Genomic DNA, 72,089 nt, shown 5'->3' with positions numbered 1-72,089 from the left:
CAGGCAGACTCCCAGGAGCTGTTCCCGGGCCACTGCCCAGAATGGGCAGCAAGGGTTCCGAATCCTCTCCCACTGGAGGAGTTTGTCGTGACCGATGCCCAACCTTTGGAAAGTTCCCGGGGTCCGGGGGATGAGGCTGGGGACTTCTGGCAACTGTCTCAAGACCTTTCAGTGGGTGAGGAGGACGATGACGATGAGACACAGTTGTCTATCAGTGAGGTAGTAGTAAGGGCAGCAAGTCCGAGGGAGGAGCGCACAGAGGATTCGGAGGAAGAGCAGCAGGACGATGAGGTGACTGACCCCACCTGGTTTGCTACGTCTACTGAGGACAGGTCTTCAGAGGGGGAGGCAAGGGCAGCAGCAGGGCAGGTTGCAAGAGGCAGTGCGGTGTCCAGGGGTAGAGGCAGGGCCAGACCGAATAATCCACCAACTGTTTCCCAAAGCACCCCCTCGCGCCATGCCACCCTGCAGAGGCCGAGGTGCTCAAAGGTCTGGCAGTTTTTCACTGAGAGTGCAGACGACCGACGAACAGTGCTGTGCAACATTTGTCGTGCCAAGATCAGCCAGGGAGCCACCACCACCAGCCTCACCACCACCAGCATGCGCAGACATATGATGGCCAAGCACCCCACAAGGTGGGACGAAGGCCGTTCACCGCCTCCGGTTTGCACCGCTGCCTCTACCCCTGTGCCCCAACCTGCCACTGAGATCCAACCCCCCTCTGAGGACACAGGCACTACCGTCTCCTGGCCTGCACCCACACCCTCACCTCTGCTGTCCTCGGCCCCATCCACCAATGTCTGTCAGCGCACCGTCCAGCTGTCGCTAGCGCAAGTGTTGGAGCGCATGCGCAAGTACGCCACCACGTACCCGCACGCTCAAGCGTTAAACGTGCACATAGCCAAATTTATCAGCCTGGAGATGCTGCCGTATAGGGTTGTGGAAACGGAGGCTTTCAAAAGTATGATGGCGGCGGTGGCCCCGCGCTACTCAGTTGCCAGTCGCCACTACTTTTCCAAGCACAGGCGGGCAGGGCCACTATATCCCCCTGACAGCACATTGGGTGAATTTAGTGGAGGCTGGGACAGAGTCAGAGCCTGGGACGGCTCACGTCCTACCCACCCCCAGAATTGCGGGCCCCAGCTCGGTGGTGGTATCTGCGGCGGTGTATGCTTCCTCCACTAAACCACCCTCCTCCTCCTGCTACGCAACCCCTGTCTCGCAATCAAGATGTGTCAGCAGCAGCACGTCGCCAGCAGTCGGTGTCGCGCGGCACGGCAGCACAGCGGTGGGCAAGCGTCAGCAGGCCGTGCTGAAACTACTCAGCTTAGGAGATAAGAGGCACACGGCCCACGAACTGCTCCAGGGTCTGACAGAGCAGACCGACCGCTGGCTTGCGCCGCTGAGCCTCCAACCGGGCATGGTCGTGTGTGACAACGGCCGTAACCTGGTGGCGGCTCTGCAGCTCGGCAGCCTCACGCATGTGCTATGCCTGGCCCACGTCTTTAATTTGGTGGTTCAGCGCTTTCTGAAAAGCTACCCACGCTTGTCAGACCTGCTCGGAAAGGTGCGCAGAGCCGGCAAGTCCCACACGGACGCTGCCACCCTGCGCACCCTGCAACATCGGTTTCATCTGCCAGTGCACCGACTGCTGTGCGACGTGCCCACATGGTGGAACTCAACGCTCCACATGTTGGCCAGGCTCTATGAGCAGCGTAGAGCTATAGTGGAAAACCAACTCCAACATGGGCGGCGCAGTGGGAGTCAGCCTCCTCAATTCTTTACAGAAGAGTGGGCCTGGTGGGCAGACATCTGCCAGGTCCTTGGAAACTTTGAGGAGTCTACCCAGATGGTGAGCGGCGATGCTGCAATCATTAGCGTCACCATTCCTCTGCTATGCCTCTTGAGAAGTTCCCTGCAAAGCATAAAGGCAGACGCTTTGCGCTCGGAAACGGAGGCGGGGGAAGACAGTATGTCGCTGGATAGTCAGAGCACCCTCCTTTCTATATCTCAGCACGTTGAGGAGGAGGAGGAGGAGCAAGAGGAGGATGAGGAGAAGGGGGAAGAGACAGCTTGGCACACTGCTGAGGGTACCCATGCTGCTTGCCTGTCATCCTTTCAGCGTGTATGGCCTGAGGAGGAGGAGGAGGATCCTGAAAGTGATCTTCCTAGTGAGGACAGCCATGTGTTGCGTACAGGTACCCTGGCACACATCGCTGACTTCATGTTAGGATGCCTTTCTTGTGACCCTCGCGTTACACGCATTCTGGCCACTACGGATTACTGGGTGTACACACTGCTCGACCCACGGTATAAGGAGAACCTTTCCATTCTCATACCCGAAGAGGAAAGGGGTTCGAGAGTGATGCTATACCACAGAACCCTGGCGGACAAACTGATGGTAAAATTCCCATCCGACAGCGCTAGTGGCCGAAGGCGCAGTTCCGAGGGCCAGGTAGCAGGGGAGGCGCAGAGATCAGGCAGCATGTACAGCACAGGCAGGGGAACACTCTCTAAGGCCTTTGACAGCTTTCTGGCTCCTCAGCAAGACTGTGTCACCGCTCCCCAGTCAAGGCTGAGTCGGCGGGAGCACTGTAACAGGATGGTGAGGGAGTACGTAGCGGATCGCACGACCGTCCTCCGTGACGCCTCTGTCCCCTACAACTACTGGGTGTCGAAGCTGGACACGTGGCCTGAACTCACGCTGTATGCCCTGGAGGTGCTTGCTTGTCCTACGGCTAGCGTCTTGTCAGAGAGGGTGTTTAGTGCGGCTGGGGGAATCACCACAGATAAGCGTACCCGCCTGTCAACCGACAGTGCCGACAGGCTTACACTCATCAAGATGAACAAAGCCTGGATTTCCCCAGACTTCTCTTCTCCACCAGCGGACAGCAGCGATACGTAAACAATACGTAGGCTGCACCCGCGGATGGAAGCATTGTTCTCTATCACCATCAAAAACGTGGACCTTTTAGCTTCATCAATCTGTGTACAATATTCATCCTCCTCCTCCTGCTCCTCCTCCTGAAACCTGACGTAATCACGCCGAACGGGCAATTTTTCTTAGGCCCACAAGGCTCAGTCATATAATTTTTCTAAGCAATTTTTATACGTTTCAATGCTCATTAAAGCGTTGAAACTTTCACCTCAACCAATTTTTATTTTAACTGGGCTGCCTCCAGGCCTAGTTACCAATTAAGCCACATTAACCAAAGCGATTAATGGGTTTCATCTGCCCTCTTGGTTGGGCATGGGCAATTTTTCTGAGGTGCATTAGTACTGTTGGTACACCAATTTTTTGGGGCCCTCGCCTACAGTGTAATCCAATTAATTTTTTGTCCACCTGCATTAAAGCTGACATTACATCAGCTGTGATGGGCAATGCAATGGGATATATTTATGTACAGCCGGTGGCTTCCTGGCACCCACCCATGCTGTGGGTCCACAGGGAGTTGTAAATGCATGTGTCTACTTCTAAAGAACCCCAGTCTGACTGGGGCATGCAGTGTGGGCCAAAGCCCACCTGCATTAAACATGACATTACCTCAGCTGTGATGGGCAATGCAATGAGATATATTTATGTACCGCCGGTGGCTTCCTGGCACCCACCCATGCTGTCGGTCCACACGGAGTTGTAACTCCATGTGTACACTTCGAAAGAACCCCAGTCTGACTGGGGCATGCAGTGTGGGCCGAAGCCCATCTGCATTTAATCGCACGTTACCTCAGCTGTGATGGGCACTGCAATGGTATACATTTATGTACAGCCGGTGGGTTCCAGGGAGCCACCCATGCTGTGGGTGCACACAGAATTCCCATTGCGGAGTTGTACCTGCCTGTGACTATTCATAAAAAACTGCGATCTGACTGGGGCATGCAGACACCTTGACAGAATGAATAGTGTGTGGCACATAGGTTCCCCATTGCTATGCCCACGTGTGCAGCTCCTGATGGAGGTGGCACATGATTGGATTTCTGATTGCTTCTGTACAGCATTGTGGGCTATCACCCTGCCCCTTTTAAAGAGGGTCGCTGCCTAGCCGTGCCAACTCTCTGCAATGTGTGCCTGCGGTTCCTTTGGCAGACGCACTTATAAATAGACATGAGGGTGGTGTGGCATGAGTGGAGCTGAAGGCTGCGCAGGAACACTTTGGTGTGCGCTGTGGACGCTGCGTCGTGTGTGTGTGGGGGGGGGGGGGGGGCAGCATGTAACCCAGGAGAAGTGGCAGCGGAGTGTCATGCAGGCAGTGATTGTGCTTTGTTGGAGGTAGTGTGGTGCTTAGCTAAGGTATGCATTGCTAATGAGAGCTTTTCAGAAGTAAATGTTGTTGGGAGGGGGGGGGGCACTCTTGCCGCTATTGTGGCTTAATAGTGGGACCTGTGAACTTGAGATGCAGCCCAACATGTAGCCCCTCGCCTGCCCTATCCGTTGCTGTGTCGTTCCCATCACTTTCTTGAATTGCCTTCAATGGGGTTCGATACTCGAAACGAACCCTCGAGCATCGCGATAATTTCATCCCGAGTAACGAGCACCCGAGCATTTTGGTGCTCGCTCATCTCTAGTTCGCACCCATTCATTGTTTTATGATGTACTATCGCGTTACATTAGATGTATTTATTTTTAATTATCAGTTTATTAACATTGTTAATATTGCCGTATTAAAAATTATATATATATATATATATATATATATATATATTTATTTATTTATTTATAATATTGGTAACCTTACTACGTGTGCAATATACTAGTGTTTCACTATAGTTTTAATCATCATAATGCTTATTAATAACGTAATATTATTACTGTATCAAATATATTATATGTATGTATTTAATATACGATCCAGTAATATTTCTACGACATGCTAGTCTATCAGTAAAAATGCATGACCAATATTTTTAAATGAAGGATTTTCTAACGAACAGCATCGGTGCTAGAAATCAGTTTTTGCTACAGTAATTCTCTGTGTATTTTCAGATGGAAAGCCTGGGTGTCCATTGTTCCCCCCTTGAATTTACTAACACCCAAATCGGTAGGTATACAGCGTTTACGCGCTTGATTTCGTATAGCTACTCGATAAGGATACATTTTAAAATGTTAATTTTATCCGTTTTTATCATTTGCTGTATAAAGTAGAGAACTGGGAGGGGATCGTCGACACTTTTGACGAATCGCGATTCGATTGTTTCTCACAGTCTGCCAATGGTATGTTTCATCACATCGTATGCAATGTTTTGTTTACGCGCTTGTTGTTATGTGTTATGCTAAATAAGTGTTGTCTCGATACAGATGCTGCAGATGTAAATGAACACCTAGACCCGTTATATCCATTAGAAACATCCATAAATCACGAAAGACCAGCGCAGTCGCTGGGACTCGCCAATCACCCGTGGAGTCTGCTAAGACAGCAAAACAGGTGCGTGAGAATGGTGGAGCTATCGCCTATATCGGATGCGCATGGAAGCCAGTCGGGGGACGCCGGTCAAAGTGTCATCGGTAAGATGCTTGCAACAATTTGAGCGAATGTTCAATTATAGTACAGCTGTTACATGCGTAAATCCCGTGTAATTCATTAACAGCGTTATACATTTATATTGTGTTTTTTTTCTTCCTTCCAGAGAATGCTTGTGTCAGCGTGGGGGGAAACACAACATTAGGGATGACAAACCTGACGCTAAACCCTGTGGAAAATGCGAGTGTGTCGCTGGATACAACTAGCCCTGTGTTACAGACACACAATGAACCCGTGAGATACCAGATGCCGTTAGAACCACACATAACCATCAACCGCGTCGCCACACCAACCGCTGTCAAACATCGACGCATCTTATTGAAGCGTGAGAAAAACATCGCTTTCACCTATTTTGGAAGAGTCCGAAAAGCCTGGGGACAGCAACACTGGTATCGCTAATGGTAAGCCGCATGCCGTAATGTCAAATGATATTCAGGTTTGTCATAATGCAACACAAACTGATACACAACACCAGCTAGTCACTGCTAGTATTAATGCCGTAACATGTGTTGATACACAGCAGTCGCTAGTTAACCCATCATACCCCACTACATCTCATAGAAAGAGAAAATCATCTGATGAGTATCAAGTTTCAAAAAGGTCGACAACACCGGGAAATCTTGATGATCCTGTTTACCGTCACTGTGTGACGCAGCAGATACAGCTGAAAAATACAATACACTTTCTATGTGATGGCATTATCGCTAAGTCAGCAGAATGTATCACTATAGTTTCCCAAGTGAGAACGAGGCAAGCAGAGCTAGAGCACGCACCTGTAGAGCACCTTAGTACCGATGAACTTTTAAAACTGGTCGTAAAGTTGCGAAAGGTTTCCAAGGCCATCGGTATTACGGAGCCTCACCAGCCCCCCACCTTATGACTATCTATGGTTGGGTCAGGGCTGAAGAAACAGTGTTCTAACAGAGGCTGCATTTGGCGTAGAGCAAAGTCTGTTAAAAAAGCCATAAAAATGTTGTGTATGGCCGCAAGAAGGGAATCCGCCAGAAGATGCAGAAAGAGGCAAACCAGAGTTTCCCCACAAAATCCTGACGCACCCCCAGATAGATCTGATTCAGCTCCACATACCGCGCAGATTCCAGACATGCCCAATCCGTCTGTAAATAATGAACCCTCACCGTGGATCCCCCCGCAGGAACAACAGTGTATACCGTTTGATCATGTTGAGCAGCCTGCTGATGCGTCTGTGTTTTTACAGCATTTATTCCATATACGGCGTGAAGTTGGTCACTTCAATGCCGTGGAGCACATTGATCATTTCAGCTTTGCAAATTTGCATAGGATACAGTCTTTTATTGGCGCAATTAATGCTGTTCACGGTGTCATTCAGTCTTTGCTCGACAGAATCAGACGAGATATACAACCCGGTGATTTTATACAACTGAGCGTCGATGGTGGGCGATGGCTGGATCCTATTTATTCCGTAAAACAGGCCCGGGATGATTTTAACGCTGAGAGTTTCTTAAATGCGGTGGCCAATGCATTACAGAGTAATGCGGAGTGTTTAGCTGGTGAATTTCTGACTCTCAGAGTGCTAATAGTGCGGAATAGGCGCGGCGGTGGAAGACATCGCAGACGGTTAAAATCAATACTTTACACACAGATCATCAAGCAGAAAAAATGATGGCTGTCTGATTTTAACAATTACGACTCTAACCTCTGCTTAGCCGCGAGCCTATTCGCACTGTTAGAGAAGGGGACTCCCACTCCCGATGATAGTCTTTTATTGGAGCAAGCTAGAGAATTACATCACGAATTGGACATTCCCGACAATCAGCTAGTGAGTTTTAGCGATATCGAGGCATTCGAGAAGCACCTGGGCATAACCATAAGAGTTCTATACCACAATCGCGGTGATTGGCGTTATGTTCACACCGGCAAACCATCTGGCGGGAATGTTGTATACATCCTTCACCATGATGATCATTATTACGGGATTACAAATATAAAAGCGTTTATTGGGGCAAATTACTTTTGTGATCATTGCATTTCTGTTTTCCACCACAAAAATAATCACTTGTGTCAGTAATTTTTCAAGGCTTGTCAGACAGAATCGTGTGTCGAAACCCTGGAATCGATATACCGTTGTTCCAATTGCCGCGTGTTTTGTCGCTCATCCGATTGCTTAGCCCGACACAAGGTCATTGCTGCGTCGAATAAAGCATTTTGCAAGACTAAAATCTTTTGCGAGAGTTGTTACCGCTATATGGTTAAACGCTTTGAGCCTCACGAATGCAAGGGGCTACGCTGTAACATCTGTAAAGCCAGCGTGGTGAAATTTGACAAACACGTGTGTTACATGCAGCCTTACCAAGGGGGAACAACTGAGAACACCTCGTCGAACACCCGAACACCGTCAGTGGTTGCAGCGGCGGGTCAGCGGTTGCAGCGGTTGTAGCAGCGTGTGAGCGGAGTGTGAACAAGTCTATCTTCACTACTTCCACAAGTAAATTGTAGATCCCCATTAGGATGAGCTCCATGCCTGGCAATGTCATCCAGTGTGCTACTTGTGCAATGTATGCAGTCCTTGACCAGCCGATCGAGGGTGCATACTGTTGCGCAAGATGCGTGCACGTCGCAAATTTAGAAGCCCAAATTCTGGATCTAAATCAGCAACTGGCAACACTGAGAGCCATTGACAACATGGAAAGGAGTTTGCTGCTCACTGAGCAGGCACTAGCTGGGGTAGAGGTGGGGGCGGATGGCAACACGGAAGAGCAGGGGGAGCAGGCAGTCAGCTGGGTGTCAGACAGAAGGAGGCGTAGAGGGAATAGATCCGGGGAGGCTGGTCCTGAACTGGCACAACCCAACATGTCTGCAACATTGGCAGATGAGGGCAATGCCATTACAGAGCCAGCACCACTGCAGCACGACATGCCCTCTGAACGCCAGGGGAATGACTGCTCCAGTGAGACAGGGACGGGGAGTGCAGGGCAGGCTAGACAGGTTCTAGTGGTGGGGGACTCAATTATTAGGGGGACAGAGAGGGCAATCTGCCATAAAGACCGGGATCGTCGAACGGTGTGTTGTCTTCCTGGCGCTCGAGTTCGACACATCGCGGATCGGATTGACAGATTACTGGGAGGGGCTGGTGAGGATCCAGCGGTCATGGTGCACGTTGGCACCAATGAACAAGTTAGAGGTCAATGGAGGGCCCTCAAAAATGATTTCAGGGACTTAGGATCCAAGCTTAGGGCACGGTCCTCCAGGGTAGTTTTCTCGGAAATACTACCTGTACCTAAAGCCACACTAGAAAGGCAGCAGGATCTTAGGGAGGTAAACAAGTGGCTCCGGAGTTGGTGTAAGAAGGAGGGATTTGGGTTCCTGGAGAACTGGGCTGACTTTGCTATCGGCTACAGGCTCTACCGTAGGGACGGGCTGCATCTTAATGGGGAGGGTGCAGCTGTGCTGGGGGATAAGATGGCTAGAAGGCTGGAGGAGTGTTTAAACTAGGGACTGGGGGGAGGGTAAAATGAGAAATAGTGGGGTAGCCAGTGTAACTAGCGATCCGGGTCCAAGCAAAGGGAATGGGTGTCGAGCAGGGGGTGGGGTTAGTACAGTTAGAACTGATAGATCAGCCATAAGTACGAATAGCAACAAAACAAATTTAAAAAAGAAAAAAAATGATATAAATTGTATGACCACGAATGCAAGAAGTCTGATCGGTAAAGTGGGTGAGCTTGAAGCGAGAATGACTGATGAAAACTATGATATAGTCGGAATTACGGAAACATGGCTTGATGATAAGTGCGATTGGGCGGTGAATTTGCAGGGGTACAATCTCTTCAGAAGAGACCGAAGGAACCAGAAAGGGAGAGGGGTATGTCTGTACGTTAAATCAAACTTGAAGCCGAGGCTACGGGAGGATATAGGGGTAGGAGACGAACAGGTGGAATCTCTGTGGGTAGAAATACAGGGAGGAAAAAATAACAAAATCCTGATAGGGGTCTTCTATAGGCCACCAAAAGCAACAGAAGAAACTGAAAACTTACTACTAAGGCAGATAGAAGAGGTGTCAAACCGCAACAAAGTAATTATCATGGGGGACTTTAATTATCCAGATAAAACATGGGAGAAGGAAACCTGCAAATCTCACAGGGGTAAGTTCTTGAGAGTAATTAAAGACAATTACCTGAACCAACTGGTACAGGAACCAACAAGAGGAAGAGCCACTCTGGACCTAGTACTAACCAACAAACCAGAACGTATAAAGGGGGTGCAGGTTAAGGGGCACTTGGGGAACAGTGACCACAATATAATCAACTTCCAGCTGTCAATCAATAGGAAGCCTTATCAAGGAGCGACAAAGAAACTAAACTTTAGTAAAGCAAAATTTGATCAGCTTAGAACTACTATCGGTAACATTAATTGGGACAACATCCTCAAAAATGCCAGTACAGAGGACAAATGGGAAAAGTTCAAAAGGATCCTGATCACCTCATGTGAGCAGTTCATTCCCTTTAAAAATAAAAGAAACTCAAATAAAAGGAAACCAATGTGGCTCGACAGGACGGTAAGAGGGGCAATAAACGAAAAAAAGAAAGCGTTCAAACTACTAAAGCAAGAAGGCAGCGAAGAAGCGCTAAAATCATACAGGGAAAAAAACAAAATATGCAAAGATACAATCAAAACTGCCAAGGAGGAAGCAGAAAGACGGATCGCCAAAGAAAGCAAAAACAACCCAAAGCTATTTTTTCAACTATATTAACAGCAAAAGGATTTGCAGGGAGAGCGCTGGCCCTTTAAAAAACAATGCAGGAGAAATCATTGATGATGACGAAGGGAAAGCAAATCTACTAAACAGTTTCTTCTCAAGTGTATTCACAAACGAAAAGGAAATGCCACAGGAGATGCAGGGGAATAAAACGAACACCTCACAAAATATCTCATACCTAATGCAGGAGGAGGTGCGGAAGCGTCTAAAGAAAACTAAAATTGATAAATCGCCGGGCCCAGATGGATTACACCCAAGGATACTAAGGGAACCAAGTGATGAGATAGCTAGGCCGCTATACCTAATATTTCTAGACACTATCAAGACCGGTGTTGTACCATTGGATTGGCGCATTGCCAACGTGGTTCCAATTTACAAAAAAGGGAGCAAAAGTGAGCCTGGTAACTACAGGCCAGTAAGTCTCACTTCAGTAACAGGAAAAATTTTCAAGGGGATTCTGAGAGACGCCATTGATGAGTACCTCAGGGAGAATAAGGGAATAACTCCTCACCAGCATGGATTCATGAAGGGTCGCTCATGTCAGACAAATCTGATCAGTTTCTGCGATGAAGTAAGGTCTAAGCTGGACCAGGGAGAATCTATTGATCTTGTATATCTGGACTTCTCTAAAGCCTTTGACACCGTGCCACATAATAGGCTAATATACAAAATGAGGCAGCTCGGACTGGGCGAAAACGTGTGTAAGTGGGTAAAAATTTGGCTCAATGATAGAAAGCAGAGGGTGGTAATAAATGGTTCGTACTCTGATTGGACCACAGTCGCTAGTGGGGTGCCACAGGGTTCAGTATTAGGCCCCACTCTGTTCAACATATTTATCAATGACCTGATAGAGGGGCTGCACAGCAAAATATCAATATTGCAGATGACACTAAATTATACAATATTATTAATGCAACGGAGGACAACGTGCGGCTACAAACAGACCTGGATAAGCTGGGGGCTTGGGCAGGAAAATGGCAAATGAAGTTCAATGTTGAAAAATGTAAGACTATGCACATGGGCAGGAGAAACGGATGCCACCAATATACACTAAATGGGGTACCGCTGGGGAAAAGTGATATGGAAAAGGATCTGGGGGTATTAGTGGATAATAGACTAAACTGGAGTAACCAATGCCAGTCAGCTGCTGCAAAGGCAAATAAAGTCTTGGGGTGCATTAAAAGAGGTATAGGGGCGAAGGACGAGAACATTATCCTTCCATTATATAAGGCACTTGTCATGCCTCACATGGAATACTGCGTACAATTCTGGTCCCTGGTGCTCAGGAAAGATGTCACAGTGCTTGCGGGGGTTCAAAGAAGGGCAACTAAACTAATACATGGAACGACGGGACTGGAATACCCAGAGAGGCTATCCAAATTGGGACTATTTACTCTAGAAAAAAGAAGGTTAAGAGGCGATCAAATAACCATGTATAAGTACATGAGGGGACAATACAAGGATCTCTCCCAAGATCTGTTTACATCCAGGACCATGACAGTAACAAGAGGACATCCGCTACGATTAGAGGAAAGTAGGTTTCATCACCAACATAGAAGGGGGTTCTTTACTGTAAGAGCAGATAGACTGTGGAACTCTCTACCGGAGGAAGTGGTGATGGCAAAATCCATAGAGGAGTTTAAAAGGGGACTAGATGTCTTTCTGGAGAGGAAGGATATTACAGGATATAAATCTTAGGTATATAGGAAGGTAGGAACTATTAGGGGTTGATCCAGGGAACAATCAGATTGCCATTAGGGAGTCAGGAAGGAATTTTTTCCCCAAAAGGGCTAATTGGCTTCTGGCCTTGGGTTTTTTTGCCTTCCTCTGGATCAACAGGATAGACAGGCTGGACTAGATGGACATTGTCTTCATTCAGCCTTACATACTATGTTACTATGTTACTATGTATATTATCTACGACTTTGAGTGCCAACAGGATACAGGTAAACACATTCCAAATTTTATTTTTGCCACTCCGCTGCATGGATCAGTGTCTTGGGAGTTTGAGGGCGAGTTTTGCACGTGCGATTTTGTTCAGTTTTTTCTCAGCGGCGATTTTGAAGATTGCACATTTATTGCCCACAATGCCGGGCGATATGATTCGTATTTCATTGTCAAGCAATTGATAATTGAGAAGATTCAAATAGACATGATCACTCAAGGTGGCCGCCTTCTGTGTGTGATGGTACCTTCAATGAACTTGAGGTTCATAGACTCGCTTAACTTCATTCCCATTAAGCTTAGCAAGTTACCTCAGGCTATGGGTTTTTCCCTCACTTTTTCAATACTAAAGAAAACCAGAATTATGTTGGCCCCCTACCTGATGCTAAATATTACGGCCCAGAGTACATGATGCCTGATGACAGAAAAGAGTTCATGGAGTGGTATGAATTGCAAAAGGACTGTACTTTTGATTTCAATGCAGAATTGAAGGCCTATTGTAAGCAGGATGTTAAAATATTGCGGAAAGCCTGTGAGCATTACAGAGACCGGGTAATGGACATGGCTAAGAAAAAGGTTAAAAGGTATTGTATGGAAAAAAGGAAAAACGTTACTGTGACTTATTGCGTTGATCCGTTCCAGCACATCACTCTCGCATCTGTATGCATGGCTATATACAGGTTTAACTTCTTACCTAAAGACACTATAGCTGTCGTCCCCTCTGATAATTATCACAAGACCAAAAAAAGGTACTCAACTCCTGCTATTCAGTGGTTGATGTACGTGTCTCACAGTGAAAACATAGTCATACAGCACGCTCTGAGAGGTGGCGAAAAACAGGTCGGTAAGTATTATTTAGATGGTTACGCGTATGTTGATGGACGGCATATCGCTTTGGAATTTCATGGATGTTTCTATCATGGGTGTGTAGTCTGTTTTAACGAAAACGCGCAAAATAACGTCACAAAAACGGCGTACAGCCAACTATACCAGGCTTTTTTTTAGCTAAAAAGCTCTATTTACAGCAGGAGGGGTACACTTTACGCGTCTTATAAGAGCATGAATGGCGTGAAATTGAGACCAATTCAGACCTTCAGGCTTTTCTTCTTAAAATGCAGTTCCCAATACTGTTAGAGCCGCGTGACGCTCTTTTTACGGGGGTCGAACCAACGCAATAAAGCTATACCACAGGCTGGCCGATGGTGAGACAATAAATTATTACGATTTAACTAGTCTGTACCCTTTCGTCAACAAGACAAAGACTTACCCTATAGGGCACCCAACGATTATTTATGAACATTTTAGTTACATCAAAAATTACTTTGGTATCGCAAAAGTTAAAGTGTACCCGTTGCGTGATTTATTTTTCCCGGTGCTACCGGGGAAAATGAATCATAAGCTGATGTTTCCGCTGTGTTACACCTGCGCTTTAAAATTCACAGTGCGACCCTTGTAGTCATACCGATGAAGAGAGGGCTCTCGTTGGCACATGGTGTATGATAGAACTCGAGATTGCTGTAGAGAAAGGTTACAGGATAGCCCACACCTACGAAATATGGCACTTTCCAGAAACATCAGATAATCTATTCGCATCTTACATCAAGTTGCATCTTAGGGATAAGCAAGAGGCTTCAGGGTACCCTAGTTGGTGCACTGACGATGATAAGAAAAATGAGCATATTGACTCCTTTCTTCAAAAAGAAGGTGTTCAATTGCGTAAGGAGGAAATAGGCATAAACGCTGCTAAACGCCAAATCTCCAAGCTTTTCTTAAACTCCTTGTAGGGGAAAGTTTGCGCAGAAATCAAACCTTCCGTGTACCAACATCGTGACTGACCCTGATGAACTCTTTGAGTACGTGTTGCTACCTCAGTACGAAATTTCAGGTCTAAATTTTATTGATGACGAAACAGCCAATGTCACGTGGAAATATGCCAAAGAGCACCACACGGTCAACAAAAACACAAACATCTTTATAGCTTGCTTTACAACAGCCTATGCACGCCTAGAGCTCTACTCGCTTCTGGATAGATTGCAGGAACGATGCCTTTATCACGACACAGACTGTCATTTTTGTACACCGTGAAGGTGAATGGAACCCCCCGTTAGGAGACTATCTGTGGGGAATTGACCAGCGAGATCCCCGGTGATACACACATAACAGAGTTTGTATCTGCTGGTCCCAAAACCTATGGTTACAAGTTGAACACGGGTAAAACAGTGTTAAAAGTTAAAGGTATAACTTTAAATACGTCAGCCACTCAGGTCATAAATTTTGACAGTCTGAAAGATCTGGTTCTGGATTATCCTCGTAACGGCGACCCTGAAACACAAAAGACCATCACCGTAGAGAAGCCACGAAGTCTTCGTGAGAAATAAAAAGTATTGGGACATCGAAACAAGGCCGCTCCAAAAAACACAGAGGTGTGTTTATACAAAGCGGTATCTACTAGATGATTTTACAACTCTCCCTTATGGTTATTAGATCATATAGTATGCAAATACATCCAGACATGCAAACCCGTATGCTGTTTGATTTTGTGGTGTGTTGGCGTAATTATATGTCAGCGGTAACTGCTTCTTCTCCTAACTAGGATCTGTAAGGAATACGTACTACCGGATCTACCAGCATTAACGCCACGCAATCCGCAAGATCGTGTGAGGAGGCGACTATTAGACGAATTCACAATATAACCTCACGGGTGTTAACGGTTGTATTATGGACACACGATTGCCACACCCCTTCTCTTGTATTTTAGCCGGGCCGTCTAACTCTGGGAAAAGTTACTTTGTTAAGCTACTGTTATATAACTGTAACGCATATATCTCATATACCCACCAACATAGTCTGTTTTTATTCGTGTTGGCAGCCGCTTTATGATGAACTTTCCGCCTCTTTTTCTAACATTAGATTTATAGAAGGACTACCTCAGACTTTTATAGATGATGACTTATTCCCACCTGATAAGGTAAATTTGACCGTTGTTGATGATCTCATGGGAGAGTGCCAGCGGGAACCATGAAATAGAGAAAGCGTTTACCAGGTATGTACACCACAGAAATCTGAGCATTTTGTACCTTGTGAAGAACATATTTTGTCAAGGTAAAAAAAGCTGTACTATAAATCTGAATACTAATTATATGGTGTTATTTAAAAATCCACGTGATAAACTTCAAATTGTCACGTTGGCCAGACAGATGTATCCGGGTCAGACGCGCTTCTTCTTAGAAGCTTTTGAGGATGCCACGAGTGCTCCTTACGGATATCTGCTAGTTGACTTAAGAGCCAATACGCCTGAGGAGCACCGCTTGAGACCGGGTTTGTTTCCTCCTGCTTTACCAGCTGTGTACATCCCCAGGAAAAATGCTTCTAAAAAGTGAGTTTGTCTTTTTCGCGACTTATTTTATTCTGTGCGCATTGGGCTGACAGGATGTCTGAGAGAATACGCCGTAATTGGGCTCTCTTAAAAAGCCTGGTGAAAGCGAAACCGGCCATTAGAAAATCTATTTTACGCGACGCGAGCAGCGATCTGATTACAGCCATAGCTGAGATCGCATTAAATATTTTAAAAGGCTGGATACCTCTAAAACCTCATCATAAAAAGATACTAAAAAAATGGCGAAGTGCTATAAGGCGTCTGGATGATAAAACACTGACCGTTAAGAAAAAGAAGCATATAGTGAATCAGGCCGGTGGTTTTATAGGATCACTCTTGGGTTTTGCAATCCCAATAATTACGAGTCTGCTTGCCAATCGATAATGGAGCATGCAGAGAAAATGTACTTGGTACCTAAAACACGAACTTAATAAGATAAGACAATCTGCTACAATGACACCGAGCATACGACAGACGACTATTCATCGCCTTGAAGATGAAATTAGCTCGATTTTACAACGTAGTGACATTCCTGATGATGTGAAAATTAAAAAATACACAGATGTTTTACAAAGATACTTGGTACACGCTAAACAGGACGCAAAAGAGCTAACAACTTTAAACCTCGTAACCGCAGGTGAAACTGATCATCAGCAAATGTCAAATACCTCTCCTGATAATTGAAATACTGTTCACGAAATTGTAAGCCATGTCAATCCACAGTTCAAAAAAAATGCTGAGCTTTTGCTAAACAGACTGTCGCAGAATGGTGATATTACATCGTGGAATTTGCGACGAGTTTGTTTATAAAGGGAAGCCGGTTAATGGGTCAAACATTTTGGACTTGATTGGACATGCTACGCAGAGCCATAGCGCTACCAAGAAAAATCACCCTCTGGGCTGGAACATTTTTAGGCGAGAGTTGGCTGAAGTTAATATGCCTTCTACGGTCATTGGCAGCCACAGTACTAGAGAAATTCTCCAGGATTTGAAAACAGGCTCGGACCCCGGTTTTGCACCTGGTACCCCCAAATACAAAATCCTGTCTTTCTTCCCAACCCCACACGGAATAACACAGGGGAGCTTGCTGCCTAAAAAGCGACCTACACCACTGCTTCCCATGTCGTGGTTAACTTCGTAAAGGATTATAAAAATGTAACTATATATCTGTTAACATTATACAGTGTTATACATATCTATGTAATCATTCTTATGCATTCCTTTATGTAATAACTCTATATTCTGTATTTTTTTTACAGCGCATCGTTTATATATTCTGGGCGCTCAATAAAGCTTTATAAAACTTTGCATTTTGGCTACTTTGTGTTCTCTATAGCATGCTAGCCTATACATAAAAGGCTTATTAGGATGGGGGGTGGCAATGCTGAAAAGACTGTTAACGGATGGTAATGCATTCTATATATTAACCCCTTATACTCACTCATAAAGCGACTTGAATAGTATATAACATCAAGTCAGCCTATACACATAATAAGGCCATTGATTGGGGGATGACTTGAATGGTACATAACATCAAGTCAAGTTATAGGTATAATAAGGCCCTTGATTATCATGACACACACTGTATTCTAAAGTGTGTCTCGTGATACGTCACAGGCCTGGAATGCGGATGGGTCCACCACACACCAGATGACGGTCAGGTGGTGCGCCGAAGGGGGGAGGGTCAAATGACGGTCAGGTGGCGCGCCAAAGGGGTGAAGGGTCAAAGGTCATGGGAAGGGGGCGTGGCACCTGTCACTTTCCAAAAGTGGGCGGCTTGACATGAGGTATGGACGGTATACTACTCCCAACCGACGTACGCTCCCTACCATGCCTCCTTGAGGGAAACAAATTAATCTCAATCTGACCTTATGTATCACATGTGCTGGATATTATACTCTACCAGCTCAAGATAAAAGGCTACCACCTGCTTGCCAAACTTTTTTCTCCCTCAAATGTACGAGGTTTTAATACCTGCTATGCTATTTTCTTCTAACTGTTTCTATTCTCAGGTCTTCAACCATTCCCCTGGAGAGCAATTCTCTCTAATCCTAATCTGTAGAAGCACCACTTCTGTCACGAAGAACAACTCTCACAAGCTTTTGCCTTTATCTATAGGAAGACCTGTCTTTGTTTTTGTAAGTTTTCAAGTTTTTGTATTGAATGTTAGTTATGCTGCCAAACTATCTCCACACACAATGCATATATTTATTACCCATTATGTCGCTAAATGTTTGCTCACTGAACGTTAAGGGACTAAACACCCCTTTCAAAAGGGCAATGGTCTGGAAGGACGCCAAGTCAGCAAACATCGACATACTATGCCTCCAAGAGACACATTTTACATATCCTTCATCCACTAAATTTTCAAATAAGCTCTAACCCAACATTTTCTTTGCAAATGCTCAAAAGAAACATGCAGGCGTTCTAATCGCACTTAGACAGAACTTAAACTTTTCTCTAAAAGAACAAATTGCTGACTTGAAAGGAAGATACCTTATCTTAACAGGCACACTCAGTGAAACTCCAATGAAATTGGTAAACATATACGTGCCCAACAAGGCACAAATTTCCTTTTTAAACAAACTAATCAAAAAAGTCAAAAAGGTCCACATAGGTAAATTAATCCTCTGTGGTGATTTCAATGTCATCCCAAACAAGGAACTAGATTCCCAACACAAATAAGAACCTCCCCCACACTTCAACCCTGGCTACATAAAGAGGCACTCTATGACTCCTTAAGGTGCATAAACACCTCCTCGAGAAAATTTACCTACTATTCTCCGAGACATAAAACGTTCTCACGAATTGATCTTCTGCTAGTAGATAGATGGACTCTTACCTCAGTAACTAGCTCCTCAATAGGCACCACCACGTGGTCTGATCACTCCCCTATCTACTTAAAACTAAACATTAACGCCCCTTTCAACCCAACCAAAATTTGGCGAAACGATATAAGCCTTTTTAACGCACCCTCCAACCAAAAATTGATTGAAGGCGCTTTGGAAGAATATTTCTCCATAAATGCTACACACGATATCAACAATTACATGCTATGGAATGCCCATAAGGCAGTAATCCGGGGAGTCCTGATAAAACTTAAAATCCAAGACCGAAAGAACAAACAAGCAAAAATTGATTCCTTACTAGAAAATATCAAAAAACAAGAAAGAGCTCAACAGGAACTCCCCCAAAACAACCACCACATAGAGTTGATGGCCCTGAGGGGAGAACTGAGGAAAACTCTCTTGGACAAACATGCCAGCAACCTTACCTTCCTCAGAGCAAAGTTTTTTTTTCCCATATCGACAAGCCTTCGAAACTAATGGCTAAAATAGCCAAAAAGACAAATTAAAGCAAAAATCCCCTATATAAATTCCCTCAATGACCCTACCACAAGAATAACCCACCCTCAACAAATATCAGAACAATTCAGAGCCTTTTATGCCAATCTCTATAATTTAGCTGACGACCCAAATACTTTTCAACCCACCTCTGATCTCATAGAAGAATTCTTGAAGACCGTGTCCCTTCCTTCCCTGAAATCGAAAAAGAGAGTCCGTAAACAAACCTATATCCATTCCAGAAATAACCAAAGCCATCAGTGGATTAAAAAAACCATAAATCTCCTGACCCAGATGGCCTATCGAACGAGTATTATAAGAAATTCTCCCTTTCCCTGTCCCCATATTTAGCAGCCATTTTTAATGATTCAATGAACCAAGGAAAGATGACAGAAGCAATGCTACAAGCTACAATCACTATCCCCAAACCAGAAAAAAAACACCTCTTCTCCAGCAAGCTTCAGACCCATATTCCTCTCAAATTCCGACGTAAAAATTTACTCAAAAATCTTAGCAACCAGGCTCTTGGAGCTTCTTCCTTTGGTCATTCATAATGACCAGGTGGGCTTCACGAGAAGCAGAAATGCGACGGATGGTGCGCGGAGAACTCAAAATCTGGTGGAACTAGCCTACTCGAGTCAGACGCCTTCTCTCCTCCTTTCCCTGGACGCAGAGAAGGCGTTCGCTTTCGCAGTTCTCCGCAAGTTCAAAGTTGGAGATAACTTTCTCCGTGCGGTCCAGGCCCTCTACATGCAACCTTTCTACGTGTGGTCCAGGCCCTCTACGTGCAACCTTCCACAAGAGTCCTAGTTGACGGAGCCTTGTCCACGCCACTTCTAATCACTAATGGAACCCACCAGGGTTGTCCCCTTTCCCCATTGCTATTTACTATGATATTTGAACCTCTGGCAGAAATGATAAGAATGTCCCCAACAATTAAAGGCATCCCAATCGGTTTGAGGCAACATAAAATCGGCCTTCTCGCTGATGACGTACTTATTACTCTAACTGACCCTTTAAACTCCCTGAGAGAGGTCTACAAGTGCATTTCTTGGTTCAGCCAGGTATCCCTCTATAAATTAATCTTAAGCAAATTCCAGATCATGGGCTTTAACATAGACAAAAAACTAAAGGAGGACATCCAAAGTGAGTTTTCCTTTCAGTGGAAATCGACAATTCCTTACTTAGGAATCAAACTTTGCAGTACTGCGTCAGAGATTGTCCCACAAAACATGAATCCTCTCTTCTCTTCACTCAAAGGGGAGCTGGAGGAGCTGGGAAAAAAAGAGCTCTCATGGTTTGATAGAATGGCCTTATACAAAATGCTCATCCTACCAAAAATCTTATATCTTTTCCATACACTTTCTTATCCAATTCCTCAAAACACAATTACTAACTTTCAAAGGCAGCTGCTAAACGTCATCTGGGACAACAAAAAGCCTAGGCTGGCTGCATCCATCCTATACCTCCACAGAAAAAGGGGCGGACTAGGAGTACCCAATCTCCAAGCATATTACAACTCAATTATTTTAGGCCAGTCGGCCAACTGGTTAAGAGACTCGCAACTCCCATCATGGTGCCATATAGAGAGGCACAGAAGCCAGAATAAATCTTTGAGCTCTCTTATCAGGGCCTCAGTGTTGGACATTCTTAATCCAGAAACGCCTCCTCTTCTCTCAGCACAAAATCTCTCGCCTCTAATGTTAACCACTATTCACTGCTGGAATCTTCTAGCGTATAAGTTTGAACACGCCGCTAAAGGTCCATCAATTAATCTCCCCTTGGAAATCCTAACCTACTTTACTCAAGACCTAAACATCAAGGAATGGTGCAGATGCAGAATCAAATCCATATCTGACCTCCTGGATGGGGGAAAACCCCTCACTTTCCAAATTATCAAATCCAAATTCAATCTACCTGACAAAGGCTTTCTCTTACTTGAAAATATCCTCTCTTAGTAGCTCTCGTCTGGGGAAGTGCTCTTTTCCAAATGATCTAGAAACCTTATTCCATAAATGCACTAACTCTCAAAACTCCATGACAAGAGTATTCTACGATATCATCGCAGGAAACTTGAACAACACAAAATAATTCACCTGCTAAACTGGGAACGTGACTTACAGAAAAAAAATTCAGATTATTCACTGTCTGAAAGCCTTTGAAAGAACAAATAAAGCAACCATATCAGCTGGACTGCTCCAGACTCATTACAAAGTGCTATCAAGGTGGTATTACACCCCCACAAAACTAGCCAAATGCTTCCCAAACACAAACAGAAAATGCTGGAGAAATTGCGGCTTTGAAGGCTCACTCTATCATATATTTTGGAGCTGTCCCGTGATCCAGAATTATTGGAGAGAGGTGTTTGACACTATCCGATCTATCACTGGACTGCACCTGCTAAAACTCCTCAACTTGCCCTCCTTCTTGATAGCGACTCACTTCCAGCAGATAAAAGGACTTGGATATGCCATTTTCTTCTCGTGGCCAAGAACATTATTGCAAGAAAATGGAGAGTAACTGCTCCGCCCGTTCTGAAAGATTTGCTGGATATGCTAACTGACCACCATTGCTTTGAAAAAATATATGCAAAGAACAATAATTCTCTTCTAAAATTTAACTGCATATAGAAACCTTTGCAGCAATATGAGTTAAAATGTTTGTTTTAATTTTACTTTGTACACACAACTGATTTAACACCTTGCCTCTACTAAAAACAATAACACCAAACTCTATCTACAAGCATAACACACGTTACAAATTGGTTCTACAGCCAACCACTTGTGATCCACTCTATAACAATGCTGGTCGTGTATGTATTATATTCTACTCATATATTGGTTATTATACCCACTGCAAATTAATCCTGCATCTGTGTATACTTCAAAATGTTCAATAAAAAAAAACAAAAAACGGTGCATTGTGTGTACGGGTGTTCCCTGTCATTGTTTCCTTCTTATTGTAGGTGGTGGAGGGTTATTGCGCCGTGCTGGTTTTAAATAGGGATGAGCGAGCATACTCGGAAAAGCACTACTCGCTCGAGTAATGTGCTTTATCCGAGTATCGCAGTGCTCGTCCCTGAAGATTCGGGTGTCGGCACGGAGCGGGGAGCTGCAGGGGAGAGCGTGGAGGAACGGAGGGGAGATCTTTCTCTCCCTCTCTCCCGCCCGCTCTCCCCTGCTCCCCGCTGTGACTCACCTGTCAGCCTCAGCGGCACCCGAATCTTCAGGGACGAGCACAGCGATACTCGGATAAAGCAAATTACTCGAGCGAGTAGTGCTTTTCCGAGTATGCTCGCTCATCCCTAGTTTTAAACAAATATATTGTATCCACTATGCGTATTCTGGTATATAATGGAATGTTTTAAAGCATTCTGAGATTAATCTTTCTAGGTTAGCGCAAGTTTTTTGCTCACAGGCAAACATGCGCTCAAGGAAGTGGCTCTGTCTACAGCTTGCTATCCATCTTGTTTGCATTCATGCCTCGGTCCCTATTTGATGTGCCCACACATTTAGCCAATGGCCGCCTTCTTCAAGGCTCTCATTCAATAATGTCTCATCCAAAAGTCTGCCTACATTGTGGCAGCGGTCACATTCACCACAGTATGTTTTTTTTTTTTTTGCCTTAAATCTTTTGGTACATATTTGGTAAAGCTTTCAGGAGCATTGTGTTGACAATAGGAGTTTTGAAGCACAAAGTATTGTCTTCCGCTTCACAAGGCCATGGCTTTAACATAGAGGCTAATTGGGACCAGACTCTTTGCACTTTGCCTTGCAGGAGTCCTAGTCAGTGGCATTGCATACTCGGCAGATCTGTTCACAAAGCCTTGTTAAAAATGGGACATCTTTCCTAACACACCCTCCATCATCACCCATGATTGATGAAGCTGTGTTTTTGGAGCAGGTGACATAAGTCCCTGTATTTTTCCTACAAAAACACATGCTAGCAGAAGTAATGTGGGCCAAGCTGCACTTGCCTATGTAGTTTACATGCATCCTCCTAAACACACAGCATGGTCTATATAGTGCTGTCTATACACATCATCTTGGGCTGTTGTATATACTCCTTCCTTGAAGATCTCTGTTCATGCTGTTACTAATAAATGCCCCAGCATTGCTCGACTCACAAGGTTTCCTGAAGCTGCATAAATGCTGCTGCTGTTAGAAAGTTTGCACAGATTGTGACCGTTCACAACTTGTAATTAAGTATCAGCATCCCAAAAATTGCCAACATGGCCTCTCGCAACACTCCTTTTAGTAGTTGTTCGCCGCACATCCTCAGCACACCTTTGCAATATTGGTTCGCACCAACAACATGGTGTAAGGAATTTTGGTTACTTAATGGGAGCTGAAATGGCCCTTCAGACAGGATCCTGGGCGCTAAATTGTTTGTGGTCCATTTATTACTTTTAAAAAGATCGCAAAAATGCGCGGCCTTTGTGCTTTTGTAGCTCCTCATGACTACCTTTATTAAATTCTTCAGATAGCCATTTGATCTGGTCCGTGTGAATATTTCTCATTGGGATGTGTATAGTGCTGAAGGTGTTATCCACCTATTGTTTAATTCCCTAAATATAAGGATGCACAAGACAAGCGGGGCCGCTGGTCTTCTGTGTAGCATGTTCATAGCGTATGGCTGGTGTTTAAAAGCCGAGTAAGAGAAGACAAGTGTTGTATACTGAAGATAGGCGTACATCTCTGTTCATTTAATTGTACCCCTTGGTTATGCGCCGCAGCGCAATAAACAACCTTGTGTTAGTGCACTGCGCCGTGAAACACATATATAGGTAACAGCATAGGATGGTTCAGATGTGTGTATGGCATCATCGTGTGCCACACCCCACGTAAAAGGCGCGCGAATCATGAGTGTGAACTAGGCGCGAAGGTCACACCCAGACATAATTTTAAGTGATCATCAGATACCATTCAGACATGGCAGGAAGAGCATCTCCACTTGGACGGCGTGAAACACGGTGTCTGGTCCAGATGATGGACCAGATGGACTATGAAGGGAGGCATGGGCCATGTAGACATCCTAACAGTCACAAGACTGCTATTTTAACGTAAATTTCACGGGCGATGGCTGCCAAGTTCAGCAGCATGCGGAGCCGGCAGTAACTGCAGAAACGCTGGAGTGACCTAAACACAAAGGACCCCAGTCGGCTGCGGCGCATGAGGCGGGAGCTTAGGCAGCAGGAAGAAGGCGTTTCCGAGTGTTAAGAAGGGACTGTGATCGACACATGTGGTTTGTGTGCATGACTTGCTTTTGTTAAGATTTAATGCCTTTTGTCAGTGATGTTTTGGCGCATTAATTATGCACACAAACGCAGGCTTACAAACGCGAGTTTGCTGCATGGGCAGGAACATCAACATTATACTTAAAGTGCCACACAACATACACAAGAAACAACTGGTGTTTGATGGCTGGCTCCACAAATTACAGGCAGTAATTTGCTCAATGATGCCTTTAGACATTTAACATGGAACTCCACCAAAAAAAAACATACAATCCTCTTGTTACCATTATCTTGACCAGCCCTGTTTTTTTGTTGTTGTTTTGTTTGGCCATGAGCTTTTGCTATTCCGTGTACTTAAAGAAGACACCTGTAACAACTGTGCTTTACAATTATTTGACCAATTTATGCTTTTACATTTAACACCACAAAATACCATTTTGCCTTTAGAATGAATCCATTCTTTGTTATTCTGTGAAACCATAAAAATAATGCTTTAACCACACAATTGATTGTCTACTTGGTTTCAAGTCTACACTTGAAAAGGCCATTCGGCTGAAACGCGTTGTGTATTTTATCTACTTTATACATTAAACCGTGGAAATCTCCATTGCGGTTGGTGTCTACTACCATTTGATACACCATCGTGGACCAGGAGGCGCCTTTGCCATAGGCGCCTCCGTGAAGTAAGTTGCATAATTTCTTGCCTTTTTCTTCTTATATACTGCATGGTGCGAGCGCTGAGGATTTTTCTCTTTTTGTTGCATTTACTTCTCCTCCTTTATCATGTGATTGGAGTCTCCTCTGGCTGCTCTCTCATATCTCATATGAGATTGCGCAGAAGCACCCATGACCCCTTATCTACCTTAAGAAGTTGGACTCTCTATCTTAGAAGTTGGACTCTCCACCATCTGCACCCCCCAGCATCCCTCCAGTGAGCGCTCTCCCCTATCTTCTAAATAAAATAGGTGATATTGCATACTTTTCCATTATTTCTTAGGCAAAGGTTAAATACTGGTATCATCAAGCAAAATACATGAACACATTAACATTACACATGAATATACTTACAACACACAAACTACATCTGTTCAGCTGGATGAGCACCACTACTGGACAGAGTCCATCACCTAGGAGTCTTTTTCCATCATCTGTCCATTTATCCCTTAGTTGGGAGAGCACCAGCGAAATGGATCAGAGTTTCTCCTGGGGATTCATCACTGCATAAGCCGTCCCTAGTGCAGGTCCAGTTTGCTCTGACCAGCTTCGTTCTGTCCCAGCTTGTATACACAGAAAAATTTGTACGTGCTGCTATTGACAACTTTGAGTCCTACACACCTGTGGATGGCCAATCCCTCAGGTATCTATGAGTCAAACGTCACAAGACCCTTCAGAGAATTGAGGGCTCAGTCCCAGATAATTACATTGTTAAAGGTCACAAGACCATTCAGTAATTGATGGTTCATAGACAGTTGATTACAAAGCTCCATTGGTTTACAGGTTACACATTTGCTCCATTTGGTTATGGGATCTACACAATGGGCATACCTAAACAAGTCTTACAGGCTCAGGTCAATTACAGTTCATATTAGTTTTATCCAGACAAAATTAAGGATATAAGAAATCACTTTATACAACTATCTATACAGTCACCCACATGGATTCAATCACAATCACTACAGTCAGTTAAAGGAAAGCAGCTGCTTCCTCCACAAACAACTTCAGAAGATGCTCTTCTGCCTTTGGCTTGGCAACGTGTATGTCCAAATCTACAGAGATACAATGCCTTCCCTTGCAAGACCACCCCCCCCCCTTTTTTTGTGTACATCAAAATTAAAACACCAAAATCAGATAGTCAGAGTACATTTTAGATCTGAAATGTAAATAGCATATTTTTCCAGCTGCATGACAAGCATCACATACAAACTTGGTCCAGGTAGCAGGGTGCATGCTCAGTAATGGTTTAGGATTCCCAGGATAGGTTAACCAGCTACATTACTTTGATGATTAAGCACTAGAGATGAGCGAGCACTAGAGATGAGCGAACGTGTCCGTAACGGACACATCCGCACCCGGACACCGGCTTTAGCGAACACTGGAGTGTTCGCGCGTAAGTGTCCGGGTGCCGCCGGGGGGCGGGGAGATGCGCGGCGGCGCGGGCGGCAGTAGCGGGGAACAGGGGGGAGCCCTCTCTCTCTCCCTCTCCCCCCCGCTCCCCGCCGCACCCCCCCGCGCTGCCACGGCGGCCCCCGAACTTTTTCGCCCGAACACCGAGGTGTTCGCAAAGTTCGGTGTTCGGGCGAAAAAGGGGCGGGGCCGAACGTGTTCGCTCATCTCTAGCGAGCACCAAAATGCTCGGGTGCTCGTTACTCGGGACGAAATTATCGCGATGCTCGAGGGTTCGTTTCGAGTAACGAACCCCATTGAAGTCAATGGGCGACCCGAGCATTTTTGTATTTCGCCGATGCTCGCTAAGGTTTTCATGTGTGAAAATCTGGGCAATTCAAGAAAGTGATGGGAACGACACAGCAACGGATAGGGCAGGCGAGGGGCTACATGTTGGGCTGCATCTCAAGTTCACAGGTCCCACTATTAAGCCACAATAGCGGCAAGAGTGGGCCCCCCCCCCTCGCAAAAACTTTTACTTCTGAAAAGCCCTCATTAGCAATGCATACCTTAGCTCTACACCACATTACCTCCAACAAAGCACAATCACTGCCTGCATGACACTCCACTGCCACTTCTCCTGGCTTACATGCTGCCTAACCGCCCCCCCTCCCCCCCACAGCGCACACCAAAGTGTCCCTGCGCAGCCTTCAGCTGCCCTCATGCCACGCCACACTCATGTCTATTTAGAAGTGCGTCTGCCATGAGGAGGAACCGCAGGCACACACTGCAGAGGGTTGGCACGGCTAGGCAGCGACCCTCTTTAAAAGGGGCGGGGCGATAGCCCACAATGCTGTACAGAAGCAATGAGAAATAGAATCCTGTGCCACCGCCATCAGGAGCTGCACACGTGGGCATAGCAATGGGGAACCTATGTGCCACACACTATTCATTCTGTCAAGGTGTCTGCATGCCCCAGTCAGACCGCGGTTTTTAATTCATAGACACAGGCAGGTACAACTCCCTATTGTGAAGTCCCTGTGGACCGACAGCATGGGTGGCTCCCTGGAACCCACCGGAGGTACATAAAAATATCCCATTGCATTGCCCAACACAGCTGAGGTAGTAATGTCGTGCTTAATGCAGGTGGGCTTCGGCCCACACTGCATGCCCCAGTCTGACTGGGGTTCTTTACAAGTGGAAACAGATGCATTTATAATTCCCTGTGGACCCACAGCATGGGTGGGTGCCAGGAAGCCACCGGCGGTACATAGAAATATCCCATTGCATTGCCCAACACAGCTGAGGTAGTAATGTTGTGCTTAATACAGGTGGGCTTCGGCCCACACTGCATGCCCCAGTCAGACTGGGGTTCTTTACAAGTGGACAGATGTAGGTTAAACTCCGTGTCAACCTACAGCATGGGTGGCTCCCTGGAACCCACCGGCGATACACAAAAATATCCCATTGCATTGCCCAACACAGCGGATGTAACGTCAGCTGTAATGCAGGTGGGCTAAAAATTCATTTGATTACACTGTAGGCGAGGGCCCACAAAAATTGCTGTATCAACAGTACTAATGTACATCCAAAAAATTGGCCATGGCCAACCAAGAGGGCAGGTGAAACCCATTAATCGCTTTGGTTAATGTGGCTTAAGTGGTAACTAGGCCTGGAGGCAGCCCAGTTTAACGAAAAATTGGTTCAAGTTAAAGTTTCAACGCTTTTAAGAGCATTGAAACATATAAAAATTGTTTAGAAAAATTATATGAGTGAGCCTTGTGGCCCTAAGAAAAATTGCCCGTTCAGCGTGATTACGTGAGGTTTCAGGAGGAGGAGCAGGAGGAGGAGGAGGAATATTAGACACAGATTGATGAAGCAGAAATGTCCCCGTTTTGGATGGTGAGAGAGAACGTAGCTTCCATCCGCGGGTGCAGCCTACGTATTGCTTACGTATCGCTGCTGTCCGCTGGTGGAGAAGAGAAGTCTGGGGAAATCCAGGCTTGATGAGTGTAAGCCTGTCGGCACTGTCGGTTGACAGGCGGGTACGCTTATCTGTGATGATTCCCCCAGCCGCACTAAACACCCTCTCTGACAAGACGCTAGCCGCAGGACAAGCAAGCACCTCCAGGGCATACAGCGCGAGTTCAGGCCACGTGTCCAGCTTCGACACCCAGTAGTTGTAGGGGGCAGAGGCGTCACCGAGGACGGTCGTGCGATCGGCTACGTACTCCCTCACCATCCTTTTACAGTGCTCCCGCCGACTCAGCCTTGACTGGGGAGCGGTGACACAGTCTTGCTGGGGAGCCATAAAGCTGGCAAAGGCCTTGGAGAATGTTACCCTGCCTGCGCTGTACATGCTGCCTGATCTCTGTGCCTCCCCTGCTACCTGGCCCTCGGAACTGCGCCTTCTGCCACTGACACTGCTGTCGGATGGGAAGTTTACCATCAGTTTGTCCACCAGCGCCCTGTGGTATAGCATCATTCTCGAACCCCTTTCCTCTTCGGGAATGAAAGTGCAAAGGCTCTCCTTATACCGTGGATCGAGCAGTGTGTACACCCAGTAATCCGTAGTGGCCAGAATGCGTGTAACGCGAGGGTCACGAGAAAGGCATCCTAACATGAAGTCACCCATGTGTGCCAGGGTACCTGTACGCAACACATGGCTGTCTTCACTAGGAAGATCACTTTCAGGATCCTCCTCCTCCTCCTCTTCCTCCTCCTCAGGCCATACACGCTGAAAGGATGACAGCCCAGCAGCATGTGTACCCTCACCAGTGGGCCAAGCTGTCTCTTCCCCCTCCTCCTTATCCTCCTCATGCTCCTCCTCCTCCTCCTCAACGCGCTGAGATATAGACAGGCGGGTGCTCTGACTATCCAGCGACATACTGTCTTCCCCCGGCTCTGTTTCCGAGCGCAAAGCGTCTGCCTTTATGCTTTGCAGGGAACTTCTCAAGATGCATAGCAGAGGAATGGTGACGCTAATGATTGCAGCATCGCCGCTCACTACCTGGGTAGACTCCTCAAATTTTCCAAGGACCTGGCAGATGGCTGCCAACCAGGGCCACTCTTCTGTAAATAATTGAGGAGGCTAACTCCCACTGCGCTGCGCAAGTTGGAGTTGGTATTCCACTATAGCTCTACGCTGCTCATAGAGTCTGGCCAACATGTAGAGCGTAGAGTTCCACTGTGTGGGCACGTCGCACAGCAGTCGGTGCACTGGCAGATTAAACCTATGTTGCAGTGTCCGCAGGGTGGCAGCGTGCGTGTGGGATTTGCGGAAATGTGCGCAGAGCTGGCACACCTTTCCGAGCAGGTATGACAAGTGGGGGTAGCTTTTCAGAGAGCGCTGAACCACCAAATTAAACACATGGGCCAGGCATGGCACGTGCGTGAGGCTGCCGAGCTGCAGAGCCGCCACCAGCTTACGGCCGTTGTCACACACGACCATGCCCGGTTGGAGGCTCAGCGGCGCAAGCCAGTGGTCGGTCTGCTCTGTCAGACCCTGCAGCAGTTCGTGGGCCGTGTGCCTCTTCTCTCCTAAGCTGAGTAGTTTCAGCACGGCCTGCTGACGCTTGCCCACCACTGTGCTGCCACGCCGCGTGACACCGACTGCTGGCGACGTGCTGCTGACACATCTTGATTGCGAGACAGATGTTGCGTTGGAGGAGGAGGAAGAGGAAGGTGCTTTAGTGGAGGAAGCATACACCACCGCAGATACCACCACCGAGCTGTGGCCCGCAATTCTGGGGGTGGGTAGGACGTGAGCGGTCCCAGGCTCTGACTCTGTCCCAGCCTCCACTAAATTCACCCAATGTGCCATCAGGGAGATATAGTGGCCCTGCCCGCCTGTGCTTGTCCACGTGTCCGTTGTTAAGTGGACCTTGGGAGTAACCGCGTTCGTGAGGGCGCGTACAATGTTGCGGGAGACGTGGTCGTGCAGGGCTGGGACGGCACATCGGGAAAAGTAGTGGCGACTGGGAACCGAGTAGCGCGGGGCAGCCGCCGCCATCATGCTTTTGAAAGCCTCCGTTTCCACAAGCCTATACGGCAGCATCTCTAGGCTGATCAATTTTGCAATGTGCAAGTTTAACGCTTGAGCGTGCGGGTGCGTGGCGTCATACTTGCGCTTGCGCTCAAACTGTGGCACTAGCGACGTCTGGACGCTGCGCTGAGAGACATTGCTGGATGGGGCCGAGGACAGCGGAGGTGAGGGTGTGGGTGCAGGCCAGGAGACGGTAGTGCCTGTGTCCTCAGAGGGGGGTTGGATCTCAGTGGCAGGTTGGGGCACAGGGGGAGAGGCAGTGGTGCAAACCGGAGGCGGTGAACGGCCTTCGTCCCACCTTGTGGGGTGCTTGGCCATCATATGCCTGCGCATGCTGTTGGTGGTGCCTCCCCAGCTGATCTTGGCGCGACAAAGGTTGCACACCACTGTTCGTCGGTCGTCAGGCGTCTCTGTGAAAAACTGCCACACCGTAGAGCACCTTGACCTGTGCAGGGTGGCATGGCGCGAGGGGGCGCTTTGGGAAACAGTTGGTGGATTATTCGGTCTGGCCCTGCCTCTACCCCTGGCCACCGCACTGGCTCGGCCTGTACCCACACCCTCACTTGGCCCTCCGCGTCCTCGGCCGCGTCCACATCCTCTAGGCCTACCCCTACCCCTCAGCATGCTGTATTACCAGTGATTTGATTTCCCAGGCAGGAAAGAAATTGGCGCAAGGCTGCACTCAACCGTAGCTGGTTGCGTCTGATTTTTTTACGTTCTCCACGCAGCACACACGTACCCAGAGCCCTTACCACTGACACAGGCAGGGCAAAAATATACTTTCTTCCCTTTTGTTTAAAAGGATAGGCCCACTGCGTCTATTCACTGAATAATAAGTTTAATAACTGTGTTGCGGCCCTGCAAAACTGTCACAGAACTTTACTGTTGCAGAGTTACTAACTGTGGCAGAGCAGGGATTTCCCAGGCAGGAAAGAAATTGGCGCAAGGCTGCACTCAACCGTAGCTGGTTGCGTCTGATTTTTTTACGTTCTCCACGCAGCACACACGTACCCAGAGCCCTTAGGACTGACACAGGCAGGGCAAATAGAATTTTTTCCCTGCTTTTTACAAGGAACACCCACACTGCGTCTATTCAATGAATAATGTATGTCTTCTGGCCCTGCCTACACATTTCTATCCCTGTAGTATTAATGCCGGGTGCAATGGTCTGCACAGCCGGTTTTGAGAAAAAAAAAAAAAATGCAACACTGCTAACAGCAGCCTGGACAGTACTGCACACGGATAGATGTGGCCCTAGAAAGGACCGTTGGGGTTCTTGAAGCCTACACTAACTCCTAACACTCTCCCTGCCTAACCCCCACTTCTGTCCCTATTGCAGGGCGCAATACTCTGCAGATCCAATTTTGGAAAAAAATAAATAAATACTGTGCTAACACAGTACTGCACACTAGTAGATGTGGCCCTAAGAAGGGCCATTGGGGTTCTTGAAGCCTACACTAACTCCTAACGGTCTCCCTACAGCAGCACCAGCACGATAGTACTTTCCCTCACTAACTCACAAGGCATGTGTGGCGAGCCGCGGGAGGGGCCGATTTTTATACTCGGGTGACATCAGATCTCCCCAGCCACTCACAGCAGGGGGGTGGTATAGGGCTTGAACGTCACAGGGGGAAGTTGTAATGCCTTCCCTGTCTTTCAATTGGCCAGAAAAGCGCGCTAACGTCTCAGAGAGGAAACTGAAAGTAACCGGAACACCGCGTGGTACTCGTTACGAGTAACGAGCATCCCGAACACCCTAATATTCGCACGAATATCAAGCTCGGACGCGTACGTTCGCTCATCTCTATTAAGCACCACACAGCTCTTTGGCCTTGAAAGATGTTCATCATGTGCCAAATGTAAATCATGCCAAAGGCCTCAGGATGGGTCTAAGGTAGTTTTCCTTTGGAAAAAAAGGAGACATATGTGGATGCTTAACATCTTATATCCTGAATAGTTGTGTGCTGCTTTGTCAGTAAAGTCATCGAGCATTTCTGATCTGCCATGCTTACATGCCATGTCATTGTTTCATACCTTTCAATATCTAAAACAACCCCTTTCAGGTGCCTTACACACCCATGAACTACATAAGGCTTGTGGTATATGAGCTCTCAGGATGAAGAGTCTGCACATAAACACCTACAATGTATTAACACAAATAATAATCATTTTACTGGAGGCACATGTAGCAAGGCGCTTTAAACATACCCAACGGTTATATGTCACGCAGTGTGTAAGTGTGTCAGCTAAATGTGAGTCAAGCATTGTCACCCGTAAAAGGTCAACATATACAGAAGCAATTGTGGTGTATTTGTTCATCCTCTGTTGCCTTTAAGGTACCCTTAATTAGTATGTTCCTTTTGTTTGTCCCTCACAGCCTGGCCAGATGTCACCCCCCCCCGCCCCCCACCCCCAGACATCGCATTGCTTGGTTCTTTGCGGAGATGCGGCAATGCCATCTGCACCTGGAGGCTGTGCAGATGGCAGTGTCCAATCTCTGCACACAAATCAGCAATGTGATCCATTGGGAGGAGAAGCATTTCGCCGAGAGGGATATTGGGTCACTCCAGCCAGCTGCCAGCTCCGCAGAGGCCATGCCATTGCCCATGGATCTGTCAATACCTCAGTCAAGCCGGTGACTGTTGGGATGTCCATTGGGCCCTGTGTTCCCATTGTAGGCTCCTGTCCCATCATCTGTACTACAAGAGGTGTTTGGCGCCGTCCATGTTGGACAAGATGTTTAGCCTTTTTATAGAGGTGATTTGTTTTTATATTTTTAACTGCCAAAAGTTCCATGTTGGAAAATGTTCCTAATCGTAATTGATTAAAAATGTTACAGTTACCAAAACAAACAAAATCTCATTTCTGAACAGAGTCGTCATCACACACCACACAAAAACAATATTAATGTGTATTTTCCAATTAAAAAAAAAAAAAACAGTATCCACATCCACTATGGCTGTTGCCTTTCAAAGGGTCAGGGTGCCTTCACACCAGCCATTGCATATGCGTGCCTAGCTCCGCCTTGCATGGAATTGCATTGCGGAGGCAGGAGAAGTCACCATTGAAGGCAATGGTGTGCCGGCACTGCCAAATTAAATTGCATGAAAGACCTTTACGTGAAAGTTCTTTAATGTTTGGTACAATGTTGAAAACTGTTTGGTCCTAACATTACATTACACTATGTGCACCAATGCCGTGTACCCTGTGGGGATGAAGAACATATCTTCCACATTGGCATATGTTCTTGTCGTCACAGCAGGGAAGGACTAAGGAACAGCTGCACCACTCACAGATGCAGGCTATTAATTACTAATCCCAGTGGGGGCAAAAATATATTTAACTGTTTAAAGTCATGACAGCAGCCCTAGACTACAGTCACACCAATACTAATATGGGTTTACGCAAGAACGTTCTCTTCAATCCAATCTATTGAAGACAATGCGTGCATTCACTATGGTGCATGGCATGCCCATATGTTAGCTGCGCAAACAGGTAAGAAGGGAAATGTGGAGACAACATAGGCCCTTTGTACTCTTTTAAATGCGGAGTACATTTGATGTGCCAGTTAAATGCAGACAATAACACTGTTGTTAAGCTACACAGAGTTTTTCAGCAAAGCCGCACAACACGCTGTGGGTGGATGTTTGCAGCTTTGTACATAACTGACAATGCACACAAATATAGTAAACGATTGGGGACAATCTACAGACAACGTGTGAAGGATATCCTGTGGAAATGCATTCACACTAATGTGTGGTTCAACGGCATAAACACAACATTTTCAAGTAGTACATACGCAGGGACAGCCGCAACACAAAACACAGTTCAAAAAGACAATGTAATAGCTTATTAGAAATTGTAAATAAAAACAGATTTTGCCCTTAAATGAAGACAGACCCAAACTATGAAGGCACCAGTTCACATGTTAGCAGAGCCCCATCAAAGCCAAGTGTTAGCTCAGCCTTAAAGCAAACAAGGTAAGCAGCAGTGCACGCTCATTACTTGAACAAGTAAACTTGTTGAACTGAAACAGTGTTGCTTCTATCCATGTGTCTGTGTTAAGGAAGGATAATGCAAAAAGTTACACATCCCCGCACATCCATGTTGTCATATTATGGACCATTTTTTAGCTTGAGGGAACAAGTTCTTTACATGAAGATTTTGTGTATGTGGGCGTGTCAACACTATCAGCCAGCATACAATAGCAAATTTCAAAAGGAGACTGTTCACACTTCTTACTATTTTGTAATCTTTTTTGGTGGTAACAATGTATACTGTCATTCAATAGAGCATGCCAAGATGACCAGGGAACCTGACCCTGTACAATAATTTGGTTAGGGTTCCGTGTCCTGACCACAACAACGAGTTATTGGTCTACCACATTGTCCACCTTGAACCACGTTTATGGAACATCATAACACCCTTGCTTATGGGTTTTTACATTTGTATCAACAAGTGGTAGGTGTGCAAGATGGTACAAGCTCGCAATCCAACATCAAGGGTTCTTGTTTGCTTGCGAGTCCCTAACTAACAAGAAGTGCCAGCTAGTGAGTGCCTCCTTGCACATGGTCCATCTGCTACGGCACTGCTCCCTCAGGTGCCTGGAAGTAGTCTGCAAAGATGTTCCAAATTTGGCTTGCAGAATGTGTAGGTCTACCATGCTGTGCACGCTCATCCAATACTTCCTGATTGAAAGCAGTTGGCTGAGCCGCATCAGCATTCAAAACCATATTATGTTGCTGGCAGAAATTATGAAGAACCACGCAGGCGCGAATTACTGCCTGCACATTGCCTGGAGCCAGTTCAAAGGCACTGTGAAAGACTCTCCATCGGTTGGCTAGTGTCCTAAATGCGCACTCAACATAACGCCGGGCACGTGTCAGGTGGTAATTAAACACCTGCCTCCTGGGGTTAATGTCTCTGCAAGCAAAGGGACACATTACATGATCGGCCAGGCCAAAGCCCTCATCTGCCACTAGGACAAATGGGGCCTCAGCACCAGACATACCAGGAAGGTTCCCGGGCTCCGGCAGAGAAAGCTGGCCGGCCATCAGCCACCTACCCATCACATCCGTAGCACTCCCAAAGGCACCAATGTCCAATGTTGCATATCAGCGACTGCCAATAGTAGTACAGAAAAAAGACGATAATTGAAGTACCGTGAGCCAGAGTTTGGTGGCTTTCTGACGCGAATATGCTTGCTATCCATAGCAGCAAAACAATTAGGAAAGTTGGCTGCAGCCATAAACCCTTCAGCAATGTCACGCCAACCTTATGTTGGGGATGGGGCCATGAAAGGCAGGTAGCCCGGACAAGTCCACTGATGGTGGATTTTCCAACGAAAAGGCCCAGATGCAAGGAGGCATACAAATTCCCAGTGGCCAGGAATCTAAGAGAGAAAAAACACAAAAAAAAAACATGTATGTGGGTGTGTTTGTGTGTGAGAGGACTAGGTATCTTTCATTATGAAAGGCAAACATGCTGTATGTTAAACCAACCCAAGAAAAAAAGGGGTTTAGATGTGTCACTGAGAAAAGGTGCACAGCATCGTCCCACAGCCAAACAGCTAATGAGTGTGTCTTAATAAACAAACGTGAACCTCCTGGCTTGGTGCATCCACCTCTGTGGCAGACATTAATGCATTTTGCTGTAATTACCCTGCATCCATGGCCAAAGGCTGTATGAGCTCTGTATTTCATTACACATACCAGCACTAAGTCAAAGGGCACCTGGGAAAAAGCCGGCGCTCAAACGCCTTAAAAGTTTGTTTAAAATCACAAAAGAGCAAACTACCTAGGTGCCTTAAGAAATAGAAGCACCCAAACAGCCTTCTAGCCAATTGCGCTAACATGATTCCAGGACCATGCAGCACAAAAAAACATCATTAAAAATGGCTGTTAAAAAAAACTTGCCACGATTATAGGGCTACAATTACATGCACAGATATACAGTATGGTCTATTCAGGGCAATACATATACTTACCGCAGAGTTAACAGAAGTCTTTGTTCAGCATAGACACTCTCCCGCATGTTGGTATCTCTGTGTGTTATACCATCACGCACCAGCTCAAGAAGCTCATCAAACATTGGCACGGTCAAGCGACAAAAAGAGACCATTTTTTCAGGGTATCGCCTCAATTCAGCGTAAAGTGTGTAAAACTGGCCCAGACTGCCACGCTGAGCCAACCTTGGATGCATCCAGAATCTCCTAGTCCTACGTCGACTCCTGAGTGGGCCACCACTATTGCTAGTAGTAGCATCACCACTAGAAAGATCAGTAGGCACATTCTCCGAAGTATCAGGCATGTCATCACTAGCAAGCAAGATAAACAAGCCAAAAAGAACATAATCGCCAGACGACATATCTCCAAAGGCAGTAAATAGCTCTGAGATGCCGGTATAACCAGAGCAAGAATGCAGCACACCCACAATGATTAGAAGTGAAATGGAAATAGCAAGTAGCCTTGTCCAATGCACCCATCACAGGCAAGAACATCCCACATGTTCCAGACTCATGTGCAGCTCGTCAGGGCCTAAATATATGTTAATGCGCTGTTATCATGTTATCTGTGCCAATAACTAACGTTTAAAGCACAATATAGGACTATTGTGAAAAAATATTTTGTGTTCGGGGGGCGTAGCCTGGAGAAGCCGATGGCGGACGCATTCTGAGTGGCTATCCCGTTACACACAGCCTAAAAGCTACTTAAAGCTCACCGGGGGTCCTAAAGAAAGAATAGAAAGACGTGGGATACCTTTCTCCCTTTGATGTCGACCCGGAGGAAAGCAGGGAAGTCCGTCCTGAAGCGGGTGACAGACTTTTACACAGCGCGCGGCCAGGAGGAGAGAGACAAAATGGAGCCGGCTCTGGTCACCACAGGAAGGAGAGGAGAAACAGCTGCTGCGAGAACGGAGACCGCAGGAGGAAGGAGCAGCAGTAAGAAAACTGAGCCTCATACACTACAGCTGTTGTCCACACAACATACACAGCCCCCCTCACGTCCTCAAAGCCCCACAAGTGACCAAGAAAGGGAGAGCTCAAAACCCGAGAACCAGCACGGAGCTGGGGGGGGGGGGGGGAAGCTGGAGGAGACCAGCCAGCTTCTCCTCACATGCAAAATACAGCAGGGGCAGAAAAAAGAAACATCACATCCGCTAGAGAAAGCCCTGATAAAAGGCGCCCCAGAAGAGAGTCTCACTCACAAACTACTGACATAACAGCAGCAAGCTGGTTTGATGAGGAAGAACTAGAAGACCCAATTCTTAGCATAGAATGCTCAAATCAGGCAGCATCCGAGTGTTTCATCAGAGACATGGTGCTTGCACTAAAAGGCTCAATTAGAAAAGATCTGTCCAAGATAAACACCAAACTCAACCATAATATAGAGGAACTGGGGGACAGGGTGAATCACCTTAAAAATAAAACAGGGGAAATAACCAACTCACATAGTGACTTGATAGACGCTCACTACAGATTAGAGGAGGAGGTGCAATACCTAAAAAACAAAATGGCGGATATTGAAGACCGCAACCGCCGTAATAACATTAAATTTAGAGGCATTGCTGAAACAATCAAGTCAGAAGATTTAAACAAACATATCCAAGATTTGATCAAAATCCTGCTGCCAGAATCCAAAAAAGAAGAGCGGATTCTAGATAGAACCCACAGGCTTCCCGAAGCCCAGAGGTGTCCCAGAAAATGCTCCCAGAGACGTTATTGCAAGGGTGCACTTCTATCATATCAAAGAAAAAATAATGAAAGCCGCCAGAAACATCAAAGACCTCCCCCCACCCTTTGGAAACATTAAATTATTTGCAGATTTCTCCCAATCCACCATGGCCGCGCGCAAGAGTTTCGCCCAAATAACATTGGCCCTGAGAAATAGCAACATCACATATAGATGGGGCTTCCCCACCAAACTTTATGTGAATAAGGAGGGTATCATAACCACCATACTTAACCAAGAAGAAGGCCTAACCCTTCTACAAAAATGGAACATTCCTGTACCCAACCTACACAGGCCAAATCAGATTCCTAAGGATTGGTCCCACAAACAAATAAGTAGATCTGAAATTGACAGAGCATCCAACCACTGAGCTCGCACAAGAGATGTATAGATGCAAATTTGACCCTCGTGCTGCTCGAGGATGCACTCAGAATGCAGGCTGAACACTAACCCCAGTTAAGACCTTATCACAAACTCCTATTTGCAGTTTGAAAAGGTCCAACCCAAAATTTTGTTACCTAAAAGTTTGAACACCATACAGTTTACCAAGTTTGACAAACTGTTTAAACACAAGAAAACCACCATGAAACTACTTTTCCTTCCTTCCCATATCCTAACTCTAACCCCTAAGAGGATGCTTATACAAACAAAAAACCAACAGAACAATCTTCCCAGACAGGGAAAAAAAAAAGATCAGAGGGAAAATTACCTGCCACTTATGCAGAAAAAACAAGGCCAAAGCCTATTCAAACACTCAAGATCCAACCACCTCCATGGATATTAAGATAATATCGTTAAACGTAAAAGGACTTAATTCTCCTTACAAAAGAACAGCCCTGTGGAAAGAGATGATATCATCGGAAGCTGACATCTTCTGTGCACAAGAGACACATTTTAATCGTCTCAACCCACCTAAACTGACCCACCCGAAATTCTCTAAAATATTCACAGCAAATGCAGCAAAAAAAAAAATCCGGAGTACTAATAGCGATCAAGGATTCAGTTGACTTCCAAGTAATAGAAGAGATAGGAGATGAAGAAGGTAGATATTTAATATTAATCTGTAAAATAAACGGTCTTCTGGTCACGCTGGTCAACCTATATGTACCAAATTCAAATCAACTGAGATTCCTGGGCAGAGTTACTAGGAAAATAAAGAAAAATCACAGCGAGGATCACTGTTGATCTGTGGGGACTTTAACGCCATAGTGGACGAAGAACTAGACTCGAGCAACACAAGCAGAAGTAGAGGCTTCACCCTATCTCCCTGGTTACAAAGCTCCCAACTATACAATCCTTTCAGAGCCTTAAACGTCAGCTCCAAAGAATATACACTACCGTTCAAAAGTTTGGGGTCACATTGAAATGTCCTTATTTTTGAAGGAAAAGCACTGTACTTTTCAATGAAGATAACTTTAAACTAGTCCTAACTTTAAACAAATGCACTCTATACATTGCTAATGTGGTAAATGACTATTCTAGCTGCAAATGTCTGTTTTTTTGTGCAATATCTACAAAGGTGTATAGAGGCCCATTTCCAGCAACTATCACTCCAGTGTTCTAATGGTACAATGTGTTTGCTCATTGGCTCAGAAGGCTAATTGATGATTAGAAAACCCTTGTGCAATCATGTTCACACATCTGAAAACAGTCTAGCTCGTTACAGAAGCTACAAAACTGACCTTCCTGTGAGCAGATTGAGTTTCTGGAGCATCACATTTGTGGGGTCAATTAAACGCTCAAAATGGCCAGAAAAAGAGAACTTTCATCTGAAACTCGACAGTCTATTCTTGTTCTTAGAAATGAAGGCTATTCCATGCGAGAAATTGCTAAGAAATTGAAGATTTCCTACAACGGTGTGTACTACTCCCTTCAGAGGACAGCACAAACAGGCTCTAACCAGAGTAGAAAAAGAAGTGGGAGGCCGCGTTGCACAACTAAGCAAGAAGATAAGCACTTTAGAGTCTCTAGTTTGAGAAACAGACGCCTCACAGGTACCCAATTGGCATCTTCATTAAATAGTACCCGCAAAACACCAGTGTCAACATCTACAGTGAAGAGGCGGCTGCGGGATTTTGGGCTTCAGGGCAGAGTGGCAAAGAAAAAGCCATATCTGAGACTGGCCAATAAAAGAAAAAGATTAAGATGGGCAAAAGAACACAGACATTGGACAGAGGAAGACTGGAAAAAAGTGTGGTGGACGGATGAATCCAAGTTTGAGGTGTTTGGATCACAAAGAAGAACGTTTGTGAGACGCAGAACAAATGAAAAGATGCTGGAAGAATGCCTGACACCATCTGTTAAGCATGGTGGAGGTAATGTGATGGTCTGGGGTTGCTTTGGTGCTGGTAAGGTGGGAGATTTGTACAGGGTAAAAGGGATTCTGAATAAGGAAGGCTATCACTCCATTTTGCAACGCCATGCCATACCCAGTGGACAGCGCTTGATTGGAACCAATTTCATCCTACAACAGGACAATGACCCTAAACACACCTCCAAATTGTGCAAGAACTATTTACAGCAGAAGCAGGCAGCTGGTATTCTATCGGTAACGGAGTGGCCAGCGCAGTCACCAGATCTGAACCCCATTGAGCTGTTGTGGGAGCAGCTTGACCGTATGGTACGCCAGAAGTGCCCATCCAACCAATCCAACTTGTGGGAGATGCTTCTAGAAGCGTGGGGTGCAATTTCACAAGCTTACCTCAACAAATTAACAGCTAGAATGTCAAAGGTGTGCAATGCTGTAATTGCTGCAAAAGGAGGATTCTTTGACGAAAGCAAAGTTTGATGTAAAAACAATGTTATTTCAAATACAAATCATTATTTCTAACCTTGTCAATGTCTTGACTCTATTTTCTATTCATTTCACAACGCATGGTGGTGAATAAGTGTGACTTTTCATGGAAAACGCAAAATTGTTTGGGTGACCCCAAACTTTTGAACGGTAGTGTACCTTCTACTCATTCAGACATAAATCGTTCTCGAGGATAGATATGTTCCTAGTGGACTTTCACACCCTCAGCAGAGTACTAGAGGCTAAAATAGGGGTGACCTCTTGGTCAGACCATGCCCCGATCTCACTAAAATTAAAAATAGGGAATCAAGCCCCCTCCTTCAATGGATGGAGAAACAACACATTTTTAATGAAATTACCAAAGTATCAAAATAAGATTAAAGAAACAATTACAGAGTATTTTCAAATAAACGACACCCCAGAAATATGCCGTTTCACACTCTGGAACGCTCACAAATCCGTGATCAGGGGGGCAATCATAAAACAAGGATCCATCTACAAAAAAGAGAAACTTCACCTACTTCAGGAAAATTTAAAGGAGTTGTTTGCTCTAGAACAAGCCATCCAGACTAATCCCACCCCAACTCTTTCAAATAAACTCAGAACAACCAGACTAAATGTCCGAAACATCTTAATAGACGAACACAAGAGGCACCTAAAAGCAATAAAAACAACTTACTACACAGACCATAACAAAAACACTAAATGGATGGCTAATAGGGATGAGCGAACGTGTCCGTTACGGACACATCCGCACCCGGACACCGGCTTTGGCGAACACTGCAGTGTTCGCGCGTAAGTGTCCGGGTGCCGCCGGGGGGGCGGGGAGATGCGCGGCGGCGCGGGCGGCAGTAGCGGGGAACAGGGGGGAGCCCTCTCTCTCTCCCTCTCCCCCCCGCTCCCCGCCGCACCCCCCCGCGCTGCCACGGCGGCCCCCGAACTTTTTCGCCCGAACACTGAAGTGTTCGCAAAGTTCGGTGTTCGGGCGAAAAAGGGGCGGAGCCGAACGTGTTCGCTCATCTCTAATGGCTAATAAAGTAAAACAAAAAAGGGCCAAAACAAGAATCCCATTTGTATTGGACCTCATCACCAAACACAAAATATCGAACCCCCCGGACATTGCTGAAGAATTTAGGAAATTTTATCGCTCACTATACAACCTCAGGGAGGATCCAACGACTCACCAACCAACGATAGAAGACATTAAAGGAGATGTCCCGCGCCGAAACGGGGTTTTTTTTTTTTAAACCCCCCCCCCCCCCCCGTTCGGCGCGAGACAACCCCGATGCAGGGGTTAAAAAACCCACCCGCACAGCGCTTACCTGAATCCCGGCGGTCCGGCGTCTTCATACTCACCTGCTGAAGATGGCCACCGGGATCCTCTGCCTTCGTGGACCGCAGCTCTTCTGTGCGGTCCACTGCCGATTCCAGCCTCCTGATTGGCTGGAATCGGCACGTGACGGGGCGGAGCTACACGGAGCCGCTCTCTGGCACGAGCGGCTCCATAGAAGACTACAGAAGACCCGGACTGCGCAAGCGCGGCTAATTTGGCCATCGGAGGCCGAAAATTAGTCGGCACCATGGAGACGAGGACGCCAGCAACGGAGCAGGTAAGTATAAAACTTTTTATAACTTCTGTATGGCTCATAATTAATGCACAATGTATATTACAAAGTGCATTATTATGGCCATACAGAAGTGTATAACCCCACTTGCTGCCTCGGGACATCTCCTTTAATAAATTTCTCTACTCCATAGACCTTCCAATACTGTCAGAAACAAATCTAGAAAAACTTAATTTACCTATCACACTCCAAGAAATAAGTCAAGTCATTGGGAAAGCTAAAAACGATAAAGCCCCCGGCCCCGATGGTTTTTCTTATGAGTATTTTAAACTGTAAAAAAACCTACTAATAACCCACATGCAAAATCTCTTTAATAAAGCAATGTCCTGTGGATCATTACCCCTGAAATGCTACAAGCTAATATAGCCACCATTCCGAAACCAGGGAAAGACACATCAAACCCCGCAAACTACAGGCCCATTTCTTTACTGAACAATGATACAAAAATATATGCTAAAATCTTATCCCTTAGACTAATAAAGCTTGTTCCAGACCTGGTACATAGCGACCAAGTTGGATTTGTGGCGGGGAGACAGGCTTCTGACGCCATCAGACAACTACTTGACATCCTGAGCGAGACGGAGAGGTCTGGAGTGCCTTCTCTGCTCCTAACCCTGGACGCAGAGAAGGCATTCAATAGAATACATTGGGGATTTGCCTTCTCTGTGCTCAAAAAAATGGGATTTAAAGACAACATATTACGGGCCATAAAAGCCCTCTACGGAGATCCCTCAGCCCAAGTTCTAATTAATGGAATAATGTCTAGACCCTTTGAAATTACGAACGGTACTAGACAAGGGTGTCGCCTCTCTCCTACAATTTTCATTTTAACAATAGAACCACTAGCAGAAGCAATCCGAATGCAAATAGATATCAAAGGTATACCCATAGCAAAAAGACAACACAAAATCGGATTGTTTGCAGATGACATAGTCCTAGCACTCTCCGCCCCCCTAGAATCTCTTAGAGCAGCCACAAAACTCCTCAATCTATTTGGATCAATATCCTACTATAAAGTCAACCCATCTAAGTCAAAAATCTTACCAATTAACCTCAAGGACGATCTCCAAGAACTAATCAAAAAGGAATTTCCGTATGAATGGGACCCATCGGGCATCCAGTACTTGGGGACTATAATCAATCTCCCAATTAAGAACATAATGGAGCACAACATAGCCTCATTTCTAGACAACATCCAAAAAGACTTGACCAACTATGAAAAAACCGAGCTTTCCTCGCTTGGAAGGATCGTAATATACAAAATGATGGTTCTACCGAAAATATTATACATTTTCAGAACGGTAGCCCTCAAGTGCAACCCTAACCTAATCAAAAAACTACAAAAACAGCTAATGTCCTTCGTCTGGAAAAATAAAAAAACAAGAGTAGGTGCTTCGATTCTATTTAGCCCCCAAAAAAGAGGAGGGTTGGGAGTACCCAATCTAACAGCCTACCACAAAGCAATTACCATCTCGCACCTAAAACCATGGGGAACCCCACAAGGAAAAATAAGCTGGCCAGTGATTGAGCAAAACTCTCTGGGAAATAAAACCCTTAGGAATCTTCTCCTAGCTACAGCAACCAATTCGAAAACAATCCCCTTGAGACACCCCATAATCAACAACACTGTGGAGACCTGGAAACACCTCCTCAACATCACAAAGAATTTTACGCCCAGAACAGAGATCCCCATTCCAATTGAGATCACTGAATTCTGGATAAACGAAATCAACATAGGAAGATGGAAATCAAAAGGAATCAAGCTGATCTCGGACTTAACGTTTGACTCAAAAATAAAATCTTTTCCCCAACTACAAAAGGAGTATGGACTTCAGGGAGGAGACTTCCTCCTATACTCCCAAATTAAGAGCCACTGGTCAAACATCTCATCAGGAACCATATCAACCATATATCCATATAACCATATATCTTTTTTCCAATTTCTTATTCAACCCCACCTCCGGCAAACTCCCACTGAGGGACATATACGAAATATTCTGTGGTGAGAGGCTTCCTAGCTGTGACCAAAAGAAGAGAACGCATCTCCTGAATTGGGAGAGGGACTTGGGCAGAACCTTTCCAGACCAGCAATGGACTGAAGCACACAAGTCAGCAAATAAAGCAACACTATGCGCCTCGCTAATAGAAGTTCATTATAAAACACTTACATGCTGCTATAGATCACCAGTCAGACTGGCAGACTTCTTCCCGGAAGTTTCGGATAGATGCTGGAGAGAATGTGGTCATAGAGGCTCTTTGATTCACATCTTCTGGAGTTGTCCTATTATCAATCCCATCTGGCAGGACTTTATTACGCTAATAAACAGCATGACAGGCCTAAATATATCCACTCATCTGAAATGGCTATCCTGCTCATAGGAATAGACAAAATTCCTCAAAAATTTAGGAAAATCATCTCGCATGGACTTTTGACCATTAAGCTATTACTAGCGAAACAATGGAAATCAGATACTGCTCTCACCCTAACAATCATTACCCAAACAATAACAGAACATATGGAAATAGAGAGAATCTTCGCCCTAAGACAAGACAAAATCACTAAATTTAAGGAAGAATGGAGTCCTTGGATAAAGCACTTTGACTTAAACCGCAAACAAAGCAGACTAATCCTCTGAACCCCAAAGAGACTGGCTTACCTGTTTTTGAAAAGTTTAAAGAAAGACCTGTTTAGAAGCAACCATTAGCTTCTCGTTAAGGGCTTAGTCACACGGGCGTTTATTGCCGCGATTTGCGCATGCGCATGCGTCCGGCGATTTTTTAAAACCATTGCTTTGCAATGGTATCGGACACATGAGCGCTTTTTATGCGCTCGTCCGATAAATTAGAGAACAGAAATCGCAGATCGCACCTATCTGCGATCTGCGATTCCTGTTTTCTTCTCTATATGCGCTCAACGGGGCCGGCGGCAGCAGCGCCGACCCCATTGAGAACATACAGAAGACAAATCATTCTTCTCTGCCACAGCTGTAACAGCTGTGGCAGAGAAGAACAATGTTTGCCCATTAAATTCAATGGAGCGGCAATACAGCCGACTCCATTGAAAGCAATGGGCTGCCGGCGTGCGCGGGATGAATTGTCGGGAAGGGGTTAAATATATAACCCCTTCCCTGCAATGCATCCTTAAATGTGAAAAAATAAAAAAAAAGGATGTACTCACCTGCTCCCAGCAGCTGGAGATCCCGCGGCCGGCCTGCAGTGGGTGTGAAGGGGTGTGACTCAGACTGGCCCCTGATTGGCTCAGCCTGAGTCAATCAGAGGCAGATCTCAGTCACACCCATTCATGAATTCATGAATGGGTGTGACTGAGACTTGCTTCTGATTGGCTCAGCGCTGAGCCAATCAGGGGCAAGTCTGAGTCACACCTCCTTCACACCCACTACAGGCCGGCCGCCGGGATCTCCAGCTGCCGGGAGCTGGTGAGTACATCCTTTTTTTTTATTTTTTCACATTTAAGGATGCATTGCAGGGAAGGGGTTATATATTTAACCCCTTCCCGACAATTCATCCCACACTCGCCCGCAGCGCTTGCATTCAATGGAGCCGCTGTATTGCCGGCTCCATTGAATGCAATGCGCTGGACAGCTCCGGCCCGTTTCTAATGAAACGCGGCTAGGAGCAAATTTTTGGGCGATTTTTGGGCCGATTTTTCGGCGCCGGTCACGCGATTTGCGCATGCGCATCCGTCATGCGATGCGCAAATCGCGTGAAAAAACGCCCATGTGACTAAGGCCTAAGTGAATTATTAATGGCATCCAGAACCTTCCTATCCTACCCCCCTTCCCCCTTTCGCACATATCTGCACAAAACTGTTTAATTAGCACATTTTCGCAGGGGAAGCATTACAATAACCGTGCCCCTCAAACGCAGAAAGGCGTATGCGACAATTTGTTCAAACCAGAAAGACACGTTCTGCATTCATGTCACGAAGTTGCATCGCCTTTCCTAAACCCATTTTAAAGGGCAACAATTATGAAGATCGTTATGTTAGTAAACTGCACCTTCCAAGGGCGATTTACAATATACATTATTATCAACGCAAGTTACACCAATAGCCCCACGCCAAAATGCCTATGTGCTCTATAATACGTCTTCACATTGTCCTATTCTCTCAGAACATGGTTCTGCCTTTTGTCGGCTAAGCAGTCTAATGTGTTCGTTACTGAGGCTGTCACATTTTAGTGGCGGATGTTGCGCCATGCTTTGGCTCGCTATACAGGCATATTTTTTATAAGAGAAAGCCTTGTGCAGCATTATCGGGGCCACAGTCGTTCACAAATTATGGTGTAAGATATTGTGATGATAAAATCTTTGTGGTAGCTCATCAAGGGCCCTAAACTAACATCTCTGGACACAATCTGCAATTAGAGAGATGTTGGGCTATTCTGCTTTTGTGAATGAAGTTGCCTGTGAACTTGTAATTATGTAAATCTCTTATTTGGACCAACATGGCCAACACATGCGGACGGGCGATTGTGTTTATCAATGCAAAACAATCATGCTCACACCTTCGACATATCGCCCACCCCTATATAAACGTTGGAGTGTATGGGGAGGTGCGGCTGACATTTATCTAGGCTTTTGGTGTATTGTGGTGCTCTGAGCCTGGAGGAAAAGATTCACAATGAACAAGCGGGACGTCCACAGCGAGGCCTACAAAAACAGGGGCCAAAAGAACGTGTTGTGGATACAGGTGGCGGAAAGAGCATACTAGTATTGGGCAACCTACAATGATAGTGTGCAGAAGAACAAATGTAAGTGTTTTAGAGATTTTTACTTTTAATTTTTTGAATAAGCAATTGTGATGCATTATTTTTTTCCTTTTGTATGCGAAGTGCTAATATCCTTTGTTTTGCTACTGTGATTTGTGATCCTCTTTTTGCTTGTTTGTGATGTCCACTCTGTGCAGCAGTCTGTTTTTAAGGGCTTATTCAGACGACCGTATATCGGCTCGGTTTTCACGCTGAGCCGATATACGGTGTCCTTGTCTACAGGGGGAGGAAGATGGAAGAGCCAGGAGCCAGGAGAAGGCCATGCATCTGTAATTTTGCTAAACCAGAAACAATTCTACCAAGGGCCATTTGCAATAGGAGGGGACAAGATGGGGGCGCAGCTAAGTACCAGCGCTTAGCTCCGCCCCCATCCTGCCCCTCTCATTGCAAATGGCCCTTGGTAGAATTGTTTCTGGTTTAGCAAAATTACAGATGCATGGCTTACTAAACACATCATCTCTCCCGTCGGTGTAATTTGCACATACTGCATGTTGCGTTATATGTAATTTTTCTGTGTATTAATTGCTTTCTTGGATATTCTGTGGCCCAAATATTCACCCCTCTAGTGAAAGGGCTGAGTACATCATGGCGCTCCATAAGAGACCGGTTCACCAGAACGCTGCGCCAACAAATAAATGCTGGGATGTCACCTGGTGACCCGATGCGCTACGAATTAGGCCATGTGCTTGGCTTTTTAAGACCAATCCTTGAGTTAAATACGTAAGTATATGCTTTCCTTTGTGAATTTATAATTGACAGATATGTTTAACATATATTTAGAAGAAACGTTACAAACAGTGGAGGCTCATGGAAAGGTGTGTCTCCATACTGTGTGGAAGAGTCACTTCTTGCAAGTGTATCTCAAATTGGCGCTGCTCCATCTTTAAAAATGGAGATGCTTAACTTTAAAAAAATTGAGCTAAGGTACAAATACACAGTCTTTTGTGTGCACGTTACATTCCACTATCCTACTCTCTTGCAGGTTTGAGGATTACCACATGCTCCAGAGACAAAGCAGTTGAGTTTACTCTAGTGTGCTTAGGAATGTGACCAAACAGCATATTTAGGCTCATTGCCTAGAACTTAAATTTATAAACACACTATAGGTTGCAAGATATTGTAAGAGGCAATAGGATTTAGCACTTTCACATTAATTGACCAAAGGATATACTGTATATCTGCTCTGACTTTTTATTTGGGATGATCATTATGCATGACTAACCAATTGCAAAACTGCCATGCACACGCAGGGTGTTTATATTAATAGGCAATGCAAAAAACTACATTTCTAACATTATAATTATCCATGTACAATGATCCTTGCCCCCAATTCATACTGCATATTGTTTTATTTTTTAGCACAGAATGTCGATTGGAAACGAATGTTTGACATTTACAATCTCTTTAACCAGCCGATCCAGTAATCTTGAGGAGCTGCGGGAGCAGCCTCCAGGGGAGGAGGAAGATCAAGAACCAGAGGAGGAGGAGCAACCGTACTTCAGGCCGGTTTTGCTGCCCGATCTGGGGGAACACAGGATGCTGGGCTGGAAGAACAGAGCCCTGTGTTGGACAGGCCGCCTCAGCGGGGTTCCTTGCATTGCTCCCCTGGCAGATCCACCCAATCCTCCTTCATCCAGGGTTCACAATAATAGAGGTGTCGGGATCAGTAATAGCGCTCCTTCAGTGCTATATGGTGATACAATGGTGAAGTGAGGTAAATAAAAAGACTTACCCGGTACTTAGTGAGTTTCCCTCTGGTGGGATAACTCACTAGTACCTCCAAATCCGGAAAGGCCTGTAGATATAGTGGATCAATAAATCCTTCTTCCCAATCCTGAAAGGAGAGCTGCTTGGATGTCAGGGGTCCCTAATAATAGGGAACCCAGAGTGGATGAAAACTTCAGAGCAAAAATATCCAGTCTAGCGCTTCACGGGATGAAGGAGTAGAATCGGGGTGTATAAAGTTACACCAATACGTGGAGTTTTATTGCAACTTTGTTGCAATAAAAATCCACGTATTGGTGTAACTTTATTCACCCCGATTCTACTCCTTCATCCCACGAAGCGCTAGACTGGATATTTTTGCTCTGAAGTTTTCATCCAGGGTTCAGGTAGAGATGGGAGTGTTGCAGTACCTGAGACTTCAGGTGGATGAGGATTGGGCGGACAAGTTCTGCTGGGGGCTAGCCCTTCGTTGCTGACAGGTCCCCCCAATGCTGCAGGGGACAGTGAGAAGGGCTCTTGAGGCCGTCCTTGATGCAGCCCTGCAGCCAGAACCAGCACATGAAGTGTTCTGGATGCTGGACCTGTGGTGCCTCAATGGCAGGGGAAGGCACCACCAGAGGCAGGCCTATGGACGCTGGCTCAACGATGCAATGGATTGAAGGGCTGATTTTTCTCCTGACCTATATGGTGAGGATTCGGAGGAGGATACGTATACACCACAACCCTTTGGTAGCAGTCCCTCCGAATATGCCTCCCCAAGGCCTGTAGGTCAGGGTCCTAGCTCTCTGAGTGAGGAAAGAGATATGCACACACTGCCCTCTCAAGAGCCACCTGCTAGGGCAGAACCTCCAACAGGGGACTCTGCTCTCCCTGCGCCTCCTGTGCCAAACCCCTGGCCCTCCCCGGATACTGGCCCTTCAGGGGTTGTGCCATTGCCAGCCCCTCCCTACACCCCCCCCCCCAAAGAGCCCAGTGTAAGCAGGCAGCCAGGGCCAAGCAGGGACTCTGAGGTAGAACTTGCTTTTGTTGGACCCAACATTGTGGATGATGTAGAAGGCGCCCCAGAAGCAAGAGAGGCTGATGAGGCATCTCTGCAGCCTCTACCACCCCCAGTACCACTCCAGGAATGTGTGGTTGAGGCAGAAGAAAATGATCCTGGGGAAGGCTAGTCCCAGGAGGCGTTGGGGCAGGGCAGCCCTCCTACTCGAAGGCTACGGGGTCGCCCACGAAAAAGGGGTCATTCCCGAGGCGCATCCAAGCCTTCAACAACCCGGGGCTGCCAGGGAAAATTAGGAACATTTTTTTTTTTAACTTTGTGTTTTCCCTTCTAGTTTGCACAAGAAACATAAACATTTATTTTCCTTATTAAATATATGGCCAATGAAGGCTTTTTGTGTTGACTACATTTTATGTTTGATTATAAAAAGAATTGTTAACACAAAACATTGTGGAAGACTTATTTTTGGGTACAAATACAATTCCCTTTAAAAAAATTATATTGTGCCATGATCCTATTTCAATTTGCCATGTAATGGTATAAAGGAAGGGCATGTTTGAAATCATGAGTCTTTTTTTTAAAAAGTGTGTTTTGACACATTGCTACTCAACGTGTTAAAACATGCTTGGGACACGAGTAGTAAGAGTACACACCTTATGTCAAGCCGCCCACTTTTGGAAAGTGACAGGTGCCACGCCCCTTTCCCAGGACCTTTGACCCTCCAGCCCTTCGTCACAGCAGCTGTCCGCCTGTGACGTGTATCAGGGGCCCCCACCCGTATTCTAAGCCTGTGACGCATCACGAGACACACTTTAGAATACAGTGTGTGTCATGATAATCATGGGCTTTTTTATATGTATAGTTTTGTCTTGGTTGTTATTTACCAACCAGCTCGACTTATGAGTATAATGGGTTAATATATAGAATGCATTTCAAGCCGCTAACAGATTTTTTCAGCACCGCAACCCGTCAGCCTAGACATCTGTTATCTACCATGCAAATCATCCCCTATGAATGGGTTATTATATGTACCATTCATGTAATCCGCAACGAATGGGTTATTAAGTTTATAGGATGAGCTAATGTTAAGTGTAGCCTGCTAGGTTAACCTGCTGTTATATATCAATCATGTAAATAAAGAAGTTAATATATTGAAAGAAAAAACAGACTAATGTATAGTTTTATAAAAGCTTTATTGAGAGCGCCGAATATATAAACTTGCGCTGTAAGAAAGAAAAAAAAATATAGAATATAGTTATTACATAAAGGAATGCATAAGAATGATTACATAGATGTGTATAACACTGTATAATGTTAAAAGAAATATAGTTACATTTTTACAATCTTTTACAAAGGTAGCCACGACATGGGGAGCACTGGTGTCAGTCGCTTTTTTGGCAATAGGCTCCCCTGGGTTATTCCGTGTGGAGATGGGGAGAAAGTCAGGATTTTGTTTTTGGGGGTACCAGTCGCAAAGCCGGGAGCCGAGCCTGTTTTCAAATCCTGGAGAATTTCTCTAGTACTGTGGCTGCCAATGACCGTAGAAGGCATATTAACTTCGGCCAACGCTCGCATAAAAATGTCCCAGCCCAGAGGGTGATTTTTCTTGGTAGCGCTACGGCTCTGCGTAGCATGGCGGATCAAGTCCAAAATGTTTGACCCAGTAACTGGATCACCTTTATAAACAAACTCGTCGCGCAAATTCCACGATGTAATATCAGCATTCTGCGACAGTCTGTTTAGCAAAAGCTCAGCATTTTTTTTGAACCGTGGATTGACATGGCTCACAATTTCATGAATAGTATTTCTATTATCAGGAGATGTATTTGACACTTGCTGATGATCAGCGCCACCCGAGGTTACGAGGTTTAAAGTTGTTAGCTCTTTTGAGTCCTGTTTAGCGTGTACCAAGTATCTTTGTAAAACATCTGTGTATTTTTTAATTTTCACATCATCAGGAATGTCACTACGTTGTAAAATCGAGCTAATTTCATCATCAAGGCGATGTATAGTCGTCTGTCGTATGCTCGGAGTCGTTGTAGCGGATTGTCTTATCTTGTTAAGTTCGTGTTTAGGGACCAAGTACATTTTCTCTGCATGGTCCATTATCGATTGGCAAGCAGACTCGTAATTATTGGGATTGCAAAACCCAAGAGCGATCCTATAAAACCGCCGGCCTGATTCACTATACGCTTCTTTTTCTTAATGGCCAGTGTTTTATCACCCAGGCGCCTTATAGCACTTCGCCATTTTTTTAGTATCTTTTTCTGACGCGGTTTCAGAGGTATCCGACCTTTTAAAATATTTAATGCGATCTCAGCTATGGCTGTAATCAGATCGCTGCTCGCGTCGCGTAAAATAGATTTTCTTACGGCCGGTTTCGCTTTCACTAGGCTTTTTAAGAGAGCCCAATTACGACGAATTCTCTCAGACATCCTGTCGGACCAATGCGCTCAGAATAAAATAAGTCGCGAAAAAGACAAACTCACTTTTTAGAAGCATTTTTCTTGGGGATGTACACAGCTGGTAAAGCAGGAGGAAACAAACCCGTTCTCAAACGGTGCTCCTCGGGTGTGTTGGCTCTTAAGTCAACTAGCAGATATCCGTAAGGAGCACTCGTGGCATCCTCAAAAGCTTCTAAGAAGAAGCGCGTCTGACCCGGATACATCTGTCTAGCCAGCGTGACAATTTGAAGCCGGTCACGCCGATTTTTAAACAGTACAATATAATTACTGTTAAGGCTGATAGTGCGGCTCTTTTTACCTTGACAAAATATGTTCTGTACAAGGTACAAAATGCTCAGATTTCTGTGGTGTACATACTTGGTAAACGCTTTCTCTATTTCATTGTTCTCGTTGGCACTCTCCATGAGATCATCAACAACGGTCAAATTTACCTTATCAGGCGGGAATAAGTCATCATCTATAAAAGTCTGAGGTAGTCCTTCTATAAATCTAATGTTGGAAAAAGAGGCGGAAAGTTCATCATAAAGCGGTTGCCAACACGAATGAAAAAACACAATGTTAGTGGGGATATGAGATATATGCGTTGCAGAGTTAAGTAACAATTGCTTAACAAAGTAACTTTTCCCAGAGTTAGACGGACCGGCTAAAATACAAGAGAAGGGGTGTTGCAATCGTGTGTCCATCATACAACCGTTAACACTGTGATGTTATAGTGTGAATTCGTCTAATAGTCGTCTCCTCACACGATCTTGCGGATTGCGTGGCGTTAATGCTGAGCTGATCCGGTAGTACGTATTCCTTACAGATCCTAGTTAGGAGAAGAAGCAGTTATCTCCGACATATAGTTACGCCAACACGCCACAAAATCAAACAATATTACGGGTTTGCATGTCTGGGTGTATTTGCTTACTTTATGATCTAATAACCGTAAGGGAGAGTGGTAAAATCATCTAGTAGATACCTCTTTGTATAAACACACCTCTGTGTTTTTTGTAGCGGCCTTGTTTCGATATCCCAATACTTTTTATCTCTCACAAAGCCTGGCTGCTCTACGGTGATGGTCTTTTGTGTTTCAGGGTCGCTGTTACGTTGATAATCCAGAACCAGATCTTTCAGACTGTCAAAATTTACGACCTGAGTGGCTGACGTATTTAAAGTTATACCTTTAACTTTTAACACTGTTTTACCAGTGTTCAACTTGTACCCGTAGGTTTTGGGACCAGCAGATACAAACTCTGTTATGTGTGTATCATCGGGGATCTCGCTGGTCAATTCCCCCAGATAGTCGCCTAACGGCGGGTTCCAATCGCCTTCACGGTGTACAAACATGACAGAGTCTGTGTCATGATAAAGGCATCGTTCCTGCAGTCTATCCAGAAGAGAGTAGAGCTCTAGGCGTGCGTAGGCTGTTGTAAAACAAGCTATAAAGATGTTTGTGTTTTTGTTGACCGTGTGATGCTCTTTGGCGTATTTCCACGTGACATTGGCTGTTTCGTCATCAATGAAATTTAGACCTGAAATTTCGTACTGTGGTAGAAACACATACTCAAAGAGTTTATCAGGGTCAGTCACGATGTTGGTACACGGAAGGTTTGATTTCTGCGCAAACTTTCCCCACAAGGAGTTTAAGAAAAGCTTGGAGATTTGGCGTTTAGCAGGATTTACGCCTATTTCCTCCTTACGCAATTGAACACCTTCTTTTTGAAGAAAGGAGTCAATATACGCATTTTTCTTATCATCGTCCGTGCACCAACTCGGGAAGCCTGAAGCCTCCTGCTTATCCCTAAGATGCAACTCGATGTAAGACGCGAATAGATTATCCGATGTTTCTGGAAAGTGCCAGATTTCGTAGGTGTGTGCTATCCTGTAACCTTTCTCTACAGCCATCTCGAGTTCTATGGTACACCAAGTGCCAACGATAGACCTCTCTTCATCAGTATGACTACAGGGATCGCTCAGTGAATTTAAAGCGCAAGTGTAACACAGCGGAAACATCAACTTATGATTCATTTTCACCGGTAGCACCGGGAAAAATAAATCGCGAGGCGGGTACACTTTAACTTTTGCGATACCAAAGTAATTTTTGATGTAAGTAAAATCTTCATAAATAATCGTCGGGTGACCTATAGGGTACGTCTTTGTTTTGTTGATGAAAGGATATAGACTAGTGAAATCATAATAATTTATCGTCTCGCCATCGGCCAGCCTGTGACATAGCTTTATCGCGTTAGTTCGACCGCCGTAAAGAGCGTCACGCGGCTCTAGCGGTACTGGGAACTGCATTTTAAGAAGAAAAGCCTGAAGGTCTGAATTGGTCTCAATCATTTCACGCCATTCATGCTCCCATAAGACGCGTAAAGTGTACCCCTGCTGTTGTAAATAGCGCATTTTAGCTAAAGATGCCTGGTATAGTTGGCTGTATGTCGTTTTTGTGACGTTATTTTGCGCGTTTGCGCTAAAACAGACGCCACAGCCGTGAAAAAAACAGCCATTAAACTCGAAAGCGATATGGCGCCCGTCAACATACGCGTAACCGTCTAAATAATAGTTGCCGACCTTTTTTTCGCCGCCTCTCAGCGCGTGCTGTATGACTATGTTTTCACTGTGAGACACGTACATCAACCACTGAATAGCTGGCGTTGAGTACCTTTTTTTGGCCTTATGATAATTATCAGAGGGCACAACAGCTATAGTGTCTTTAGGTAAGAACTTAAACCTGTATATAGCCATACAGACAGACGCGAGAGTGATGTGTTGGAACGGGTCAACGCAATAAGTCACAGTAACGTTTTTCCTTTTTTCTGTACAATACCTTCTAACCTTTTTCTTGGCCATGTCCATTATCCGGTCTCTATAACGCTCACAGGATTTCCGCAATACTTCAACATCCTGCTTACAATAGGCCTTCAACTCTGCATTAAAATCAAAAGTACAATCCTTTTGCGATTCATACCACTCCATGAACTCTTTTCGGTCATCAGGCATCATATACTCTGGGCCGTAATATTTAGCATCAGGTATGGGGCCGACATAATTCTGGTTTTCTTTAGTATTGAAAAAGTGAGGGAAATGTCCCTTGCCCCCTGAAAAACCCATAGCCTGAGGCAGCTTGCTAAGCTTCATGGGAATGAAGTTAAGCGAGTCTATGAACCGCAAGTTCATCGACGGTACCGTCACACACAGAAGGCGGCCGCCTTGAGTGATCATATCTATTTGAATCTTCTCAATTATCAATTGTTTGACTATGAAATACGAATCATATCGCCCGGCATTGTGGGCAATAAATGTGCAATCTTCAAAAGCGCCGCTGAGAAAAAAATTAACAAAATCGCGAGTACAAAAATCGCCCTTAAACTCCCAAGACACTGACCCGTGCAGCGGGGTGGCAAAAATAAAATTTGGAATGTGTTTACCTGTATCCTGTTGGCACTCAAAGTCGTAGATAATATACGTCGACGCATCTTCATCTGGTCCCCCTTGGTAAGGCTGCATGTAACACTCATGTTTGTCAAATTTCACCACGTTGGCTTTACAGATGTTACAGCGGAGTCCCTTGCATTCGTGAGGCTCAGAGCCTTTAACCACATAGCGGTAACAACTATCACAAAAGATTTTAGTCTTGCAAAACGCTTTATTCGCCGCAGCAAGGACCCTGTGTCGGTCTAAACAATCGGATGAGCGACAAAACACGCGACAACTGGAACAACGGTATATCGATTCTGCGGTCTCGACACACGATTCTGATTGACAAGCCTTGCAAAAATACTGACACGAGTGATTATTTTTGTGGTGGAAAACAGAACTACAATGATCACAAAAGTAATTTGCCCCGATAAAGGCTTTTATATTCGTAATCCCGTAATAATGATCATCATGGTGAAGAATGTATACAACATTCCCACCAGATGTTTTGCCGGTGTGAAAATAACGCCAATCACCGCGATTGTGGTATAAAACCCTTATGGTTATCCCCAGGTGTTTCTCGAATGCCTCGATATCGCTAAAACTCACTAACTGATTGTCGGGAATGTCCAATTCGCGATGTAATTCTCTAGCACGCGCCAATAAAACACTATCATCGGGAGACCCCTTCTCTAACAGTGCGAATAGGCTGGCGGCTAAGCAGAGGTTAGAGTCGTAATTGTTAAAATCAAACAGCCAGCGTTTTTTCTGCTTGATGATCTGTGTGTAAAGTATTGATTTTAACCGTCTGCGATGTCTTCCACCGCCGCGCCTATTCCGCACTATTAGCACTCTGAGAGTCAGAAATTCACCAGCTAAACACTCCGCATTACTCTGTAATGCATTGGCCACAGCATTTAAGAAACTCTCAGCGTTAAAATCATCCCGAGCCTGTTTTAGGGAATAAATAGGATCCAACCATCGACCGCCATCGATCCTCAGCTGTATAAAATCACCGGGTTGTATATCTCGTCTGATTCTGTCGAGCAAAGACTGAACGACACCGTGAACAGCATTAATCGCACCAATAAAAGATTGTATCCTATGCAGATTTGCAAAGCTGAAATGATCAATGTGCTCCACGGCATTGAAGTGACCAACTTCACGCCGTATATGGAATAAATGCTGTAAAAACACAGAAGCGTCAGCAGGTTGCTCAACACGATCAAACGGTATACGCTCTTGTTCCTGCGGGGGGATCCGCGATGAGGGTTCATTATTTACAGTTGGATTGGGCATGTCTGGAATCTGTGCGGTATGTGGAGCTGAATCAGATCTATCTGGGGGTGCGTCAGGGTTTTGTGGGGAAACTCTGGTTTGTCTCTTTCTGCGTCTTCTGACGGATTCCCTTCTTGCGGCCATACACAACATTTTTATGGCTTTTTTAACAGACTTTGCTCTACGCCAAACACAACCTCTGTTAGAACACTGTTTCTTCAGACCTCCTCCGACCATAGATAGTCATAAGGTGGGGGGCTGATGGGGCTCCGTAATAGCGAGCGCGTTGGAAATCTTTCGCAACTTTACAACTAGTTTTAAAAGTTCAACGTTACTAAGGGGCTCTACAGGTGCGTGCTCTAGCTCTGATTGCCTCGTCCTCACTTGGGAAACTATAGTGAGACATTCTGATGCCTTAGCGGCCCATTCTGATGCCTTAGCGCTACATTCTGATGCCTTAGCGATAACGCCGTCACATAGAATCTGTATCGTATTTTTCATCTGTATCTGTCGCGTCACAAAGTGACGGTAAACAGGATCGTTAAGGTTTCTCAGTGTTGGCGATCTTTTTGAAACTTGATACTCATCAGATGATTTTCTCTTTCTGTGAGATGAAGTGTTGTGTGGTGAGGTAACTAGCGACTGCTGAGTATCAACACATGTTACTGCGCTAATACTAGCACTGTCTAGTTGGTGTTGTGTATCAGTTTGTGTTGCATTATGACAAACCCGAATATCATTTGACATTACGGCATGCGGCTTACCATTAGCGGAACCAGTGTTGCTGTCCCCAGGCTTTTCGGACTCTTCCAAAACAGGGGATAGCGGTGTTTTTCTCACACAGTATCTCTCACGCTTCAATAAGTTGCGGCGATGTTTGACAGCAGTTGGTGTGGCGACGCGGTTGATGGTTATGTGTGGTTCTAGCGGCATCGGGTATCTCACGGATTCGCTGTGTGTCTGTAACACAGGGCTAGATGCATCCGCTGATACACTCGCATTTTCCACAGGGTTTAGCGTCAGGTTTGCCATCTCTAATGTTGTGTTTTCCCCAGCGATGACACAAGTATTCACTGGAAGGAAGAAAAGAAAAAACACAATAAAAAAATGTGTAACGCTGTTGATGAATTACGCGGGATTTACGCATGTAACATCCGTACTATAATTGAACATTCGCTCAAATTGTTGCAAGCATCTTACCGATGACGCTTTGACCGGAGTCCCCCGACTGGCTCCCATGCGCAACCGATATAGGTGATAGCACCACCATTCTCACGCATCCGTTTTGCTGTCTTAGTGGACTCCATGGGTGATTGGCGTGTCCCAGCGACTGCGCTGGTCTTTCGTGATTTACGGATTCATTTACATCTGTAGCATCTGTATTGAGACAACGTTTATTTAGCATAACACATAACAACAATTGCGTAAACAAAACAACGCATACGGTGTGATAAATCCTACCGTTGGCAGACTGTGAGAAACAATCGAATAGCGCTGGGTCAAAAGTTTCGCTGATGTCATCCCAGTTCTCTACTTTATACAGCAAATGATAAAAAAAAAAACAAAAAAAAAAAAGGGTAAAATTAACGTATTTTTAAAAAATGTAACCTTAACGGATAGCTATACGAAATCAAGTGCGTAAACGCCGCATACCTACCGATTTGGGTGGTAGTAAATCCAAGGGGGGAATGATCGACACCCTGACTTTCCATCTGAAAATGCATAGAGAATTACTACAGCAAAAAAATAAATAAATAAATAAATAAATAAAAAAAATAAAAAATAAAAAAAATAAAAAAATAAATAAAAAATAAAAACTGATTTCTAGCACCGCTGCTGTTCGTTAGAAGGTTCGTCATTTAAAAATATTGGTCATGCATCTTTACTGATAGACTAAGGTGTCGTAGAAATATTACTGATCCGTATATTAAATACACACATATAATATATTAATTTGATACAGTAATATTATTACGTTATTAATAAGCATTATAATGATTAAAACTATAGCAAAAGACTAGTATATTGCACACATAGTAAGGTTAGCAAAATTATAAACATATATATATATATATATATATATATATATATATAATGTTTAATACAACAATATTAATAATCTGCTATAATTAAAAATAAAACACATCTAATGTAACGCGATAGTACATCATAAAACAATTAATGGGTACGGACATTAAAAATATACGGTATTAATAAGCATTCTAATAGTTAAAAACAAAGTGACATATTAGTAAAATGCGCACACAGTAAGACTAATATTACGCTATATACATAATTAAAGACAGTATGTATTCAAAATATATGTAATCAACTATACTAATTAAACATAGATCTATTGTAATGCACTAATTTATGTATGCAGTTATTAAACGTACGTATATCAAATACATGAATATTAATAATTACGTTAATACGTCAATATAATACGATAATAAAACAATGTTTTCAATATTACGCTATATGCATAATTAAAGTCAGGCTGTATTAAAAAATATATATATAATCACCTATACTAATTAAACATAGATCTATTGTAATGCACTAATTTATGCATGCATTTTATTAACCGTACGTATATCAAATACGTGAATATTAATAATTATGCTAATACGTTAATATAATACGGTAATAAAAACAATGTTTATCCTTATACACTAATGCAAAATAAAAAGATAAAAACAATGTATTACCTTTATTGCAATGCTTTGTGAAGGGCTGGAGGCGATGAACCCGAGTTCAGTAGATGGACACAGATGTTTTCTGGCTCTGTAAAGAAGACGGGGCTGACTGGCTCGTGAGCTGCCTTAACTGAGTTAAGGACAGTTATATGCGCGGCTCTCAGCAGCCCGGCGGGCAAGTCCAGACAAATTCCTCAACAGGTGTTTCTAGTTGTTTACAAATACCCCCCTTGTCCCACACGTCTCAATAGGCACTTTTCTTTTTTTTTTTTTTCACAGGGTAAATAATCACTTCTGAGACACAGCCTCTTGGTTTTATTGATCCTATAAGTATCAGGATGTATGAGACAATCGGTCATAATGTGTCAAACTTCAGTTAGTGTTACGTTAGACCATTCAGCTGGCAGAAGGCTTAAACTTACTTAGCTAGTGTCACGGTAAATTAGCCATATGTCTAACGGATTTAATCTCTCAATAGCCTCTTTTTTCACAGGGTAAATAATTAGTTCTGTGACATAGCCTCTTGATTTTATTGATCCTATAAGTATCAGGATGTATGAGACAGCCGGTCATAATGTGTCATACTTCAGCTGGTGTCACGGTAAATTAGCCATATATCTAATATCCTAAATCCTTCATTCGTCAACACAATGAAACTTTGTAAATGCTATGCTAAGTTAAATATACGAGATACTTTATTTAAAAATAAAAAAAGCAGAAAGTGATTAAAGTGTCCAGGTTTCTACGTGCTGTAATCAGTTGATTTAAAATCTACGAATGGTAGAATCAAAGCGGACTAGATTTATAAAAAGTTAGGAGCTAATTAAACCGCTGCATCCCCACTCTTGATGCATAATTACCACTATGGTCGCTTCAGGGGATGCACGTCGGTTACAGCGCCAATATTTTACACCATCCAGCGCCGGTTCTTATGCCGGAATTCAAAAATTGCATAAGGCACTTAAGGGGATAAACCAACGCAAAATTACAGAATGGCTGCAAAAGATTAATTGTTATACCCTTCACAAGCCGATCAGAAAGAAATTTGCTAGAAACAAAATAATCGCTGCTGATATAGATTCGCTCTGGGAATCTGACCTCGTGTGTTTAATGCAATACTCTAAAGAAAATTACGGCATAAAATACATTTTAACGGTTATAGATGTTTTATCAAAATATGCTTGGTGCGTCGGATTATCATCTAAATCGGGATCAAGCGTCGCCAGAGCCTTCGAGCTGATATTTGAGAATAGCGATCGCGTACCTCGAAAAATACGCACCGATCGCGGGAAAGAATTCATGAATCAACACATGAAGCACCTTTGTAAAAGATACAACATACACCATTACTTTACAAGCAACAACGTAAAGGCTGCGGTGGTTGAACGTTTTAACCGCACTTTAAAATCACGAATGTGGCGTTATCTCACCCATCATAACACATTTCGCTATATCGATATTTTACCAGCCCTGGTATACAGTTATAACCGAACTTACCACCGTATTATCCGATGTCGACCTGTGGATGTCACTAAAAAGAACTCCTTAACAATTTGGCGAAATATCTACAGCGATATTCTGAACTCAAAGCATGAAAAGACTTCTTTACAAATAGGCGATCATGTGAGGATTTCTCAACATAAAGGAACATTTACGAAAGGCTATGAGCAAACTTACACTGATGAAATTTTCGTCATAGAGTCTATTAATACGCAATTTCAAAAACCGCTATATAAATTAATCGATCTGAACGGCGAAGCTATAGAGGGGTCGTTTTATAAAGAGGAAATACAGCAGGTACCCGCTGACGAGAACCGTGTCTATAGGATCGAGAAAATATTAAAGAAGAGGCGCATCCGCGGAACGGTGCATTATTTTGTGAAGTGGCTCGGGTACCCTACAAAATTTAACAGCTGGGTCGCTGAAAATCAACTGTCACCCGCATAGAGCATGGAGTCGGGCTCTTTTTATATAACTCTTCCTAGTAATGCGTTGTCCAGAATCTACCCCGAAAACTCAATTTCTAATTACACTACGAAACTAGCGAAGCCGATTCACCTCTCGGGCGCTTACGATGTGGCGCTAACTGAAATTCAGTACCCGCACACATGGGACACGATTGCGCCAACTGAGGGAAACTTTTTCGTGGCTAAAAATGGAAGTACTTACAATGAGTATTTTATCAAATCGGGTTTTTACGCCTCGTTAACAGATTTGACGCGCACGATAAATGACAGAATTGAGGGTTTAAGGCTAACAAACGAGCTCTTCAAGCTACGCTATGATGAAGTAAAAAGAATTGTTACAGTTACCGACTCTCCAACGCTACACTTTGCTCCGGGTCATAAGTTGTCCGTTCTGCTAGGCCTGCCTGAATATAACCCTGCTTTACCTGGGGATATCGCGGACAAGAAGCGGCATTTTGCGGACATAAAAGGTGGATTTTATACATTGTATATCTATAGTGATATAATTGATCACCAGATTGTAGGAAATAATTACGTCCAATTACTACGAACGGTCGAAATCACCGGTAAAAACAGCGACATTGTCACAATTCACTACAATCGCCCTGATTACGTGTCGGTGTGTAAACAACATTTTGACACGATTACAATCTCGATTTTATCAGACCAGAACACGCCTGTTAAATTCAAGTACGGGAAAAGTATAGTGCGATTACACTTTAGACCGCGTAACGGTTCGCAGCATTAAAACATGTTGTCTCAGCGGGTGTACGGTGATCCTACGCTCTACGTGAAACATTATTTGGCACAGAGTGGAAATGGAAAAATAGACGGATTTCACGGAGACGAGTATATGAATGGCGCTGGAATTGGCGGTGTCTTCAGGTCACTCTTCCGGAGGGCCTTGCCTCTTTTCAGAAAAGGTCTAGAATTAGTAAAGCCTCATGTAAAGACGGCTGTCAAAAATATCGCTACAGATGCAGTCACTTCTGTTTCCTCGGCTGTTTTGGACAGACTCAATCAGTCGCGTCAAGAACAGCAAGGCTCCGGACTTGTTTCTGTTGTAAAAAACCCCCGTAAAAGAAAAAGGCGAATCGTTGCACGATTTCACCCGCTCCTCATGGATAAGACTCCTTCACGCAAAAGACGACGCCGTCAGAAACCCGCTAGACGCGCAGCAGACGACATCTTTTAATTCTCTAACATGGCGTTCATACACGACGGATCTGTAGAGTGCACTAAATCTGAGTTGGATATTTTCACCATACCGCCAACGCAGACAAGTATTGAAAAATCTTTATTTGTTGAAGTCCTGCCTATCGCGGCCCTCACTGACAACACGCCGTTGGAATTCTTCATATCGGGTAGCGGCGAATATTACTACGACTTAAATAACACCCTCCTGCACTTAACCTGTCGTATAGTTAAACAAGATAACACACCCATCGCCGATGGTGCACGTGTGGGCTTTATTAATTACCCAATAGCCACACTTTTTAACCAAGTGGACATCACATTGGGGGATCGACTAATCTCACAATCCGATAATCTTTATAGCTATAGAGCGTTCATCGAGACAATTTTAAATTATAGTGGTCAAACGCTCGCATCCCAATTTACAGCAGGCCTGTTTTACAAGGATTCGGCGGGTCACCACCATGAAAGGACACTCGACGGTCTAAATGTAGGCTTCGCTAAAAGAGCTGCAGCAACACATCGCTCTAAAACTGTGGAGCTTCTGGGGCCTATTTATGGTGATATATTTAACCAACCGAAACTTATCTTGAACGGTCTGGATTTAAAGATAAAACTGACAAGGAATAAAGACTCGTTCTGCTTGATGGCAGCAGACCCTGATGGATTTAAAGTTCAAATCCTTCATGCTTCAATTTTCATCAAGAGAGTACAAGTATCCCCAGCCGTCCGCATAGGCCACAGCCAGGCGCTACTAGCAACCACCGCTAAATATACTTTGGATAGGACGAATCTCAAAGTCTTCAGCATAGCAATCGGAAGCCGTATAGCAACCCATGAAAATTTGTTCCTGGGTCAAATACCTAAAACTGTGATATTAGCCTTTGTGGACAATGAAGCCTTTAGCGGTAGCTTCCAAAAAAATCCTCTCTGTTTTCACCATTATTCCGTAAACCACGCGGCCTTGTATCTGGATGGTCAACAGATTCCGGCCAGGCCTTTTCAGCCTGATTTTGAGGCCGAATTAGCTATTAGGGAATATATGGCTCTCGTGCATATCTCTGGAAAGCAGCGAGCAGACAACTCGATTTCGATTGACAGAAATGAGTTCGTTAGCGGATACACATTTTTTGCATTCGATCTGTCACCGGACATGGAGCCCGGGACGCACTTCTCGCTCGTTAAAACCGGGAACCTGCGTGCGGAAGTACGCTTCTCAGTCCCTACCCCTCACACGGTTAACATGCTTGTCTACGCGTCAAGTCCCGCTATTCTGGAAATAAATCACAGAAGAGAAGTTCTGTACGATTACAATTAAATTATGAACACACTTCAACTCACGAATCTCCTTAAATCCGATCGTTATACTTCGCAAATTTTTGCTGGCGTATACCCGAGTGACTTCCTACCCCAATTCGCTGTGGATAAAAGACCATCGGCTTATATAATTAATACTGATGATTCAACTCAGCGAGGACGACACTGGGTGTTAATTGTACTATATGACTCGGAGAGAGCGGTCTTTTTTGATAGTTATGGCCTAGCACCGGATAGTCCCATTTTTCCCGAGGCTTTTATAGAGTTTTTAAAAAGAAACTGCTCTAGGTACATATATCAGGATAACCAAATTCAGGATACCGACAGTGTATTTTGTGGGCATTACTGTGTGTTTGTATTATATTACATAGCCCGTGGGTTATCTTATGAGAGTGTTTTACGTTTCTTTACGCCAGATTTTAAAAAAAATGATAATTTTGTAAACCAATTTATAAAAGATAAGTTTTGTGACCGTCATTACAGATGTCGGATACCGTGTGTTTTCAATATGATCTGTGCATCTTTATATAATCGTTAATTACATGGAGTATAATAAAATAGAGAGATAGACACCTGTGTTAACTGTTAACAGCGTAATCTTTGATTCTTAGTGTGTAATAATAGACATCATCTTTCATCACTATACTGACACACTTCCCGAGTTGGAACTAATTAGCTACTGATTGTAAAAAAGGCGTAACTAATTCAAGCCACATCCCATTCATTGTCACACACCCACATCCGGTGGGCCTAGACATAAGTGATAGTCAGCTGATCACACTAATGTGAGCTTCTCGAAGTCAGCATACAGAAATCATTGACGGATGCCCCATCTAGTTCAAAGTTGCGTGTTACACTAAAGCGACCTATTGAACTCAGCGAGAGGAATCATACCAAGACTCAGCTCGTGGCTAAACCGAAGTGGTAAAGACTTTAATATGGAGTCAGACTACGCTATTCCATCCGTGTATGCTGCCGACCGTTCGCGTTATGAAGCTGAAATAGCTGATGTCATTCGCCGTTGGGACCTTCCGCACTCGTGCAAGAAAAACACGGAGCGATTGCTGGCCGCTCTACTCAATCACCGGAATATTATCACATGGAACGATAAGCACGAATTGGTATATAAAAATACCGTAATTCACGGAACTAATTTCCCAGCGTTGATCAGACATACGACGCAGAGTCACACCTTCGTGAGAAGAAGTATACCTTTGGGATGGAACATTTTTATGCATGCAATAGCGGAGGCTAATGTACCTAGCGATGTCGCTGGAGACGCCAGTACTCGCGAGTTGGTGGATTCTTTGAAGATGGATTTTTTAATAAAGTCCATGATGGATCTAAAACTTTAACTCGGAGAGACTTTTGAACTGTTACTTCCCTCAAACAAAACATTTTGGACTTGATCCGCCATGCTACGCAGAGCCATAGCGCTACCAAGAAAAATCACCCTCTGGGCTGGGACATTTTTATGCGAGCGTTGGCCGAAGTTAATATGCCTTCTACGGTCATTGGCAGCCACAGTACTAGAGAAATTCTCCAGGATTTGAAAACAGGCTCGGCTCCCGGCTTTGCGACTGGTACCCCCAAAAACAAAATCCTGACTTTCTCCCCATCTCCACACGGAATAACCCAGGGGAGCCTATTGCCAAAAAAGCGACTGACACCAGTGCTCCCCATGTCGTGGCTACCTTTGTAAAAGATTGTAAAAATGTAACTATATTTCTTTTAACATTATACAGTGTTATACACATCTATGTAATCATTCTTATGCATTCCTTTATGTAATAACTATATTCTATATTTTTTTTTTCTTTCTTACAGCGCAAGTTTATATATTCGGCGCTCTCAATAAAGCTTTTATAAAACTATACATTAGTCTGTTTTTTCTTTCAATATATTAACTTCTTTATTTACATGATTGATATATAACAGCAGGTTAACCTAGCAGGCTACACTTAACATTAGCTCATCCTATAAACTTAATAACCCATTCGTTGCGGATTACATGAATGGTACATATAATAACCCATTCATAGGGGATGATTTGCATGGTAGATAACAGATGTCTAGGCTGACGGGTTGCGGTGCTGAAAAAATCTGTTAGCGGCTTGAAATGCATTCTATATATTAACCCATTATACTCATAAGTCGAGCTGGTTGGTAAATAACAACCAAGACAAAACTATACATATAAAAAAGCCCATGATTATCATGACACACACTGTATTCTAAAGTGTGTCTCGTGATGCGTCACAGGCTTAGAATACGGGTGGGGGCCCCTGATACACGTCACAGGCGGACAGCTGCTGTGACGAAGGGCTGGAGGGTCAAAGGTCCTGGGAAAGGGGCGTGGCACCTGTCACTTTCCAAAAGTGGGCGGCTTGACATAAGGTGTGTACTCTTACTACTGACACGCTTGCAAAATCGGAACAAATAGCTGCTTTGACCAACCTTGAGCAGCTCGATGGTGCTGGTTGAGTGCTTACACGGCAACCAGAGTAGCCTGTGTTAAGCACCAAGGACAGCGCAACCCTGCAGAGCTGTCAGGTGAGTGTCTAATGGGTGGCCTTTTAGTTGTGCAAGTGCAGGCTCATCATTTATCATAAAGATGGCTGTGTGTGCGATTGACAAGCAAACTAGTGCTCTGCACTACAAGCAGGTTTAGACTCACAGCTGTAGTAGCGATGCAGTAACAACTGGTTGAGGCAAGCCTTTGGTTACACACAAAATTATTGTATAAAGGTACAAATAGAACAGTTGTTGGCCAGAAAAAAATGTGTTTTGTGTGGTTTCCAATGCAGACAATGGAAGGCCAAAGAATGACACAGTCCCATACTAATCTGCTTTACACAAGTAGCAGGATGGCCAATGTTGCATTGTGAAGAAAAATAATTAAAAAAAGAGGCCAAGAAAGGCAAAAAATGTGCGGATGGGGATGCATTACTAACTTCAACTAAAGGGATTAATGCTATAATGGTGCTAAAGACACATATATCTCACAACCGAACACACACTAAATGACACATTGTGTTGGGGTAAAATTAGAAATGAGCGCGCGTACTCATCCGAGCTTGATGCTCGCTCAAGTATTAGGGTGTTCGAGATGCTTGTTACTCGAGACGAGCATCACGCGGTACTCAACTCCATTACATTTCCTTCCCTGAGAAATTTGCGCGCTTTTCTGGCCAATAGAAACACAGGGAAGGCATTACTACTTCCTCCTGTGAAATTCCAGCACTATCCCACCCCCCTGCAGTGACTGGCTGGGGAGATCAGGTGACACCTGAGTATTTAAATCTGCCCCGCCCGCGGCTCGCCACAGATGCCGAAAGTGCCGTCCTGCTGTAGCTGCTATAGGGACAGTGTTAGGCTGTTATTTTCTTCTTCAAGAACCCCAACGGTCCTTCTTAGGGCCACATCTGACCATGTGCATTACTGTTGAGGCTGCTTTTAGCAGTTTTGCACAATTTTTTTTTTTTTGTATATCGGGCGTGCAGACCATAGTGTCCTCAGTCTGCAGTCATTTTACAGAGTATAGGGGCAGTACTGCTGAGGCAGGGACAGTGGTACAGGGAAGGAGATATACTGTCTATATAGGCAGTGGGCTTTTTCCCAAAAATAGTAAAAAAAAATCTTTGGGCTGCCCGTGTTCAGTTTACTGCGTGTCTGCTGGGGGTAGTAGTCGCTAACTATTACCCAGCTAGGTGTTACTGCAGCCTTGCACATAATTTTTTGTGGCTGCACTGTGCTTTCAATAACCGCAGTCATCCTCCAACAGGGAAATCCATATACAGGCTATATTACAGGCAGTGGGCTTTTTCCCAAAATTGTAAAAAAAATACTATATTTGGCCTGCCTGTGACCATCTTCTGTTTACTGCGTGTGTGCTGGGGGTACTAGTCGCTCATTAATACCCAGCCTTGCGCATAATTTTTTGTGGCTGCACTGTGCTTTCAATAACCACAGTCATCCTCCAACAGGGAAATCCATATACAGGCTATATCACAGGTAGTGGGCTTTTTCCCAAAAATTGTAAAAAAATACTATATTTGGCCTGCCTGTGACCGTCTTCAGTTTACTGCATGTGTGCTGGGGGTACTAGTCGCTCATTAATACCCAGCCTTGCGCATAATTGTTTCCTGGCTCTGCTGTGTCTGTTACATGATCACCGTCATCCCGCCAGAGGGAAAGAGTATACATATATACGCTGCATACAGTGTCTGTCTGGTTTTTCACCTCACCATTTTAAAAAATTGAAGCAAAATACTTAAGGCCTACCACTGGCCTTTGGCCACTTGACTGGTTCTGCCCTGTGAATTCCAGCAGCTCAGTCATACGCACCTAGGTCTGACTACAGGCTTGCGCATAATTGTTTCCTGGCTCTGCTGTGCCTTCCGTAAGCGAAGTCAGCCTCCAACCATAGGCCAATAAGCGGCACATTTAATTACAGCGTTGTTTCTGCTCTGCTCGTAATACACCATGCTGAGGGGTAGGGGTAGGCCTAGAGAACGTGGACGCTGGCGGGGACGTGGAGGCCCAAGTCAGGGTGTGGGCACAGGCCGAGCTCCTGGTCCAGGTGTATCGCAGCCGACTGCTGCGGGATTAGGAGAGAGGCAAGTTTCTGGTGTCCCCAGATTCATCTCACAATTAATGGGTCAACGCGGTAGACCTTTATTAGAAACTGAGCAGTTTGAGCAGGTCCTGTCGTGAATGGCAGAAAGTGCATCCAGCAATCTATCGACCACCCAGTCTTCTACGCCGTCCACTGCTGCAACTCTGAATCCTCTGGCTGCTGCTCCTCCTTCCTCCCAGCCTCCTCACTCCATTACAATGACACATTCTGAGGAGCAGGCAGACTCCCAGGAACTGTTCTCAGGCCCCTGCCCAGATTGGGCAGCAATGGTTCCTCTCCCACCGGAGGAGTTTGTCGTGACCGATGCCCAACCTTTGGAAAGTTCACGGGGTCCGGGGGATGAGGCTGGGGACTTCCGGCAACTGTCTCAAGAGCTTTCAGTGGGTGAGGAGGACGATGACGATGAGACACAGTTGTCTATCAGTGAGGTAGTAGTAAGGGCAGTAAGTCCGAGGGAGGAGCGCACAGAGGTTTCGGAGGAAGAGCCGCTGGACGATGAGGTGACTGACCCCACCTGGTGTGATAAGCCAACTGAGGACCGGTCTTCAGAGGGGGAGGCAATTGCAGCCGCAGGACAGGTTGGAAGAGGCAGTGCGGTGGCCAGGGGTAGAGGCAGGGCACGAGCGAATAATCCACCTACTGTTTCCAAAGCACCCCCTCGCGCCAAGCCACCGTGCAGAGGCCAAGATGCTCAAAGGTGTGGCAGTTTTTCACTGGAAGTCCAGACGACCGACGAGCTGTGGTGTGCAAGGGTTGTCGCGCCAAGATCAGCTGGGGAGCCATTACCACAAGCCTCACCACCACCAGCATGCGCAGGTATATGATGGCCAAGCACCCCACAAGGTGGGACGAAGGCCGATCACCGCCTCCGGTTTGCACCACTGCCTCTCCCCCTGTGCCCCAACCTGACACTGAGATCCAACCCTCCTCTCAGGACACAGGCACGACCGTCTCCCGGCCTGGACCAACACCCTCACCTCTGCTGTCCTCGGCCCCATCCAGCAATGTCTCTCAGCGCAGCGTCCAGCCGTCGCTAGCGCAACTGTTTGAGCGCAAGTACGCCACCACGCACCCGCACGCTCAAGTGTTAAACGTGCACATAGTCAAATTGATCAGCCTGGAGATGCTGCCGTATAGGTTTGTGTTTCCCTGACGACACATTGGGTGAATTTAGTGAAGGCTAGGACCGAGTCAGAGCCTGGGACCACTCACGTCCTACCCACCCCCAGAATTGCGGGCCCCAGCTCGGTGGTGGTATCTGCGGCGGTGTATGCTTCCTCCACTAAACCACCCTCCTCCTCCTACGCAACCTCTGTCTCGCAATAAAGATGTGTCAGCAGCAGCACGTCACCAGCAGTCGGTGTCGCGTGGCGTGGTAGCACAGCGGTGGACAAGCGTCAGCAGGCCGTGCTGAAACTACTCAGCTTAGGAGAGAAGAGGCACATGGCCCACGAACTGCTGCAGGGTCTGACAGAGCAGACCGACCGCTGGCTTGCGCCGCTGAGCCTCCAACCGGGCATGGTCGTGTGTGACAACGGCCGTAACCTGGTGGAGGCTCTGCAGCTTGGCAGCCTCACGCATTTGCCATGCCTGGCCCACGTCTTTAATTTGGTGGTTGAGCGATTTCTGAAAAGCTACCCACACTTGTCAGACCTGCTCGGAAAGGTGCGCAGGGTCAGCGCACATTTCCGCAAGTCCAACACATTTCCGCTGCCACTCTGCGGACCCTGCAACATCGGTTTAATCTGCCAGTGCACCGACTGCTGTGCGACATGCCCACACGGTGGAACTCTACGCTCCACATGTTGGCCAGGCTCTATGAGCAGCGTAGAGCTATAGTGGAATACCAACTCCAACATGGGCGGCGTAGTGGGAGTCAGCCTCCTCAATTCTTTACAGAAGAGTGGGCCTGGTTGGCAGACATCTGCCAGGTCCTTGGAAACTTTGAGGAGTCTACCCAGATGGTGAGCGGGGATGCTGCAATCATTAGCGTCACCATTCCTCTTCTATGCCTCTTGAGAAGTTCCTTGCAAAGTATAAAGGCAGACGCTTTGCGCTCGGAAACTGAGGCGGGGGAAGACAGTATGTCGCTGGATAGTCAGAGCACCCTCCTGTCTATATCTCAGCGTGTTTTGGAGGAGGAGGAGGAGGGGGAGGAGCATGAGGAGAAGGGGGAAGAGACAGCTTGGCCCACTGCTGAGGGTACCCATGCTGTTTGCCTGTCATCCTTTCAGCGTGTATGGCCTGAGGAGGAGGAGGAGAAGGATTCTGAAAGTGATCTTCCTAGTGAGGACAGCAATGTGTTGCGTACAGCTACCCTGGCACACATGGCTGACTTCATGTTAGGATGCCTTTCTCGTGATCCTCGCGTTAGACCCACGGTATAAGGAGAACCTTTCCACTCTCATACCTGAAGAGGAAAGGGGTTCGAGGGTGATGCTATACCACAGGACCCTGGTGGACAAACTGATGGTAAAATTCCTATCCGACAGCGCTAGTGGCAGAAGGCGCAGGTCCAAGGGCCAGGTAGCAGGGGAGGCGCAGAGATCAGGCAGCATGTACAGCACAGGCAGGGGAACACTCTCTAAGGCCTTTGACAGCTTTCTGGCTCCCCAGCAAGACTGTGTCACCGCTCCCCAGTCAAGGCTGAGTCGGCGGGAGCACTGTAAAAGGATGGTGAGGGAGTACGTAGCCGATCGCAGGCCCGTCCTCCGTGACACCTCTGCTCCGTACAACTACTGGGTGTCAAAGCTGGACACGTGGCCTGAACTCGCGCTGTATGCCCTGGAGGTGCTTGCTTGCCCTGCGGCTAGCGTCTTGTCAGAGAGGGTGTTTAGTGCGGCTGGGGGAATCATCACGGATAAGCGTACCCACCTGTCAACTGACAGTGCCGACAGGCTTACACTCATAAAGATGAACAAAGCCTGGATTTCCCCAGACTTCTCTTCTCCACCAGCGGACAGCAGCGGTACCTAAACAATACATAGGCTGCACCCGCGGATGGAAGCATCGTTCTCTATCACCATCCAAAACGAGGACCTTTTAGCTTCATCAATCTGAGTATTATATTCATCCTCCTCCTCCTGCTCCTCCTCCTGAAACCTCACGTAATCACGCCGAACGGGCAATTTGTCTTAGGCCCACAAGGCTCAGTCATATTACTTTTGTAAA

At 45.3% G+C, this 72,089-nt stretch overlaps 2 protein-coding genes and 1 long non-coding RNA gene across 8 annotated transcripts; 1 reads left to right on the top strand and 2 right to left on the bottom strand.

The window, feature by feature from the left end:
• Positions 1 to 51,133: 51,133 nt before the first annotated feature.
• LOC136588473 (uncharacterized) lies at positions 51,134 to 57,860 on the bottom strand. 6 transcript variants are annotated; one of them, XR_010787582.1, is made up of 3 exons: positions 55,235 to 57,860; positions 51,291 to 53,230; positions 51,134 to 51,180 (listed from the first exon to the last, which is right to left on the bottom strand). XR_010787582.1 is itself a non-coding variant. In XM_066587706.1 (2 exons), the coding sequence occupies exons 1-2, from the start codon at positions 57,337 to 57,339 to the stop codon at positions 53,116 to 53,118; spliced, it is 2,220 nt and encodes a 739-aa protein (XP_066443803.1). In that variant the 5' UTR covers positions 57,340 to 57,860; the 3' UTR covers positions 51,134 to 53,115. The 6 variants fall into 6 exon arrangements, 5 of the variants coding, with proteins under 5 accessions (XP_066443803.1, XP_066443824.1, XP_066443835.1 ...); XM_066587706.1 differs by having other exon boundaries at positions 51,134 to 53,230; XM_066587727.1 differs by lacking the exon at positions 55,235 to 57,860 and adding an exon at positions 53,384 to 54,627 and having other exon boundaries at positions 51,134 to 53,230.
• Positions 57,861 to 58,278: 418 nt separating this feature from the next.
• On the bottom strand, positions 58,279 to 60,114 carry LOC136588495 (uncharacterized). The gene is made up of 4 exons (XR_010787583.1): positions 59,814 to 60,114; positions 58,760 to 58,814; positions 58,564 to 58,635; positions 58,279 to 58,479 (listed from the first exon to the last, which is right to left on the bottom strand). It is a non-coding gene; the product is annotated as an uncharacterized lncRNA (long non-coding RNA).
• A 1,689-nt stretch (positions 60,115 to 61,803) lies between these two features.
• Positions 61,804 to 66,153, top strand: LOC136588466 (uncharacterized protein F54H12.2-like). The gene is made up of 2 exons (XM_066587692.1): positions 61,804 to 65,995; positions 66,107 to 66,153. The coding sequence occupies exon 1, from the start codon at positions 62,973 to 62,975 to the stop codon at positions 64,278 to 64,280; it is 1,308 nt and encodes a 435-aa protein (XP_066443789.1). The 5' UTR covers positions 61,804 to 62,972; the 3' UTR covers positions 64,281 to 65,995; positions 66,107 to 66,153.
• Positions 66,154 to 72,089: the final 5,936 nt, after the last annotated feature.

Source organism: Eleutherodactylus coqui, chromosome 1, assembly GCF_035609145.1.
Source record: "Eleutherodactylus coqui strain aEleCoq1 chromosome 1, aEleCoq1.hap1, whole genome shotgun sequence".
Lineage (NCBI taxonomy): Eukaryota > Metazoa > Chordata > Amphibia > Anura > Eleutherodactylidae > Eleutherodactylus > Eleutherodactylus coqui.
Note: the sequence above shows the minus strand (reverse complement) of the source record. Positions and strands in the feature narration are given on the sequence as shown.

What these genes read in the sequence shown, in the direction of transcription:
- LOC136588473 (XM_066587706.1), bottom strand. Translation starts at nt 57,339, where the DNA reads ATGGTCGGAGGAGGTCTGAAGAAACAGTGTTCTAACAGAGGTTGTGTT. An exon ending in GCCAAGAAAAAGGTTAGAAG is followed by an intron (nt 53,231 to 55,234) that starts GTATTGTACAGA and finishes TCTCCTAACTAG; the next exon opens with GATCTGTAAGGAATACGTAC.
- LOC136588466 (XM_066587692.1), top strand. Translation starts at nt 62,973, where the DNA reads ATGGCGTTCATACACGACGGATCTGTAGAGTGCACTAAATCTGAGTTG.